Below are 72,089 nucleotides of genomic sequence, written 5' to 3'. Positions count from 1 at the left end.
TTTATTCCAAAATAAAATAACATAAGATAATTGCATTTTAATTTTATTTTATTATTTAAATTTATCATTCGAAATCCTATTAGGAATTGGACTTGTTAGTCTTATAAATAGACTCATACCTTAATCATTCTTTCCTCATCAAGCAGAATAAAAGTATGAGAGAAAAAAATTTTCTATTTTCCTTCTTTTTTTTTCTTTTTCCTTCTTTTCTAATTTTTTTTCTTTTTATAGGAACTAGAGTTCTCATGTCACTCTTTGCTTTCCAACGTATCTTCAAAAGGTGAGATTTTTTTTGTTCTTCTTCTTCTTATTTTTTTCTCACAATCATTTGTAGGGATGACTCCGTCGTCAGCAATCCGACTTCTACTAGAGGCGATCGGACTTTTATCGTTGGATCCAACTACTAGTAGGAACGATCGAGCATCTTCGTTCTGCTTTGTCGTCAACGATACGATTTCTACTAGAGGTCATCGGGCTTTTGTCGTGGGATCTAACTCCTAGTAGGAAGGATCAGACATCTTCATTCATCTTCTTTCTTTCTCTCTCTCTTTTTCTTTTCCTTCTTTGTTTGTTTTTTATTATTATGATTTTATTTTTTAACTGACCCACGCCCCATTTGTGTTGGAATTTTGATTCTCGCCATAGTGCACTTCACCGAGTATTTTGATTCGACCGAAAGGTGTTTAATTATCCTAAAGGATTCAAATCAATCCTTACAGAGTGGGGTCGTTCTCCCTGTGAGAGAAGAGGCATTTGAGAATATAATGGACTTCCAATTACCCAAGGACAATTTTATTCTTTTGCCTAAATGGTCTCAGGAACGGTCTGTAAGCCTTAATTAATCTTTATAATCTCGATTTCTCGAATCCTCGATCCACAACAAGGCTCCTAATGAGAATCCCGAATAAACATTAGGTCGTCAAATTATAAGTGACCCAAAAATTCGTTGGGGCACTTCACTCAAAGTTCATGAAGAATTTTACTATCTTTCTCATTATTGGAAATGGTTAAAGATTTTCGTTGCTCGAAATATGACGATACTCAAGAGGGCTTGTTTATTCAATGTTATGATGGCCTCCCTGTACATATATGACCACAATGGCAACATTGTTTAGGCTTTTTGCGAGGCATGGTGCCCTTCAACGAACACCTTTCACACCTCATCTGGTGAGATGTCCATCTCCTTATAGGACCTATGGGTGCTAAGAAGACTCCCTATCAAAGGTAGATTTTACGATGAAAGCATTCCTTGCCATCAAGACTTATTAGGATCGTTTGAAGTCTGTCCAAAAAGTTTTCGATATTTATTTGCAGCCTACTATCACATTGCCTCTCAACGCATAGATCATTCTCGAATCCCTGTGAGCGAATGATCTCTTTTTTGGTTATGCAGTCTGAAGTAAAGTACCCAAAGCTACCAGCTCGAAAGTCGGAAAAAAAAACTCTCGCCCTCGCTCAACTCATAATCCAGATGGAATTCCCATTAGACAACCTAATTTATCTAAAGATGAACTCAATTTATTTTCTGGTTTAAAGTTGTAAATGAACATAAGGACAAAACCTATCTAGCAGCTTTTCTCTCTTATTGGCTGTGTGTGTTTGTGTTTCCTGACAAACAAATTTCTCTTTGTCTAGAGGTCTTTAAGGTTTCTAGCCTCATGGCGGAAGCCTACACCTTTAGCCTTGTTGTCCTTGTTCTAGCCAATATTTATAGCGACCTATGCCAGATTCATGATTCTACTTCGTCTTTTGATCATTCAAATGCATGTTTTCCCCTACACTATGTTCATGGATGGCTTGCTCTTTACTTCGACACTCATTATAAGGCCATATGAATCTTAGAGGTCCATGTATGGTTGAGTTTTCTAGTGAAGGTAGGACCAAATACTATACTAATCATACGGCCCACACACATACTTACAAGGGGAAGTATGTTTCATGGCATGTGTGCCTTCAGACAAAGAATAAAGATGAACTTTTAAAGGATGATGGAAATTTAATTTATTGGAATGCTTCCTTCTTTATGAGCATTTGCTCTTGCTTTCTATCCTCCCAATGTGGATCCTCCATGGTTATTGAATCTTATAATCCTTATCACTTTAGCAGGCAACTTGGATTTTATTAAGGCGTGCATATAACTTAAATGGGAAACTTTCTGAAGCTGTCTTTGCCAACGTACGATATTACTGGATGATCAACGTATGTGAGAACACACTTTCCCAAGTATATCTTCCTACGCATGCCCCTAACCCAAACACTCATGTTTCTTCACACTATAGGGTATGGTGGCTTGCAAAACATGGTGATTACCTCCAAGAAAGAGTGCAACAATTGATGGATCACCCCACTCCCCCTAATGTCAAATTCCAAACCACTAAGAAAACTTGGAATAATTTTGGAAGTTGAAGTAAAAAGATAGGCTCTACTGAAGTCGAAGAACAACCCATTGGAAAAACTAAGAAAGGTACATAATGCTTGGTGGATGATTGAGATGGCACTGACAATATGGGTAAAGACATTCGCATATTAATAACCGACAAGCACCCTTTTGAACATACTAAAGAAAGTCAAAGCAACAATGGTGATCGACATTGGAAGAGATGCAAGAGGCCTGACAAACAATCGATTGATGATGAAGAGCCTCCTATTGAAGTTCCTAACGTCACACAATTGTTTGACATCACCTCCCCCATTGTTCCTTTTCATAACTTTTTTTTTACCATTTTACTCTCAATCTCATTTCTTATTGTTAACATTATTTTGCAGTTCTCTTTAGGTGATCGTGTCCTATACATCGGAGAAACCTCAAAGTCGATAGCGAACCCAAAAGGCTGTGATGCTACACTTAATTATAGTGAAAACTTTAAGACACCCATAAGTGCAACTACTGTGTCGACTCGTCCTCTTGTGATAAAGGAGTTCCTTAAACGAGTGAAAGGAATGAAGTCTATCGTAGCTTTTGAGATTTCTCATTTTTGTGCAGACAACTTAATTTCTGATCTTCGACGGCAAACTGCCATAACTTTATGGGAAAACCTACAACAAAAGATCATGTGTACCCGTTTTGAGAAAGTAAATATCCTTAAGCCAGAAATGTATAAGATCTTTGATGCAATTGCGACCAGTGGCAGCAACAACCTTACTTTTTTAAAAGAGCTTATGGATGGTTATTTCCAAACTGTCAAGAACCATAATCAAATGCATTCCACAATTATACTCCAATCAACTAAGGATACTCAACTAACAAAGGCGAAAGGTTTCATGAAGACTCTACAACTTGATGAGAACCATCTATTGAAGGAGACAAGTAGCTTCCAATATCGGCTTACACGACTATCTACCAAAGAGGTTAAACTAGAAGCAAAGCTAAAAGCAGTACGCATAGAGTCTAACGAACTTTCTGGTTTAATTTCCAAAAATGACAGGAAAATGAAGCAGAAGCAGCATGATATTTTGAAGACCTATGAGAAAATTGACAAACTCGAATATGCCCCCATCGTTGATGATGCTAATGCTAAACTGCTGCCGGCCCTTTGTGAATCTTTAAAAAACACACTAGAAGAGTTGAAACACCTTAAATGGACTCCCTAATTTACAACCTCCTCTTATTTATCCTTTTTTTTTTTTTTTGTTATCTTGGTTTTTTAAATCAGAATTTGTAATAAAAGGTTCATTCTTTGATCGTTCGACCTCTTATTTTTCTTATGTTGAATGCAATTTTTCATTGTTTTTTCTCATTTAATGAGTATTTGTATACATCGTTTGGTTGCCTTTATGATGAATGATGCTCTAGTTACAACCTAGCTCAGAGGATAACATTTTTTTTACATAATATATGACTGAACTTAAATTTCTTTAAGCTGCCTACATACCCTTTATAACATAGGGATCAAGTCGTAGTTTAACTATTTTTTTTTTAGTCGAATGAACTTAAAGTTTCCCTTAAATTGCCTACATACCCTTTATAATATAGGGATCAAGTCATAACGTAGTTTAATTTATTTTCTTTTTACTCGATGGAACTTAAAGTTTTCTTTAAGCTACCTACATATCCTTTATAAAATAGGGATCAAGTCATAGCGTAGTTCAATTGATTTTTTTTACATAACGACGTTAAGCGTAAAATATCTTAAGCAACTTATCGTTCATTGGGCCAATTTTTAATCCATCTCGATTAACAATCTTATATGCGCCATTTGTGTAAACTTCTTTGAAAATGTAGCGTCCCATTTTAGGTGTCAACTTATTTCCTATCTGCCTCATAGTAATGATCGGTCTTCTTACAGCAAGTATTAGATCACCAACCTGAAAGGAGTGAGGTTTCACGTGCTTATCAAAAGCTTTAGACATTCTCACTTGGTAACATTCCAATGCTTGTTGAGCTTCTAATCTCTTTTCATCAAGTGCTTCTAACTCTTGAAGATGTAACTTGACATTGTCTTCAATAGTCAACCCCTCTTACATTGCCATTCTTAATGATAGGATTTCTCTTTCGAGGGGAAGGATAACCTCTACACCGTAAACAAGCGCATATGGTGTAACCCCTGTAGGAGTACGATGACTGGTATAATACCACAATGCTTCTCCGATCCTTTCTTGTCAATCCTTCTTTGACTTGGAGACAATTTTCTTCAAAAGATTGCACAATGTTTGGTTGAATGCTTCTACTAGGTCATTCGCAGCTACGTTGTACATGGATGACTTTTATTGCTTGAACTTTAATTTTTTATATAATTTGTCTATCATGCTATTGGAGAATTGCCTTCCATTATCTATCACAATCCGGTGAGGAATACCGTATTGATAGATGGTGTGGGTACGAATAAAATCTGTCACGTTCTCTTTCTTGGCCTCTCTCAAGGGAATGGCCTCGACCCACTTTGAGAAATAATTTGTTGTTGTAAGGATATAGAAATATCCTACTGATAATTTTGGTATAATAGGCCCAACCAGATCAAGTCCCCAAGTCTCGAATAGCCAAGAAGTCACAGTTGGATGTAGAGGCTTTCGAGGTTGATGTATGAAGTTTACATGGTATTGACAAGTCTCACACTTATTTGCATAGTCCATTGAATCTTGAACCATCTAGGGTCTATAATAGTCGATTCTTCTCAACTGAAATTGAAGCTTTGGTCCTGATTGATGTGCTAGACAGACGCCAGAATGCGCTTCCTTTAGAGCTTTTATCGACTCTTCCTTTCCAAGACATCAAAGGAAGAGTCCTTCAAGACAACAATGATATAAGGTTCCCTTGTAATAAATGAAATGTGTAGCCCTTCTTCGTACATTAGTTTTATGACGAGAATCCTTTAGAAGCATTCCATATTCAAGATACTCAATGATAGGTTAACACTAATCTTATTCATCAATCAAATGGGACGTCGTTACGTTCGATTCTTGACGTTCACACAAAATTGGAGGCATAATTCATCATTGACAAAGTTATATATTTGGAGTTGTATTCTCTGGCATCATCAAGGTAATGACCAAATTTGCTAATGTGTCCGCTCTCTTGTTTTCTATTCTAGAGACATGCTCTAGCATCACACTGTCGAACATTTCCATCAATTGCCGAGCATAAGTGAAATATAGCTTCGAGTTTTCATGTTTCACATCATACTGAAGCGAGAGCTAATTGATTATCAACTTTGAATCACCGTAAATTTCTATAAATGATACTCCGATCTATAATGCCATTTAAAGACCAATTATCGAGACTTGATATTGAGCCACATTGGTCGAGCACAGTTCAGCAAGCGCAAAGCTATAAGGCAACATATGTTTCTCAGCATAAATGAGGATGATGCCTGCCCCCGCACCACTTCTTCACGTTGCACCATCAAAATGTATAGTCCAAGGTTCCATAACTTCCATGAAGAAAACTTCATTGTCTTGCAAGTTTTCACATAACTTCCAATATGGAGGAATTAGGTAGTCTGCCAGAAAGTCTGCTAGCGCTTGTCCTTTAATCGCCTTTTGGGGAATATAAACAATGTCATATTACTTAGAACCGCTCATTTGGCTAAGCGTCTAGAGATAATCGGCCTAGATAGAACTTACTTTATAGGGTCCGCCTTTGCTACTAGATGAATCGTGAAGGCCTGCATATAATGCCTCAACTTATCAATGGCAAAGAAAAGTGAAAGGCACATTTTCTCAATGGGAGAATAGTTAACTTCGACCCCAACTAAGATTCTGGTTATATAATAGAGAGCACGTTCCTTTTCCTTCTCCTCCTTGTTAACCAACAATGTGCCTAGAGACCTTTTATGTGCAGCAATGTACAGTATTAATGGCTTGCCAGGTACTGAGCTCTTAATACTGGGGGATTAAGCAAGTATTTCTTTATGCTATCAAAAGCATTATGACAAGCCTCATCTCACACAAAATTTTCTTCTATTCTCATCAACTTTTAAAAAGGTTGGCACCGACCAGCCAGGTTAAAGATGAACCTTCGAATGTAAGCCAATTTCTTTGAAAACTTGTTAGGCCATGTAAACTCTTTGGCCTTGGCATCTTCTAAATGGCATCAACCTTGGACTGGTTTATCTTAATCCCTTGGTGTCTTACAATTAAGCCAACAAACTTTCCTAAAATAACACTAAACACACACTTAAGAAGGTTCTGTTGGGTTTTATGTTCTAAAATTTGTAGATAGTAAATATAATCCATTAACCGTTATTAATAAAGTATTATTATAATTTAATAAGTGTTATTGATTTTATTATTAGTTCTGTCTTAATAACCCAAATCCAATAAACTAACATCCTAAGCTGTTTAATGAGTCTTGAACAGTATGTAGAGACATACAGGGATCAATGTTCAAGATCATCTAAAATGGTCTATAGTATATAACGACTTCTGGTTTTTCATCCTACTGATCACAAAGGAATCTTGTTGGAAAGTAGTCTACCAAGATTATTAAGCGCTGAGGTCGAGGAAAATCCTTGTCTTCCTCGTGCACGAGTTTAGGTATTTGGGTCTTCTTCTTCTTCTTATTCTTTTTAGTTTTATTCCCTCTTCTATAATTTATGCTGAAGCATAACTCTTTTTGGGTCAGAGTCTACTTTCTTTTCTTTTGGTGGATCACAACGATCCACCCTTCATCGTCTTCTTCAATCGATCTTTCTTTTCCTTGAGAATCCTCGGGTGCGACTTCTTGATAGAATTGAACAACTATAGGCTCGAAGGTCCTGAACTAAACCAAACTTTTCCTTTGCTAAAAAATCAATCTTAACGAAGGAGCCTCTAACATTATCGTCACTACAGCATGGTTTATTTAAGCTACCTCCCCAAAATCTAGCTCAATCTTTTTCTCATGAGCTAACCTTAGAATTAGCTCCTTCAACACAAAACATTTCACTACTGGGTGATTGATGACCTGATGATACTTGCAGTAGTTGGGATCATTTACCTTTCCAACTTGTCAAGGTCGCTTAGCTGCTTCTCCAGTAGTTGCTCTAGCATGTCTACAATATCTGAATCAAGAAATGCGTAAAAAAAAAATTTGTCATTCTTTTAAAGTCAGACGTCGTCTCTTGCTTCCATCATCCTTCTTTTCAGCTCTTACTTCTTTTCTTTTGAAGAACTTTAGTGTGGTCGTGTTTACGAGCATAGATTCCTTTACAGTGCTCTTCATTATCTTTTCAGCACCCTTCGTCTCTTTCTTATCTTTTCTTACTTTAGGAACAAGAAAATCTTTAGCTCCTCTACTGGCAATGCTTAACTCCATATCATGACCACGAGTTGCTAACTCTTAAAATGTGCATGGTTTTATTCCTTTCAGGATATAGCTTAGTCGGCCCAGAACTCTTTATAGGTCGTGAGCATCTGATGCTCAACAAAGCTGTTCATTGCTTGATCATTGAAATCAAGCACAAACAATCGCTGCACATTACAAACATAACACATTAGATTGGTTAAAGTTAGATATGTTTCAAATGAAATCATATATAAATGTGTAGTGCATTTAATTACCTGGAGGTCGCCCTTGACGACCTCAATGTATTCTCTCCCAACGTCCGTCCACTTAAGACAGCGGACGGGAAATGTCTTTCGCACGCACACGCCTATCGCCTGGCTGAAGCGAACGGCGTGTGGAGAAATAGGCTTCTCCGCTCCAGGGGCGATCGTCATCGGAATGCGCCCATTTATTGCAACGTGGCGCTCTAACTCCAAGAGTCGAGACTGCGCACGTTTCCTAGGTGTCGGAGTCGTTTGTTGAGAAGAAGACCCTGCTCAATAAATAGACAATAACATATAAAGTTAGAAACCCCTACATGAAATATTTGTAAGTTAAAAATGAAGAAAATTCTTAGACTCACCCGTATTGTCGCCTACAGATGACGACCCTCCCGCAATGTTATCTAAATCCTCCTCAAACTGGAGGAACATATCGTCCGTCTCCATAAAATTTGATCGTCGATATGACATAATGACTATGGACATATAGAAAACAAACATTCAATAACCAAATACGAACATATAGCTAGAATCAAAATATATAAACTAGATATAAGTATGTGCATACGTGGTTTAATTTGTCACTATAATTCCTCATCTCTTGCATGTGACAAGTGTTCATCCACATCGTCGTCAGTGACATGACGCACAACCGGTCTTTCAACGATTGTGGGATCAACGTCATTTCTGCATAGAGTGTCATCCTCGATGTGGTCATCCACTTGGTGGCTTACAACAACTTCTACTATATTAATATGGTCATTATGATATCTGCTTCCAATCTGTCTAGATCACTTACTCTTATCGTTCGGGCGCACAAGTCACGAAAAAAATTACATAATTCGGTTATAGCAGTGTATACGTTCTTCGGTAAGAATGCTCGAATACCAATTGGTAGCAGTCGATGTAATAAAACATGACAATCATGCATTTTTAGTCCTGATATTTTTCCCTCTCTTTCATGCACACATCTCGATATATTGGAAACAAATCCATCGGGAAACTTAACTGATTTCAGAAACTTACAAAACTCTACTCGTTCACTGGTAGTCAACGTGTAGCTCGCATGTGGCTTCACCAATCGGTTACCCACTTCTACAAGATGTAAATCCTTTCTTATCTTCAGATCTTGTAAGTCCAACCTAGCATTCGTGGTATCCTTCGTTTCCCTTCGATGTTCAATAACGTACCAATCAAATTGTCACAAACATTCTTCTCAATGTGCATTACATCAAGTTTGTGACGTAACAAAAATCTCGACCAATAAGGAAGATTGAAAAAAATACTTTTCTTCGTCCAATTAAGAGCTCTCTTTCTTTTCTTATCCTGTATTGAAGGATGTTTACTCATAACTGGAAATTCCAACTGATCTAGCTGTTCTAATATTTCATGCCCATTCATCACCACAGGAGGAGCCTTACGCTCTACCTTTCCATCGTGTAGCCTACTTCTACGCCACACATGATTCTGTGAAAGATAGCGTCTATGTCCCATGAAAGATATTCTACCTCGTATCCCGAAGGACGATCTATCACCCATGCATATAGGACATGCCTGATACCCCTTCGTACTCCACCCTGATAGGTCACCATACGCCGGGAAGTCATTAATCGTCCACAACAAGGCTGCGTATAGCTGAAAGAACTGACCTGTAAGAGAGTCATACGTACGCACCCCAAAAGTCCATAAGTCTTTCAATTCCTCAATCAATGGTTGGAGATACACATCAATTTCCCTACCAGGAGATTTAGGACCGAGTATGAGCAATGACATAAAGAAATTTGTCTCTTTCATGCATTTTCATTGTGGAAAATTGTAAGGAAGTAACACAACAGGCCACATACTGTACGAGGTACTCATTTGACCAAATGGGTTAAACCCATCTGAAGCCAAGCCCAAACGCACGTTTCGTGGATCAGAAGCAAAATCAGGAAATTCAGAATCAAAGTGCTTCCACCCCTCTGCATCAGCTGGATGTCTCAAGACATCATCTGTTTCAACACGTTTGTCCCTATGCCATCTCATGTCAGCAGACCCTTCCTGCGATACAAACAAGCGCTGTAATCTAGGTACCAAAGGAAAGTGGCGCAATACCTTATGCGGAATTTTTTTCCCTCTATTATGATTAACCTTGTACCTAGCCTCGCCACATGTAGGACAATGTTGCAACTCAGCAAACTCTTTCCAATACAATACACAATCATACTTGCACGCATGAATAGTCTCATATCCCAAGCCCAAGTCACGAAGTTTTCTTTTTGCTTCATAAAATGAACTAGGAATATTACTATTACACATTGGAAACGCTGCTCTTAAAAGTTCTAACAACATGTCGAACGACTTGTTACTCCAACCATTTAGAACTTTCACATGCATCAACTTAACCAAAAAATTCAACGACGAAAATTCAGAACAACCGGGGTACAACTCATTACGTGCTTGATTCAATAAGTCCTGAAATATATTATTTGTTGTATCTTCATCTATATTTACCCCAACATTCATCGCCATTTCATCTTCCAAACGAAATTCCTCTATTTCCTCTTCATGTTCAATAGGGGCTTGTAAATCATTTAGCATACCAAAGATATCACCTTCTTCATTAAATTGTGTACTACTAGTTCCTTCATTAAAAGGATTACTACTAGTTCCTTCCTCAAAGTTTTCTGTACCTCTATAGCTTAATGACTCTCCATGATACACCCATTCTGTGTAGTAAGGGGATATTCCTATAGTCAGCAGATGTCTTTCCATACCCTCTAATGAGCTCCAATTTAAATTCAAACATCTCTTGCATGGACACCTCAATCGTCCGTAAGCATCAACGTGAAATTTGGCAAATTCTAAAAATTGGGTCACTCCATGTCTATACTCAAGGGATAACTTATTTCTAAGTTTCATCCAACCCTTATCCATAACTGCAGGATAGCCAACACAACCTAATTATTAACAACAAAATACTTCAAAATATCTTCGCATCCTACAAACCCCTCCAAACTACAAAGGCTACCATAACTGCAGGATAGCCAACACAACCTAATTATTAACAACAAAATACTTCAAGCTATCCTAACTACCACCCCTTGATACCAGCAAATTCAAAACAAAAAAGGCTACCATAACTACAGGATAGACATCCCAAACATAGACAAATTCAAAACAAAAAAGGCTACCATAACTGCAGGATAGCCATCCCAAACATAAACAAATTCAAAACAAAAAAGCTACCATAACTGCAGGATAGCCAAAACAAATCTTAACACACATATTACATTCCCAATTCAATTTAACTATTAACTCCCCCCCCCCCCCCCTCCTCCAATTTCAATTTTCAATTCAACTATAAATTCCCCCCCCCCCCCTCCCCTCCAATTTCAATTTTCAATTTTCAATTCAAATATAAACCCCCCTCCCAATTCAATTTTCAATTTAACAATAAACCCCCTCCCCCAATTCAACCCCCATTCAATTTTATTCAATTTTCTAAAACAAAAATCCTAAACCATTCAAATTTCAAATTTCAATTCAACCACAAATTACACACACTCTATACAAAAATACATTTAACAAACAAAAATCTATTCCAAAAGAAAATCCTAAACTAATTTTCATCAAAAAAAAAAACCCTAAACTAAACTTTATCAAAAAAAACCCTAAAACATAAACTTAAACTAAATAAATTTACATATTTCACTTACCTAAAGTGGCAGACGGCGACGAGGAACAACGGCGAGGGCGGTCGGCGACAGACGGCGGCGAAACAAAAGGAAATTTCAACGGCGGCGACTTCTTCTTCTTCTCCTTTCTTTTTCTCCTCCTCTCGGTTTCGCTTCTGTAATTCACAGAACTGAAACGAATTTAAAGAGGATTTCCCGACGCCGTGACGTGGCGTCGGGAAATCCCTCAAAATGCGTCGAGAAAAGGGAAATTCTCGACGCTCATTAAACCCCTTTTCCCAACGTTTCACGCGGCGTCGGGAAAAACCCCTATTTCCGACGCCGCTCCCGACGCACTGTTCACGGCGTCGGGAAAAACCCCTTTTCCCGACGTATTCTTGCCGACGCCTTCGTGGTGCGTCGGGAAAGATGGTTTTCCCGACGCGTTGTTGAGGGCGTTGGGAAAGCCCTTATTCCCGACGTTCTTTATGTCGACGTGCTTTTCGGCGTCGGGAATGCTCCATTTTCTTGTAGTGTCTTTACAAAATAGTTGATTACATACTAGATGATTTAACGAAAGATAGCTGTAATGTTGTTCGACGAGCGGCTGGTTAGAGGATGACTGGTTGGATGCGGAAGAAGATGATCTAGGAGAAAATCACATAGAATATGGAGAAACGATGGTAAAGATGGAGAAGGGGAAAAATCGCGGAGAATATATTGAAGAAGGGAGAAAATTGTGGAGAAATGGGAAAATGACGGTGAAAATGGAGAAGGGAGAAAATCGCACCAATTTCCTTTTTAAAAACGAGGACAATCTTGGAATATGTTTAATAAAAACAAAAAAATTTGCTATATTTACAAATTGTTTAATAAATTCTCATATACTTAATATTTTATACCAAAAAGGTTATACATCGTAAATCATAGTTATTGAAGGTTTGGGTGTATTTTTGACCTAAAATACAAAATCAGCAACATTTTTTTTTAATTTAACCAAAAATTAATATAAATTATAATCTTGTTTTCTACTTATTTTAACCAATCATTCTTTTTGTAATAATATCTTTACATATGGTAAAATTCATAAACTTTTTTTGAATTGTCAATATAGTTCTAATCAAATTCTCGAATAGGATATTGTTCTAATAGAAGTTAAATTCATCTAAATTTTTTATGTAGAGATCAAAACTTACTTTGTAACATAATATTTTTATTTGGTTAATATTATTCGTAGTTTTTAAATTTTATGGAGTAAAAAGAACAAAACAGTTTAAATCATAGAATTCATATAACTTTTTAGTTATTTGAAACTATTGCAATATTTAAATAGTGTAGTTTTAAAACTTCATAAGTACTGAATAAGAAAATTGAGAGGTGACCTTATACTTTAAAAGAATTTTAAGAATTATTTTTAAAAATAACAAAATATTTAAATTATTTATAAAATCTTTAGAGTAAAATTTATCAAATTCTCTATTTTTCATTTAAAATTTTTGCTCTATTTTGTAAATAGTTTCACATCTTTGTTCTATTCATAACAATTTTCTTATTCTTTTTAATCTAAAATGTTCGATTTTCCAAACAACTTACAAAAGCTCCAGATCCAAAATTATTATGTCGAGATTCGAATTTCACTTAAAAAATAATAATAACAATTTGAAAACGTAACGGAGAGCACGTGGTGCATAGGCTGTTTTTTCCCATATTATAACTACGTATAGTGCCTTAAAAAATTATTATATGTCAGGTTGGTTCAACTTAGACTTTTCCTCAAGGAAGAAATAAGAATTAATACGTTTATTATGATACATCCACTTGTCTACTAAATACTCATAATAAAATCTATAATTTATTACTAATAGAATTTTTTTTATCATTATCATTATCATTATTTATTATAATTTATTATGAGAGAAATTTTCATAAATATAACAAAACACGTTACGATTTTAAATATTTCAGATTTGTTCTTCTATTTTTCTTCTCTTTCTCGTTACGATTTTTTTATCGTCTTTTTCCTCTCCTTTTTTTCTGTTACGATTTTTTTTCCATGTCTTCCTTTTTTTTTTTTTTTGCGTTGCAAATTCTTTTCATGTTTTTATCTTTTCCTTTTTTTTTACGTCGTTTAAATTTTGGTAACTAAATCTAAATCAGACAAAAAATAGCAAAATCTAAAAGATTGTATATAAATAATCTTCTTTTTCTCTTCTTTTTTTAGGTCGTTTAAATTTGAGTAACCAAATCTAAACGAACATGTACAAAAAAAATAGCAAAATTTAAAACATCATGTATAAAGAATCTTGAAAAAATTGGAGTAGCCAAATGTAAACGATCGTGTAAAAAATGTAAATAATCGTGTAAAAAAATTCATCGTGTGGACAAATTTAAACGATCATGTATCAAAAGAATTATAAAAAAATCGTTTAGCCAAATCTAAACGATCATGTACCAAATTTAAACATAACCAAATTAAATGATCGTGTAACAAAATTAAATGATAAAATTGAAAAAGTAAAACGTAGACAAATATAAATGACCGTGTATCAAATAATAGTCAAATCTAAACAATCGTACCACATATATTACGTGTGCGTTGTTGACGACATGATTGACGAGATATTTTTCGTATTTTCTACGATAGGCCTGTGGGCTTTTTCCATTCTCGAAATTGTTATAATAAATATTTTACCGTTTTGTTATATTTCTTTCAAAAGAGTTCCTATTATTATTTATTATTAGTACAAACGAGAACATGAAATATGAACTACCGATATTATCTCTTGTCGACAAAGAATTATTAAAAAAAAAAATTCTTTTTTATGCTATATTTAAATTATTTTTATAATTATTTTGAAATGCTTACAATTTTTAATTTCTCAATGCACTATCTTGATATATCCACACAATTGAAATCTAGAGGATCAAGAAAAGGTTCTTTTTTTGGAGCAATCAAAACTCATATATTGGTTGTCACCAAACTACTTCACATTTCTCAATACTTTTACTATCAGGTACAATTTATTATTATTTTTTTCAATAATAAAACATACACGTTTTTAAATTTATTCTTTAAAAAAATTGTACAAAACCCAATGAAACAATCGGAGAATTGTTTTATATTATGAAACTTATGATAATATTTATAGTTAAATATAGTAAATGTAACGACCCAACTCCTTATACTAAGTCGAAGTCATTACTATTTAAAAAAACATATAAGTTTGTAAAGTTTTAAAAATAGAGTAAGCCAAAACCTCAAGTTTTCAAATAATATAAAAATATTTAATAAAGAAAATATGAAATAAGTGTAAAACAAAATCCTAACTCGGGCCCTATCTACTTTTAAAGAAATAAAATAACCAATAAAAAAACTGAAATGCAATACTAAAATCCAAATTTGACATAAGCGGAAGCAAGCATATCCCTATGGTCCACCACGATCACTTCTGGTCACTCGCCAGCTTGCCCTTATTCTTACCTCTGCCTCTGCATGAAAAAAATGGAAATGGAAAGAGTGAGCATAAAAAAATACTCAGTAAGGGACCCCCTACTAGTCCCACTAGGTGCCTGTTAACTCCCTATTAGAGCCCTGAAAAGTGGTACCCCTGAACTAGCACGTCCCCAAACACGTGCAACATGTGCCCCCGTAGGGACAAGCTGGTCCTTGGTAATTCCAAAGGGAATAGCTAAGACGCTCGGGCTGTGAGCGGTCCCGTCGGATCACTCACGTCATGTCTATGTCAATGTCAATGTCAGACTGGTAATCCCGTCAGACTACGCAGTCATAAGTGTGAGCGACCCCGTCGGGTCTTTCCATCATTACGTGTCATAATAATGGTGATCCCGGAGGACACCCATGTGGGTACGACTCTAATAAGAAGCTAACATACACCCTACACATCGCATGTACACGACATCTCATCAATTACATCATAACTTGTCATGCATATCATAATTTCATCAATTCATGCCATAATATACATCAACCATAACGCACCAACCCTAACATATCATATCAGTCATCCCCAACTACTACTATGTCTCTAGAACGAAGACAGTAGCATCGACCTACTATTCACGCTAACCATAAAGTCAATTAGCAGGCACAATGTCAAAATCCGTCTCTCTCTCTCTCTACAATCTTAAGATAGACACTTAGCCATCATCCATACGTAACCATAAATTTATGCAGTTTTTTTGATGTAAATCGAAGGTCTAGTAGGAGCATCTCTTACTTGGAGATTACTCAACAAGTCCTAGCAGTAACAACACGCTCCCCCAAGCGGCCAAAGTCCTAAAGGATCAGGAATCCACAATTTAGTAATTTACCCTCAAGGAAAATTGGTCCAAAAACTCACTTGAAGCGACTTACCCAAGATCAAGGTCGGACTTGGTTTGGACTTAGTTGGACAAATCTCCAGCTCGGCTTCCAATTAACTAAGTCAATTTAATCCAACAACCAATTTAGTTAGGGTCAAAATAATCTTAGTTGGATGGTTAAAAATCAAAATCAACCTACCGTGGCTTACCGGAAAAATGTAGGTCAAAACAGCGCTAAAAGGGAGTTTGGCGGCTCAGTTGGCTCGGCTGGAGAGGCAAAAATCAACTGGTGGCTCGGCTGGAAGATTCGGCTTACTAATACGGCGCAGGCGCGGCTTGAGGCGTGGAGCGGGCGCGCGCGGACGCGGCTGGTGGCGCGGAGCGGGCGTGCGGGCGTAAAGCGGCGCGCGGACCGGCACGACTTACGGAGTGGCTGAAGCGCTCGGGCGCGGGCGTGACGCGGATTGTACGAGCGGACTCGGGTCAGGTTGCGGGCAGGGACGCGGGTCGGCCGACTTCACGCAGTGAAGCGATGCAGTGCGCGGGTCGGTTTTGGGTTCGGGCGACGGCTGAAACGCGGGGCTCAAACTATCGACGACGCGGCGCTGGCCAATGGTCGACGGTGGAACGGGGCGGACTACGACGGGGAAGATGCGAGCGCGGGTTGTTTGCGGCTGACGCTCGGCGGTTCGGACAGCTCTCCGACGCGGCTGAAAGGGTGGCTATCAGCTCGGTGCTTGCGACGGACGCTCGACGGCGACGATCTAGAGGAGGGCGACGACGGCGACTAGGGTTGGGAGAGTTTGGGACTAGGGTTTAGTTGGGAAGATGATGAATAATCTTCCACGCTTTCCAATTCCCTTTTAATAAAAAATAATTATTATTATATTTTTTTATCATTTTTTACTAATTTACTCCAAATAACCTTCACCCATTCTCTCTCTTCATTTAAACCCATCAACTCTCCCCTTTAAAATCAATTACTCTTCCTCTCTCCAATCACATCACCTATACCCTTTCAAAAAAATAATAAATAATTATATTACCTTCATAACATAATTATTTTATCCTTAAACTTAATTAATTATGTACCCGGTCAACAATCATAAATTCCAAACATCAAGACACTTAGATATTTTTCAAATATCTAATAAGATCAAACCTCCACAACGTAAAATACTTCAACGTTTAAAATAATACCCAAAATTTCAGAGTTACACTTAAGATAATAAAAATTTAATTCCTCAAATTTTGGGGCGTTACAGTAAAATATTTATTTTAATCAAGAGTAGATAGACCATACTATTTCCTTGTATTTTGTAATTTTTTTTTTCAGTTTTGCTATATTTTAAAATAATTTTAAAATAATCCGTTTGTTATTATAGGTAAGAAAAATAGTAAGTACAGTAAATATTATCTTTAGTTATATTTTTTTAGTTTCTTTTTCTTTTCTAATTTAGATCGAGAGTCTATCGGAGATTGAAGTTTATAACTAATTGATTTTATTATATTTAAATTTTTTTAAAAATGTTGCTGTACATATTTAATTATTATCTTTAAAATTGTTTTCCATTAAATAGCTCAAATTTAAACACAAAATTCGTTCTCAAAACCTGTTTATTTAACTGCATTGGAAAACTAAAAATATTAAAAGTAACTTTTAAAAACTTGATTTTTTTTTTAAAAAAAAACCAAATTGAGATTTTTAGATGCATTTGTTGATCCTTGAACCACTGGCACTATTTGATTAAAGAAAAAACACCTTGGCATACTCAAAGTTATACTTAAAAATTTTAATTTTCCTTTCCAAACTTGTTATTTTAGAAATTTAGGTAGGACTTCTACCATTATAATTAAGAAATATGCAAATTATTATATAAAATAATTTAAAAAATTAAACTTAATATTAAAAAAAAAAAAAGAAAAAAAAAAAAGAAATAGTTACTAAACGAAATCTACCAGAAATGAAAGTAGAGTTAGTTCATAACCTTAACTTTATGTCGAAAATGAAATAGTTACTAATTTTGTTTTCAAATTTTACGTGGCTATTGGTTGAGAAGGTAAGTGAGTAATATCACTATCTGGATTTGAAGTCACCAACTAACTCAATGTGAGTTGAGTTAACCTAACTCAATGAACGTGGATAGGATTGTGGAAAAGGGACCATATTCTCAAATTCTCATATTTAATAATAATAATAATAACAACAATAATAATAATAATAAAAGACCATTTTTGGGTCTATAAAAATAGGAGTAGCCATATTATTTGGTTTGTATCATCTCTCCTTTTGGTTGTTTGCTTTATTCCCTATTTTTGGTCTGTGTGTGAAAGATTCATACATATATATATTGTTAGCCTCTAAAAATGGGAGATAAAAGCAAGATTTTGTTTGTTGGAGGCACTGGCTATATTGGTAAGTTCATTGTGGAGGCAAGTGCTAAGGCTGGAAATCCAACCTATCTTCTTGTTAGAGAGTCCACTCTTTCTGATCCAGCCAAATCTGACCTCCTCAACAAGTTCAAGAGCTTGGGAGTCTTTTTTGCCATTGTAAGTCACCCCTTTTCATCTACCTTACTAACCTAATAATCTCCACACACACACACACACACATATATATATATATGTATACCATCTTAAATTTTTATGCATCTTATCATTGTTGGACATGGAGTTTATTATTCCATATCTCTTTTGGGTTCTCAGTTTCCTCAACAAGATCTAACATTTTAGTTTTTACCAAAACACCAATTGGGTTTGAGGAGTTTTCATGGTCAACGTGTGGGATTTCATTTCAAAATAGAAGTGACGATCTATCCATCCTTTCTCTCTTTCTATATATATTTATTTATTGGCATTGCTATATTATATATTTTTGGGGTTGTGATTGGTGATTAAAATTATTATTGTAGGGTGATTTGTATGATCATGAAAGTCTAGTTAAGGCTATAAAAGAGGTGGATGTGGTGATTTCCACCGTTGGTGCTGGTCAATTGGCCGATCAAGTTAAGCTCATTGATGCCATCAAAGAGGCTGGCAATGTTAAGGTCAACACATACTTCTCTCATCTGTCTCTTCTTTTTAATTATGCTATTTTGTCTTCATTACGTTTATAATTAAATTATTAATTTGATCAGTTTAATACGTGTTTTGTATTTGAATTTTAACTTTTGTGTTATATTGGAGTTTTCTTTTAAAAAATATCATATAAATCCAAGATACATGAAAGCTTAGAATTTTCATTAAACAGTGAATAATCATCAATTTTAGACGTCATAGATCTACTACATACGATGGTAATATTTGATAAATCTATTAGGTGAAATAGATACAAACTTAAAAATTATATATTTATTTTTATTTTAATCGGAATCAAACTTCCAAATCATGTAGATATGCATATATATATAAATTATTTTCTCTCAAAATCTCACAAAAGCAACTGTACCACTTAACTATTTATTCTCATATTACGAGAAGAGAAAAAAATATTGAGGAATGGAAAATTGTTCAAATTCAATGAAATATCCTAATAATTTTTGGTACATCCTACGTCGTAAATCACCAATGAAACGAAAAATTTAAGTGGATGGATGAAGGTGATAGGAGGGATGTTATATATATTCTGGGTATAAGATTAAAATTAGTTAATTGAGAGAAAATGAGAATGAATGCAGAGATTTCTGCCATCGGAATTTGGAAATGATGTGGATCGTAGTAATGCTGTGGAGCCAGCAAAATCAGTATTTGGTATAAAGGTTGGAATCCGTCGGGCTACAGAGGCAGCAGGAATTCCCTACACTTATGTTTCTTCCAACTTCTTTGATGGCTACTTCCTTCCTTCCTTGTCTCAACCAGGAGCTACCTCTCCCCCAAGAGATAAAATTGTTATCTTAGGGGATGGAACTGCACAATGTAACTATTTCTTTACTCCTTACCCCTTTTTTTTATATTATATTATATACTTTCCTAGCATTATTTAGTTTCATATTGATCATCAATTCCCATTCCATTTTTCAAAATTATGTTTATAAATATACTACTCTTTGCTCGGAGGTACTTTATCTATATATTATTATCTTTTCTACTTTGTTTCCAAACCCAGGGGATCAAGTTAACAAGAAGGGTTATTTTTATAAAAAAAAAAGAAAAAGAAAAAAAAAAAGAAAAAATTGTTTTTATTATTAGAATTTTATTACGAATTATGGATTCGTTCAGAGTAGGTGAAAACTATGGTAAATAAATTAGGAGAAGACATACCTAATTTTGTTTAGAAAAACATAAAATTAAAATAATGAAATTGTTTTCAAAACAGTGCTTTTGTGCTTTTTATTTTCCTCTTTCTAAGAAATGTATATGTGTATTTTCGTCGGTTAAAATAAAATTTTAAAACTCAAATCAAGTTGTTGAAAACTAATTTCTTTGATTGTCATTATTAGGTTTGGTATCAGAACATAATTTGTTAGGGATATTTGTAATAAAACAAGAATGGGAGAATTTTGTGTTTATGAAGTTTACCTTTCTAAACTAGAAAATTAAAAAACAAAATATTTATTGGAAATCTTATTAGAGGTTTTTTTCTAATATATAGTCAAATCAATCCAAATAAAGTATAACAAAATTTTTAGATTTTATTAAATAAATACTAATAAAATCTATAATTTTAATATATTTTGTAAATATTTTCACTAGATTTTTATTTACAAAAATTTATTTGGTTTTTGGTTTTTTGAACATGAATGTAATTGTCCTATATAAAATTAAAATTTCTTTTTTCAAATTCCTAAAGTATTTAAACTATTTTCTATTTTCAAAACTTAGAAATGATTTCGAAAAATGGTGTTAGAAAATGATTTCGAAAAATGGTGTTAGAAAATGATTTCGAAAAATGGTGTTAGAAAGCATATGGAAACATAAAGAAAAACTCATATGTGAGAGTAGTATTCATACATAAAATTTTAAATTTTAAATCTAGAAACTAAATAGTCCTCAAACATATGTTAATATTTTTCTGTTATTTCATGAAATATAGTCTTAAATCTCTTCTAGAACATATTTTGTCTAAGAAAATAGGGTCTGATCAAAGAATGAAAATAAAATTTGATCTTAATGCTGCTGTTTCCTTATGAATTATATATAATCAGCAATATTCAACAAGGAAGATGACATTGGAGCTTATACAATCAAAGCTGTGGATGATCCAAGAACTTTGAACAAGACCCTTTACATTAGACCAGCTGGTAACATCTACTCTTTCAATGATCTCGTTGCTCTTTGGGAGAAAAAAATTGGAAAATCTGTTGAGAAAATCTATGTTCCTGAGGAACAAGTCTTGAAGAACATCGAAGGTTTGTATTCGGTTTTTTCTTTTCTTATGAAATTTATCGTATTTCCTTCCTCATCCCAAACTTTTGAGTTGAGTAATTTAACATGTGATAATACTTCTAAGCTGATTGTTGTCTTCCTAATGTCTTTAATCTTAATGAGATCTTTTTCTAGACGCGATTAAGTATACGATGTGACAAAATATTAATCCATATATAGTTGTTCATGCTTTGATTATAAGTGATTTAAAATACGTCTAAACGATCACAAGAGGTCCTGTTTTTGAAGCAATGTCATTTGAATTAATAGTAATAATAACTTTTTGTTTTTTTTGCAGAGGCTCCACTTCCTTTGAATGTGATATTAGCAATTTCTCACTCAGCATTTGTGAAGGGAGATCATACTAACTTTGAAATTGAAGCATCATTTGGAGTGGAAGCTACAAAATTGTATCCAGAAGTTAAATATACCAGTGTGGATGAATATCTTGATCAGTTTGTTTAGAGATTGTGGAGGAAAAATAAGAATAAAGTCTTGTGTGCTAGTGTTTAAATTGAACATTAAGGAAGGGAAATAAAGGGTTTCAAAGTTGACATGGGGAAATTGAAAATTGGTTACAATGTTAGTAGTAGTAGTTTCATAAAACATTGTTGTTTCATGTTGTTGTATTTTCTGATTTTCGTAATGTATTGCTATGTATTTTCTTCATGTGTGTTCTAAATATTATGGCAAAATCTATGAATGTTTATGAAATTTCAATAAGGGAAAATAATAGGAATGGTTAATTCAAATTTCATTTCTAATTATAAAATACCTATTTGGAATGACTTAATAAAAAAATATTTTTAAAAAATACATTTTTAATTTAAACATTTGCTCTTCACGTGCCTAAGACGATGAGGAGAGGTCGACGTTCTCAAAATTGGTTAATTTTAAAATAAGACAAAAAAAAAAAAAAAAGAATCGTCACTGATCTTTTTTTACAATAAAATCATAAGAAAAATTATTTGCAAAAACTAGAGTTGAGTTTAGAAGTTATTTTTATACTAGGAAGATGTTTATATTCCACACCATCAGTTTAGAAAACATTAGCCAAATTTTATATTTTGAATTGAAATCATTATTTAAATGAAATTCATTTGAAAAAATAAGTTTTTGAAAATGCCTTATTTCAATGTACATCACTCCAATATTTGGATCGGTGATTTTATAAAATAATTGAAAAGCATTCCATCAATTAAAACATATTCTCACCTCAAGTAAGTGAGAAAATTAGTACAATTTTTCAAAATTCACCATATAGGAATAACTTTCTAATAAAGAGATTTTTTAAAAACATTAATTAAAATCATTTTTTTCTTGAGAATATCAAATATCAGATTTCCAAAATCTTCAAGATTTGTCGTAAGATTTTGCTTTAAAAAACGATATAAGTTATTAGAAAAGTTTGATTAGAAAAACTTATGAAATCATACATTAAATTTTAAAACGTTTAATTTAAAAAGCATAAAAATATTATAAATTTAAAAATGATTTAAAGAAAAGTTTTGTGAAATATTTTAAAACTTAGGGAAATTTAGATCAAGGCTTTTAAAACATTGAAAATTTTAATTAAAAAGATTTTAAATTTTAAATAAAAATAAATTAGATAGTTAAAAGAAAGCAAAGAAACATTATATTAGAACAAATTAATCAAACATAAAGTGCATATTAAAATTTTAACAAAAACATATTGGAGACCAATCTTGGATTTGCAAAGAATCTGATTTCTTCACCTCAAAAATGCTTAAAAATTGGACTCCCAGATTTCCTAGAATTCGTTGACGAAAATTTTATAAAGTTCATATGCTCAATGTCGTGCTCGAGACGATATTTAGTAAGGTTAATTTTAAAATAAAACAAAAATGAGTTGTCACCAATCTTTTCTATAACGTGATTGGACATCGAAATAAAGTAAATAATGTTTAAATAAAATCAATAAAATAATGGTCTAAAAAGAAACAAAGTTGAGTTTGGGAGTGATTTAAAAGGTATCAGCACCCCATAACACTTTTTTAGAAAACAATTCGTGCATGGTCAAATTTTATATGTTGAATTAAAATCATTATTTAAATAATAAAATTTGTTTTGAAAATAAGATTTTTAAAAATGTCTTATTTAATTTACTGCTCATCACTCCGATATTTGAAGCATTGATCCCATCAAATAAGTTGAAAGCATTCCATCAATTAGACTGTATAGAGAAAAACAATTTCTTCCCTCTAAGAGAATGAAAAATTATTACAATTTCTCAAAAATTATCAAATATATTGATTTCCATTTAAGAATCTAAATGGTTTAAAAAGTAGTTTTATGAAAGATTATTATAAAACATCAAGAAACTTAAATTAAAAATATTTTTAAAACTTTGAGGAATTTTGAAAAGAAATCAAATAAGAGTTAAAGATGAAAAATATATTAATAAAACACAATCAAAGATGCAACATTAAAAATTAAGCAAAAAAAAGTTTGTACAAAAAAATATTGGAGATCGATCTCAGACTCCTAAAGAATCAACATTTCACCTTAAAAATCTAGAAACAACGGACCCTAAACTATTTCTAAATTTCATAGTCTCTTTTTAAGGAACAAATGCCAAAAACTAAAGAATAAACATATCACCTTAAAAATCTAGAAATAACGGACTCTCAACTATTTCTAAATTCTATAGTCAGGACTTTTAAGAAAAAGATATCAAAAACTAAAGAATCAATCCCTCATCTCAAAAATCTAGAAATAAAGGATTCTTGACTATTTCTAAAATTCATAGTCACGATTTTTCAGAAAAAAAATACAAAAAATTGATTAAAATAAATCAAATTAAGCACTTATTAACTACGATGTAACGGAGATTTATTGAAATAACACTACAGTATAATGTAAAAAAAAATTGAGATGCAAAATAGAATGCTAAAGAAAGCATGCTAACATACACATATCTAGGCATAGATAAAGCATCAGTAAGATATGAATTTGAGAGTGCATGGGTTAGATGGAATAATAAGAATAAGAAAAAGTATTGTTTATCATAATACAATGAAAAAGAATTTAAACTAAAAAAACAAAACATAAGAAAAAAGAATAAATTAATTAAAGAAATTAGACTAAAAAGTTACCTTATTTATGAGGTGTAAAGTTGTAGTAATAATAAATTATTATTATAGGAGTCTTTTCAAAAATATAAAAAAGCGGCAAATTATTTACATTGTATAAAACAATTTCAAAAATGGAAAAAGTCCAAAGGTCTATCGTGTAAAATACTAAAACTGTCCCGAATTATACGACCGTTTAGATTTGGCTACACGATCGTTTAGATCTGCCTACACGATGTTTAAATTTGGCTACTCCAAATCCAAACGATTTTTTTTTTCAAAATTTGGTATAAACAATTTTTTTAATATTCTTTATACACGATATTTTAGTTTTTGTTATTCTAATTTAAATGCTGAACTAATTTTTTTAAGATTCTTTATACACCTAAAAAAGAAAAGAAGAAATACGATTTTTTTCAATATTCTTTATACACACTCTTTTGGTTTTGGTTACTCTAATTTAAATGTCTAACCAATTTTTTCAAGATTCTTTATACACCGTCTATTTAAAAAAGAAAGAAGAAAGACGATATAGTGGATGCAGTGAATGAAAAAAAAAACAAGAATGACGATAAAAACCCAATCTAAAAAAAAATGGAAGAAATCGCATGAAGAGTATGGAAGAAGACAATAAAAAATTGCAAAGAGAAGAAAATGATGAATTGACAAATCTAAAATATTTAAAAAATAACTAAATTTATGAGTTTTATTACACGGACCGTAAATATTTTAGTAGTTTATTATTATAACAACAGAAAATAAATACAAACAAAGTAAGAAAATTTCTTATCCCATCTTCTTTGTTCTCTTGTTTTAAGACAAAATGGGTAAAGGTTGAGACATAAAAATAACGATAATAACGACAAACATGAAAAATGAGTCACAACAAACATTTGCTTATTCCATTTTCTTTAAGAGAAGAAAAAATGGACAAAGGTTGAGATTAAACAAAGATAATGATAATAATGACGAATAAAAAAAAGAAATAACAATAAACTTTTCATTATTCCCTTTTTCTTTTTCTTTTTCTCGTTTTCCAAAAAGAGAAGAAAAGGGACCAAAGGTTGAGACTAAAAAAAAAAAAAAGTCACAGGCTGTATGAGGTGTAGCTGATTAGAATAAATCCCTACTATTAGGTGATTAGAAGAGAAGATACAGAAAAATAATAAATAAAGAAAAACCAACATATTTTTAGGCTATGTGTTTTTCTTTTTTTAATGAGGGGAGGACACATAGACACGCTATTTATAGAAAATTCAAAATTATTTAAAATAAAAAAAAATTAAATTAAATATGGGATTGGCTATGTAATTGATTTTTTATTAAATAAAAATGATATATATGTGATTGAGTTTTTGTTAAACAAAAATGATATGTTATAGTTTATTCGTATAATAATTTATGCTATTCAACTTTATCCATGTTAAGTCTCTACATAAAATTTAAAGTTTACTTAAAATAACTTTGGAACTTTAGTTTATCGGATTCAGGATAAGTGTATTCAATTTCACTTATAATTATTCAATAATAACTTTATATTATTGAATAAAATACGATTTTAAAACTACAAATTACGAGTTTTAGGACATAAATTTCAATAAATTAATGTTTATTTTTTATGATTTTTAGATTTTTCTATGAAATGTCGATTCACCTCTTCTATTGATATTGAATTCATGAAAATGTGAAAATATCTATAGAAATATCGACGTATCGATGAAAATTTAAACTATGGTTTTAACTCAAAATTTTGGTTTCTATTTCGGGTGCTAAGAATTTTGGTGTAAAAAATGGATTATTGAGAGTATTTTTTAACTTTCCTAAGTTTAAGAGTATTTATGAAAATTTTCAATAGTTAAGGAGTATTTTTTAAACAAATTTTTAATGATTTCCATACAAATTAAGTATTTTTTAAACTTTTTCAAGAACATTTTTAAAAATTTTAAAATATTACTAGTTTTTTTACACAAACCAGACATTTTTAATAATTTAGTCAATATTTTTTTATTTAGTGACTTGTTTTCTTAAAGTTTTAATTGATGTTTTCAAGAATTAAGGAAGGTTTTGTAGTTTTTTAAAATCCTTTTCCAAGATCGTTTACTGAAAAACACCCGCAACAAAATTTAGAAATATATGAAAATCTGATTTATATCGTAAAAACGAGGTACAACGAATATTGAGAAAATATAATATTAAATAAATAATTTATAATATATAATTAAAATAATATAAATAAGAAATTAAGAAATTAGGAAAATAAAATTATCCAAAGCTTTTCACTATCTCCAATTTAATTTGAAATTCAACCAATGTGTGTATCACTTACAAACCCACCAAAAACGTCTGTTTATAGGCAAATTGACAAGTAAATAATGGATTCAACGGACACTAACGATGTGTCATGTTAAGATACATGAATAACAAATGGAGTAGTTATAATTTGAAACTTGACAATAGATACTAATGATGGATATCTACTAATTAACACATATATTATTCGGCAATAGATACTAATTAATGTTAGGTCCATTGGTATCTTTTTACGATACAAATTAGGTTGTAATTTGTGGTGTGTAGGGTGGGGGAATTCCTTACACCTATGTTTGGTGTTATTCATTTGATGGTTCCTATCTTCCAAGGTTTTGGCTCAGCTTGAGGCCACTACTCTACTAAGAGATACAAGGTTATTGTAACGCCCCCAACAGATTGGTTTTTTCATTTTATCGTCTTAAGAGTAATTATGGAAATTTCGAATTTATTTGAGGAATTTGATTATTTTGACCTTGTAATTAATTAAGGTTCAAAGTTATTTATTTTGATTGGATATTAATTATTTTATTTGGAAATAAATTGGTGAAGTTATGTGTTAAGATTAAGGTTGGTTGGTTAAGGGAGAGATGTGAGGATTTAATTGAGGAAAAGAAAGAAAGAATTATTTTAAAAGGAGAAAAAAAAGGGGGATTTGGTGAGATTTGAAGGAGGAGAGAGAAGGTGGAGTTATTAGGTGTTTAAATGAACCTTGGGACCCGTGCACCAAAAGTAAAAACCTTTTTGGGAAAAGAAAAAAGAAAAAAGAGAGGGCAACCTAAAGAAATTTGTTTGGAAACCCTAACCGCCGCCGACCATAGCTCCGCCGCGCCGCCGAAATTTTCTCCGCCAACCGCCGCGTCGAGTCGAGAGTTGCGAAGCCGCGTAGTCCAGCCAGCCGACCGCACCCTCCAGCCGTCGCCTTGATGGATTGGAAGCCGACCCGCGCCCTCTAGCCGTCGCCTTCGCGGATCGAAAGCCGACCCGCGTCTTGCCAGTCGAAACCCCCCGTCTGCAAGTCGTCGCCAAGCACCGCTAAAGCCCAGCCGTCGAAGCCGCGGTGTTAGTCGGATCGCCTCGCGAACTCCGTCGATCCGCCCGAGTCCGAAAACCCGCGCCTCGTTCACGCGTAACCCGACCCAGTCGCACCTTCGCCCCGCGACCAGAATGACCCGCGTCCGCACCGCCAGCTGAGCCGCACGCGCACAGCACCTGCGCCCAAGCCGAGCTGCGTCCGCGTCGTAGCCGAGCCGCTCCTCTCCGCGTCGCGCCGCACCTGTCTGCGCCGTGTCCAAGCCGATCCCAGCCTTAAAGCCGAGTCGGTTCTTGCTTCTCTAGCCTAGCCGACCCGCCAGTCTGCTCCGGTCCCTTTGCACCTATTTTGGTAAGCCAAATGGGTTTCCTTGCATACCCAGCCGAGACTTGAATTTCAACCTAAATTATTTAATTTGGACTAAATTAAATTATTTCTTTTAAGGAACACCTTGGACCAATTGACTTGGAGCGTTGGATTTCTGCAGCAAGGGTACAAGCGTTGCAACCTCGACCTAGGGTAAGTTGTCTCAACTATATTTTTGGGTCTTGATTCATCTGGTGAGTTAATCATGAAAGTTGGCGTATTGGATATTTAGGACCTCGCTGCTTGGAAAGCATATTTTCTGGCTGTTAGGACTCGTCGAGCAAATCTCCAGGTAAGAGATTTCTACTACTAGCTCTGTGATTAGAACCATGAGACCGCATACACCTCCAGTTATGCATGTTAAGGACTAGACTGTATAACACATGTAATTAATGAGAGCATGATGTGATTGATGATATGGTTATATGATGGCATGGTAATGTGATGACGTGATTTGTTATGACTGTATGTTGGATATTGAGGTGAGATGTGAGATGATGGTTAGACTGATATGATTACATGATGATGTTATGTATATGTATGCTATGGTTAGGGTACCTGTTAGCTTAGCCTGTTAGAGTTGTACCTGCATGGGTGTCCTTCGGGATCACCACCTATTTAGGACTGTGTGGTCCGACAGGACACCAGTCTAGCATGGATATAAATATGATTAGAGTGATTCGACGGAATCCTCGCAGCCCGATTGTCTTAGTGCTTCCTCCGGGTTCACTATAGACCAGTATGTCCTAGGTGCTCCCCCGGGACACCGAAGACCAAAATTTCGTTCCTACGGGAGCGCATGTTGCACGTGTCCGGGAACGTGCCAGAGATTGGGTACCATTTTCAGGACTCTAATAGGAAGCTAACAGGCACCTAGTGGGACTAGTAGTGGGTCCCTTACTGAGTATTTTATACTCACTCTCTCCATGTCATGTTTTTCAGGTAGAGGCCGAGGTAGGGGCAAAGGCAAGCTGGCGAGCGACCAGAAGTGACCATGGCGAGCCATAGGGATTTCTACTTCCGTTTACACCCCGTTTTAGACATTTAGTACTTGAGTTTTATTTTTCTTCCTTATTTACTATTTCATTTCTTTAAAAGTAGATAGGGCCCTAGTAGGATTTTAACTTTTATTTATATTTTGCACATTACCCTGATTTGATTTTATAAATAAAATTTTGAGGTTTTATTCGTTTTAACTAAACTTTATGACTTAAATCATGTTATTTACATTTAGTAATGACTTCGGCTCAGTATAAGGAGTTGGGTCATTACAGTTATTATCAAAGGAGATGGAAATCCTAAAGGTAAACTACTATTTTTCTCTCTTAATTATTGCATCCTTTTATTACAAGCAACATACGTATAGTAGGTCTAATTATATGTCGGCTTGAGATTGTTTCTCCTATAGGATCTGCCACATCTACAATTGTGTGGTATTCAACTCAACACCCTTTAATGTCTAAGTTATTTAATATTGGACCAGAGTAGTGTAGAGTTCCAAATATATATTGATTATGCCAACTGCAATGACCAATGAATGGTCTATCTATATATATGTTTTCCTATATAACCTACGTATTTTTTTTAAAACAATATACGAGAGACAAGAAGGATTAGTAGGTGCATATATTAGGATGCGTCAACTAGGTTAACACATCCTAACATCATTCTCATAGTCACAAAATCATAATATTTATGATGTTCTGTCAATATCCCTATCTCTAACATAGGTGTTAAAGTCCCTTATATCTTGTACTGTTGATCGAAATTAAGGAAAGTATCCTAGCCTCCTCGAGTTGCCTATGGCGGTTGGATTGAAGACCCTCTTTCATTTTGGGAAATGACTTAGGCTCCTCAGCTTTGTGACTAGGAGCTCTTTGTTATTAATTGAGCTAAAATTTAGCTTGAGTCTTAAGTTGAAGCTACGTACATATTCATCTATGTGATTTTCAGCAAAACATAAATTAGTTAAGTATTTTGTTAAAACAAATAAAATGGAAAATCAGTTAGTTTTACCTATTTTTATAATCCGTCTATAAAATAATCTCTATAAGGAAAAAGAATTTGAAGTGAGATCTGTCAATTTTTGTAGTAGCACAATACTTGAAGAAATAAGAGAAACTTAAAAAATACTTTGAAAAAGTGGATTAATTAGGTGATTTCTCACGAAACCATTATAATCATTTTGTAGATCCTCTTTTCTAGATCCTCTTTTCTTCTTCTTGATTCTATGAGTGCATGTTACAAAATGATCTTTGAAGTTTAATAGTGAAAGAAGATAAAAGCAGATAAGTAAGAAGAATGTTTACTTGTTTCTTTTTCTTCTTCTTGATTCTATGAGTGCATGTTACAAAATGATCTTGGTTTCTTTTTCCTTCTTATTTTGCATTATCCCATTCTAGTCGCCTATTAAGTCACTCAATTAGAGCTTAGCATGACATATCTTTGAAGCATTGCTAATAATGAAAATGCACCGCAAGCAACTTTCACGAAAAAATGATTTGTAAACTACAAGCCATGGGAATGAGGCTCAATCTACATGGAGGATGATCATAACTATGAAATTGTAGGGTGGTTTTCTATGCCTAAAACTTGAAGATAATAGAGAGATAGTTTTAAGGGAAGGTAAGACATATGTCTAAACTTAGAAGGAACTTAATCTCTATGGGTGTGCTAGTCGATTAAGATTATTACTTTGTTGATAACAAGGAAAATTTGCACTTTAAAAGAGCTGGAAAGACAATTCTAACTGGAGCAAGGTTGAATGGTTTGTATTATTTTAGGAGTTTCTTTTCCTAACATTGCTTTGTTGTCCCAATTTGATAAATCAGAAGACTATGAAATGTGTCGTAGAAGACTATCTTATATAAATGAGAAGAGGTTAATTGAGCTATCTAAACAGGGGATAATTCAATCCAAAGGCACTAAGAGAGTAAACTTTTATGAACATTGTGTGTATGTTAATGCAAAAAGACTCAATACATAAAAGGAACTCATACCTTAATGGATAGACTCAACTACATACATGTTGACCTATCCACCGGCTGGAACTTTTTCTTGGAGTAATTCCATGTATTTTCTATCCTTAATTGATCATTATTCTAGAAAGGTGTGGGCTTACTAAAATCTAAAGATCAAGTCTTTAAAAATTTAAAGAAAGGGTTCTAAAAGTAGAAACTTGTACAGAAAAGAAAGTTACAGTTCTTAGAACTGATAATAGTCTTGAATTTCCAAGTAATGCGTTTGTTAACTTTTATAATGAGCATGGTATAACTAGGTACAAAATAGTAATCTACACACCACAACAAAATGGGGTTGCACAAAGGATGAACATAACTCTATTGGAGAGAGTGAGGTGTTTGTTGTCTAAAGTTAAGCTAGATGAAGTCTTTGGGGAAAAAGCCTTAGCTACAAAAACCTATACTATAAACATAAGCCCATGCATTTCTATTGAAATGAAAACACCAGAAGAAATGTGGACTGGTGTACCTTGGGACCTTGTAACTTTAAAAACCTTCGGCTGCACAATTTAAAAGGTAAAGCAAACTTGAACCTGGGGCTCTAAAATGCATGTTCATTAGCTATTCAGGGGTTAAAGGCTAAAAGTTGTGGAATTTCAACTCTAACAGAAGTATTATAAGTATACACATAGTATTCAAAGAAGATGAGATGTTCAAGGTAGCTGAAGAAGGACAACAAGTCAAAGAGCCTACTCGAATTGAAATTCAGCCTAGTTTTCAAATGGAGTTATTACCCACAATTTACGAAAACACAAACAGAAGAGAAATTTCATAACAAGAAGAAGTTGATCCTACTGAAACAAGTCAAGAGACACAACCAGAGAACCTTACTGATTATAGCTTAACAAGAGACATAAATAGAAGAGAAAGAAGGTCATCTCAAAGGTGTAGCGAAGAAGATTAGGTTGCTTTCGCTAACCTTTGTGATGACTTAAATGATGATGAATCTAGAAGTTATGAAGAAGCAGTCAACAACAAAGAAAGTAAATAGTGGGTAAAGGCAATGGACAGTAAGATGAATTCTTTATATAAGAAGGATACATGGAACTTGACTACTCTACCTCCTAAGCAGAAAGTGGTATCTTGCAAATGGATCTTTAAGAAGAAGTTGGGAAAGGAAGGTGAAGGTGGAGTTAAATACAAGGGTAGGCTGGTAGCTAGAGGATGCACTCAAAGAGAAGGTTTAGACTATAATGAGATATTCTCTCTTGTAGTGAAGCATACTTCTATTAGTGTGCTCCTAGCTATTGTAGCTTGTAGAAACTTAGAGCTACAACAATTAGATGTGAACATAGCTTTCTTACATGGGAAGCTAGAAGAAACTATATACATGTCTCAACTTGAATGTTATAAAAAGAAAGGGTTAGAAATCTAGTTTGTTTGCTGAAAAACTCCTTATATGGGCTTAAGCAGTCTCCTATATGTTGGTATAAGCATGAGTTCATCTCTAAGCTAAAGTTGAGAAGAAGCAACTATGACTCTTGTGTCTACATAAAAGAGTGTGCAAAGAAAGGAGAAGTATATCTTCTACTATATGTACATGATATACTATTAGTAGAAAGTGACATGTCTGAATTAAATGAAATTAAAGCTCAAATGAGCAAATCTGAAAGACCTAGGGGCCGCAAGGAAAATTCTAGGAACGAAGATCTATAGAAACCGAAGCAAAGGAGAGTTGTTTTTATGCCAATCAGATTATGTTTTAAAGTCCTAAAGAAATGCCAAGGCAGTATGCACTCCCCTAGTTCAGCACTTTAAACTCTTAGCTTAGGAATCTCCTAATACTGACGAACAAAAGAAAGTAAGTATATGGGGAATCCAGGGAAGGCTAATTGGGAAGCTACTAAATGGTACTAAGATACCTAGTTGGCACTTAGAGGAAAGGGCTTCTGTATAAACACCTTGACTGATTAACTAGTCAAAATATAATAGGTTATTCATACTCAAACATTGCTGGCGATATGGATAAGCAAAGGTATCTAATAAGTTGGGGGAAATACAATAAGTTGGAAGTCAAATTTACAATCTATAATATAGCCTTATCTACCACCAAAGTAGAGTTCATTGCATTATTAGAAGTTGTAAAAGAAGCTAAATGGCTACAACGATTACTAAAATACTTTAATTTGGTTTCACACAAAACACAGTGAGTATACATTGTGATAACCAAAGTGTTATACATTTAACCAAAAATTCTAAATTTCATGACATAACAAAACATGTAGACATTCGTTTACATTTTATCATAAATGAGATGGAGAAAGGTGAAATTAAAATAGAGAAGATAAAGATGGAAGAGAATGTATCTGATTTCTTGACTAAAGCAATGCCACGATCCATCTTGAGTACTGTTTAGGTCTACTAAGATTAGTAAACCATCTAGTTGAAATGTAGATCTGCAAAATAAAACCAAGGTATTGAGTTAATTTTAGCACAAGGTGGAGATTTTGTTATTAAGTGAGCTAAAATTTACCTAAATCGAGTCTCAAGTTGAAGCAACATATTCATCTCTATGATTTTCAGCAAAATACAAATTAGTTAGTGTTGTGTTGAAACAAATAAAATTGAAAATGTTAGTTCACTAGTGCAAAATTGGGCTTTAGTGCCGATTTAAAACCAACATTAAAGAGGTACGATGTTGGTTGGCAATTGACATTTATGATAGTGTTATTAAAGGCCTCTAATCTTGGTTGGGCTCTAATGTCGGTTAGGCTTTAATGTCCATTTAAATTGTTGTTTGCAATTACTAATTCTGAGTCTATTTTTACAAATTTATTTTTATTTTATTGTTGCATCATTGTTCATTTTTTTATGGCGTCAAATACTTAAAAATTGACATTATTTGTCTTGGGTTATGTTAGGAAATGTTCATCATCGTATATTCACTTGTACAAAACTAGGCTTTAATGTCAATTTAAAACTGACAATAAAGACCTTTAATGTCGGTTGACAACCGATATCTATGATGGTGTTATTAAAGCTCTTTCATGTTAATTGGGCTTCAATGTTGGTTTACAACGGACATTAAAGATCCCCAATAATGTCAGTTTAAAATAGACATTGTACACCTACAATTAAAACTATATAATATTAATGTCAAGAGGTCTAATTAAAAATTTAAATCACTTCTAATTTTTGTGTTATTGTCAGATGTAAGTATGACAATGAACATCTTAATTTGCAAGAGATTTGTGTTGACCTTTTCAAAAGCTTACACAACAAAAAGAGTTATATGGTTAAGAATCATCAGCCATGGGCATAAGCCTTCTAGTGATTTGTTTTCCATTAGCTTTTTGCTATACTTTTTACAGTATACTGAAAGAAAGGACACTACCATTAGTTTGGTTTAGCTAATGAAAAAAAAATGACTGAGATTTATGGTTATCAAACAGACAATGTTATGATAATATTTTAGCATGAGAAGAGAGCTCATCGATCGATTTCGTTACTATCAGATCTTGACAAGTCATTGTGACTTGCTTAAGCAACTAAACCATTAGCATTTAATGCAACCAAGGTTGTTACCAACTTCTCATGATCTTTTAGTGTTCTTGTCTAGTTTTCTATCACGTCCAAAGCTCCAGAGACTGGAAACCAACAATTCCATTCAAAACAGAAAAAATCTCAATGTTAAAACTTTGGTCCTAAATAATATCAGATGACAAAAAGTGTGCAAAATCAATTGTAGTTATATCAAATAATCTTGTCTAATAAGAGCATTTGTCAATTCATCTTATTATCCCATCTTGGAGGATATGTTACAAGCTTGTATGCTAGAGTTTTCAGGGAGTTGGGACTCTCATTTGCACGAGATGGAGTTCGTCTATAATAACAGCTATCAGACTACCATTAGCATGACACCGTTTAAAGCTCTGTATGGTAGGTCTTATAGGTCTCCTGTATGTTGGGGTGAGGTTTGTGAGTAAAGAATGTTAGGCCCTTAAATGGCTTTTGTACTAACCATATAACATCACCATTAATAAGGTTATTATAATACAATAACATTTTGAGATGAATTTTTTTTCAAATATAACAAAATATAATGAACCAAATATTTACAAATATAATAGAATATCATAATCTATGACAATTAAACTTCACTACATTATTATATTTGTAAAACTTAACAAAAAAACAATATCACATACACGAATTTATAAAATGATTGCAAAAATGATATATATATATATATATATATATATATATATATATATTTTTAATAAAAGAAAGTACAGTAATAGTAGAGTTGAGGTGAATAATAAAAGTGAGAAATATAAATGAACAGGTGTAGATAAAGATAAAGATGTGTTTAAACCTCCTCAACTATTGGTGCATGGTTAGTAGAACCGAACTTAATTATATGATTTAATCCTACAATCATCTCATTCCCATTTTTTTCCATTTGCACTACTCTCTTTCCCCCTTCTCTTCAACATTCTCCCCCAAAAATCTCGACTCGCCTCTACCCATCGTTTTCCCGATCTATTCCTCCCCGGAAATCTTCTTCCAATGGCCGCCAAAAGCAGAGTCCTAGTCGTCGGAAGCACTGGCTACATCGGTAAATTCATCGTCGAGGCCAGCGCCAAGGCCGGCCATCCGACCTTCGCTCTCGTCCGAGATTCTTCTCTCTCCGATCCAGCCAAATCTCAGATCATCCAGAGCTTCAAGAGCATTGGAGTCACTATCGTCACTGTAATTTCTCAATCCTTTTCACCAATTTCCCTCTCCCTCAACTTTTACTGTTTTTCAGTTAGACTATTGTTTTTTCCAGTTTTTCCTGTAAATTTCATCAAACTAGTTTCGCTATTTGAAGTTTTCTTCGTTTCGATTTCGTGTTTTATTTGGATAATCTCTGTTGCTAGAAGTACTGTGGTGAAAGAAATTGATAATATTATTGGGATTGGATTGGCTGCAGGGGGATCTGTTTGAGCATGAGAGTTTGGTGAAAGCGATGAAGGAAGTGGATGTGGTGATTTCAGCGGTCGGTCTTAATCAGTTAAGCGATCAAGATAAGCTTATTTCCGCCATTAAAGAAGCTGGCAATATCAAGGTACTGTTAACATTTACTTTGAAAAAAAATGTTCTTAATAAAAATTCATAGAAAGAGTTTATGAGTATGTATGATTTAAATTTTTAATGTTTGTTTTCCAAAATAAGTAATTTTGAAAAATAAAAAACCATTAGAGTGTTTAATAATCTTTTAAAATATTTTTTTTGGATAAATTTTGAAGTTTATTTTGAATAATGAAAAGTATTTATTTCAATAGACGAAAAAAATTGAAAATAGATTAATAATTATTGTGAATGAGTGTGTCAAATGGTTTGTTTTTTAAAATTGACTTGTTTTCAAAATTAAACTAAATATATCCTATAACTTAAATCTCGAATTAATTTCAAGTTTGGATGGATAGAGATGTCTCAAATTTCACATTCAAGTTCAGGAAGAAAAAGAACTTTTTGCTCTTGTCACAAACTATTTGTAATGTGTTTTTTCAAAGTGAGGAGTAGAGCAAAACAATAGTATTGGTTTGGTTGAATTGTGAAAGAAGGACGCAAGCAAAAGTAGACTTAAAGGTTATACTATTTATTTTTAATATATGAGTCAAATGAATTTTTAATATAGGTTGCGAATTTGAAAATGGGTCATTGATGTCATAATCCACATATGGATTGAAGTCGTCTTCGTCTTCTTCTTCTATGACGTTGTTGACTGAGACAAGAGAACTTGCTTCTGCCTTCAAGTCGTCTGGGTCATAAATCTGAACAACGACTGTATTGACAGCGGAGTTGAATTCTTCTTGTGATCCTGTTCCAGCAAGGGACGACATGACGACATTCTTGGTGAGGAGGAATGCTTTGTCTTCTTGACGAGTCATGTCTTGACGATGAACATTAGCTTTAAACCAATCATTCATCTTATTAACTTCTAGGTGAGAATAATTGAATTTTTCCCACCACTTAATTCGTAGAGCTTTGCTTAGGGCTTTGAAATTACCTGAGGGTCCTAGCTGAAAATTCCAGCAGAAGATCCACGACATTTGGAAGTATAAAGCATATCTAAACATCTTAGAAAGAGGAGACGAGTAGATACTTTGTTGGAAAAGATGTTATGAACGTTGAACTTCGACTGAAAAAATTTCTTCAGAAAGTCCAAAGTAATCCACCAGTTTGGAAAGTTCATTTTGTAAGCTTTCTTACAAAACGTAACAAACCAAGAATGTTTGTAAGCTTGAAGCCAGAATACCATATACCATGTCTTGGTGTAGTCACGGTAATTGTAGAATTGTGGCTTGAAAGGATGAGAGAATTTCTTTTCCACGAACATCCCTTGTTGTCAATAAGATGGTGTGAGGACTCGAAAATAAGGGCAGTGTCCAAAAACATGAGATTAACGGAAAATTTTGGTTGTTCGTTATCATTCTGGCATCTGGAATAGTGCTATAAAGAACTATTCTACTGTAAAAAAGGAAGTGCTTGTAATAGTACTAAGTGTTCAAAAGTTCCAAGGAGATCTTATAAACAAAGATTTTGTTATCAGAACAGATTCAAAGGCTAGCAAATATATCTTTGAAAATATATCAAAAATCTTGTCTCAAAGCAAATATTCGTCAAATGGCAAGCCATTTTATCTTGCTTTGACTTCAAAGTTGAGCCTATAAAAGGCAGTGAGAATTTCCTTGCTCATCATCTCTCAAGAGAGAATCTCTTCAAAGAAACACCCTTAGCTCTGAATCTTCTTACAAATCTCCTTGATGGAACCACCGCCAGGTCGATAACAGCAACTAACTCAGCGGCCTCCATCGGTGAGAAATAGTCAGCAAATTATTTCTCCTCAACCAGTAGCTTTCTCTTCCGGAACTACTCCTTCTAAGGATAAACAATCCTTAATTCAATCATATGCCCCTTCACCAACGAGTGCAGATAACTACGCCATAGATCTACAATTTGAACAAGTATCCGGACGTTGACAAGGTTCAGCTTAAACAGCTTTGTCAATGCAATCAAGCCCTTCTAGCCTTCCTCCTTTTCCTTTAACAATGTTGTTACGCTCTTCTAGCGCTACAACACTAAACGAGCATGTTGCTTCTACAGCCGCTTCATCCTCGAGATCTCCAATACCGAGGAACCCTACCTCATTCTCTCAAGTTGTCAGGCCAAAAGTTTTTCAACCTAGACCTCCTATTCATGGTTATTTCACTAAAACAACAATGGTGGATTTAACCATCGAAACAGAATTTGACGAACCTTCTGTCCAAGAAGTCTGTAACCAAATCTTTCCTCATGGTTTCAACTTCTTACCAGAGGATCTCTAAAAACAAGAACCTTTTATGAATTTATCTTAATCATTTCCAAATCTATCGAGATAACTCATATCTAAGATAAAAACGATCCCTGAAAAATCGTTTATTCAAAGCTAAGAATTTTTTGAGTCCTCACACCATCTTATTAGAAACAAGGGATGTTCGTGGGAAAGAAATTATCTCGTCCTTTCAAGCCACCACCCTACAATTACCATGACTACACCAAGGCATGGTATATGGTATTCTGGCTTCATGCTTACAACCATTCTTGGTTTGTTACGTTTTGTAAGCAAGCTTACAAAATGCACTTTCCAAACTGGTTTAAAAACTGGTGGATGTACTTTGGACTTTCTGAAGAAATTTTTCCAGTCGAAGTTTAACGTTCATACCATCTTTTCCAATAAAGTATCTTCTCGTCACCTCTTTCTAAGACGTTTAGATATGCTTTGTACTTCCAAATACCGTGGATCTTTTATTGGAATTTTCAGCTAGAACCCTCAGGTAATTTTAAAGCCCTAAGCAAAGCTCTATAAATCAAGTGGTGGGAAAAGTTCGATTATTCTCACCTAGAAGTTAATAAGATGAAAGATTGGTTTAAAACCAATGTTCATCTTCAAGACATGGCTCGCCAAGAAGACGAAGCATTCCTCCTCACCAAGAATGTCGTAATGTCGTCCCTTGCCGGACAGGATCACAAGAAGAATTCAACTTCATCGTCAATACAGTCATTGTTCAGATTTTTGACTTAGACGACTCACAAGAAGAAGCAAGTTCTCCTATCTGAGTCAACAACGTTATAGAAGAAGAAGATAAAGACAACTTCGATCCATATGCGGATTACGACATCAATGACCCATTTTTAGATACTCAGCCTATGTGAAGTCTCGAAAATCAAAAACTTCAAGTGTTTAATTTAATTTTCTTCAAATGTTTAATTAATTTTCATTTTGTAAACTCATGTAAATTACTTTTATTTTCTAATTTATTTACGATAAGATCATTGTGTTTCGATCTTATCCTCACTTTCTTCAGTCTGCCAGTTTTGTTCTTTAATATGAAGGTCTTTTCAATCGAAGAATCCGTGATGGAGATGGCAAGCTTTTGAAAGTGGACTAACCACCAAAGTGGCAGCGCGGTTAGCATAGGGATTGGCTCCAATAGAGTGGATTTCAATATCTCATAGGTAGAACTGAATTTCGAAAAATGGACTTCCTTGGGCAGTTTAGGCAAGAGGCCGCAAGTAAGACCCAAGACGGAGCGATTTTATTCTTTGAAGCTCTGTAATGCCTATACGATGATATATTTGAGAATCCTTAATCCATCCCATTCAAAAGTAGTCAGGTGACGTCATTATCTTCAATTTAAAAGATCAGACTACTCAGAACAAGTGCTCTCGCATACATATCCTTTCAACTTTATTTTTTCTTTACTTTTTACTTTTGCTTTATTTGAAGATAAGATCAAGTGGGGGTCTTGTCCCACATATCTTATCGTAATCTTTATTTTCAAACAAAGATAAGATCCTCTGAGAAAAGATTCCAGTCAGGGTCCTTGTCTTGTCGACCATCTTTTTAAATCTTATCTCTTCAACTATTGTATCAAATTATGTTCAAAGTTTCAAGAAAATAAGAAAAAATTAATAATTGCTATCATAGTGGAGTTTACTCTATTAGGGAGAAGAGAAAAGAAGAGAGAAAGTGAGTTGTTGTGGCTCTAGTACCATTTAAGGTCGAAACCAAGTGCTATTTATAGAGAGAAATCAATAATTGCACTATGTAGCAATTATTAATTTTTCCTATTGTCTTCACACTTGTTTCAACATAATTTGATACAAAAATGAAAGAGATAAGATTTAAAAAGATGGTCGACAAGACAGGGCCCCTGACTGGAACCTTTTCTCGAAGGATCTTATATTTGTTTGAAAATAAAGATTACGATAAGATATGTGGGATAGGACCCCTATTTGATCTTATCTTCAAATAAAGCAAAAGTAAAAAGTAAAGTAAAGCAAAAATAAAGTTGAAAGGATATGTATGCTAGAGCACTTGTTTTGAGTAGTCTAACCTTTTAAATGGAAGATAGTGACGTCACTTGTTTCTTTTGAATGACATGGATTGAGGATTCCCAAATATATCATTGTATAGGCATTACAGAGCTTCAAAGAATTAAACAGCTCCATTTTGGGTCTTACTTACGGCCTCCTGCCTAAACTGTCTAAGGAACTCCATTTTTTGGAATTCAGTTATGTCTATGAGATATTGAAATCCACTCTATCGAAGCCAATCACTACGCTAACCGCGCTACCTCATGGATGGTTAGTCGACTTTCAAAAGCTTGACATCTTCGTCATGGATTCTTCGACTGAAAAGATCTTCATATTACAGAACAAAAATAGCAGACTGAAGAAAGCAAGAATAAGATTGGAATACAATGATCTTATCGTAAATAAATTAGAAAATAAAAGTAATTTACGTGAATTTTACAAAAAGAAAATTAATTAAACATTTGAATTTTTGATTTTTGAGTCTTCGCATAGGCTGCAAAACTAAAAATGGTCATTGATGTCGTAATCCACATATGGATCGAAGTCATCTTCGTCTTCTTCTTCTATGACGTTTTTGGCTGAGACAGGAGAACTTGTTTCTTCTGCCTGCGGGTCATCTGGGTCAGAAATCTGAATAGCAACTGTATTGACAATGGAGTTGAATTCTTCTTGTGATTCTGTTCCGGTAAGGGACCACATGACGGCATTCTTGGTGAGGAGGAATGCTTCATCTTCTTGACAAGCCATGTCTTGAAGATGAAGATTGGCTTTAAACCAATCTTTCATCTTATTAACTTTTAGGTAAGAATAATCGAACTTTTTCCATCGCTTGATTCATAGAGCTTTGCTCAAGGCCTTGAAATATGTTGAGGATCCTAGCTGAAAATTTCAGCAGACGATCCACAGTATTTAGAAGTACAAAGCGTGGAAAAGTTGGTATGAATGTTGAACTAAACGTGGAAAAGATGTCTCCTCTTTCTAAATGTCTTAGAAAGAGGAGACGAGTAGATACTTTATCGGAAAATATGGTATGAATGTTGAACTTCGACTGAAAAAATTTCTTCAAAAAGTCCAAAGTACATCCACTAGTTTTGAAACTAGTTTGGAAAGTGCATTTTTTAAGTTTGCTTACAAAACGTCACAAACTGGTTGTAATCTTGAAGCCAGAATACCAGATACCATGCGTGGGTGTAGTTACGACAATTATAGGATGGTGGCTTAAGGATATCGATGCATTCTTCATTGGAAAAAGTCATCATCTTCAGACCTAATGGCATAAAGAAGAGATTTTCGAGTCTCTTCATCCAGAGTTAAAGGATTGATTTTGTCTTTCAGGGGGCAACGATTTGAATAATGACATTTGCAGTTGCCTTTGTAACAAGTGGCGTTGGTTTTGGAAGAATACTTATTTTTACTTTTGTTCTTGTTGTAGTATTTCCTCTTTCTTCAAGGAAATTCTGGATCTTTAGACTTGCTTTTGCTAAAAAGCCTTTTGGAGGTAGACTTTCTCCTTTGCTTCCTATCATCCTTAGGCCTCTTGTCAAGACCATACTGTTTGCAGAAGGTCCCTAATTCCTTTCGGTAATCAGAGTCTTTCATAACCTTTGTAGTATGGTTATTTTCTATACAAAGATCAACGCATATTGCTTACAATGTGGCAAAAATGTCTCCAAAGGTTAATTCAAACCAGTCGATTTGTTTGGTTACTAAATTTGTTGCCACTGTTTGATAAAAGTTTTTAGCGATGTAGTACGGAAGTCGTGCCATAAAAGTATCTTTATACCATTTGTATCGGCTCATCTTCTGACACCTTAACCCTAAGAGAGACCCTGTCGCAAGATTGAAATGAATCTGAGTGCTACCAATGAAATACTTAGTCGTTGTGTAGACCAGCTGATTGACCATATCGAGCTCTTCTTCTTGTCTAGATGCAGACGCTCCTTCTTGCTTGACAACTATTTTCGTAGCAATTAAGATTCGGTATATTTCCTACTCTATTAGTTAGTTGTGCCACTAACTTCTTAGATTTCCAATGAAACCTGAAATGATAATCTGGGCTATTGCAAGAGTTGTTTTCTTGGTGCTATAGGCTGAGGCTGCTAACAACATTTTTTGAAATGTGTTCATCATTTTTGCTTTGGAATATCCATTTATATGACAAGTGATTAGAGATGTTCCATCATAAGAGTGCCTCTCATGGTGTAGGTCATCCCATCCTAAATCAGGAGGTGAAGGTTGAGAATAGTGGTTCTTCATATGTACCCATTGAGCTACTAGAAGAATCTTTGATGTAGAAGCTTGATGAAAAAAGTCCCTTTTTATCATATTAATTCCTTTTGGGTTTCCAACCTTGTTTAAACTTTATCTTTCTTTATTGACGTCGTATTGACTTTTGAGTCTTTGTTGATAGAAAAAGAGGCGAGTCGCTTGTTGATTTTAAACAAGATATCTGAAGGATCATCTTTGAGTTTACCAACATCAAAACTGTTAAGTTGAAATATCGGTTGATTGGGATCAGCTTGGGGAATCTCAAGTTTCTTGATGTTTATGGGAAGACCCAGATTCTTTACTTTTTCTACTGCTTTGGATACTGTAGAAAGAACCTTGTTTGTGTAGTTGACTTGATGTTGGATATTCTTAATTTCGCGAACTCCAACTTTTAGGACCTTTCCTTCATCTATGGTTTTATAGGGAGAAGAAACCATTTTAATGGCTGGAATGACAAGATGAGGGAAATAAGCCTCTTCCTTACTGATAGGTGGAAGCTATTTCTTTTCCTTTTGTCGTGGTCCAAACGACTGATTTTCTTATCATCGTAACTTGGCTTTGGCTTGGAGGGTTTTGACAAGAGCTTCGTTCCTAGCTTGCTCTTTCTGCTTCATTCCCGTGATGAAGTCCTTTTAACAGAGAATAGGCTTCCTCTTCTCTTTTGGTGCAGCAATTCATATATCTATGTATTTGCTGTACATTTCCTCATAACGTGCATTATCATCTTTGCTGGAAATGACATTAAGTTGGTTGTAGATTGGCTCAGTTCTCGTTTCCATATCAGATTGGGTAGGAGAAAGCGATCCTTCTTCCTTTTCATATTGAATGTTGGGGACTGGATGAGTGAATTCCACTGCTGCTCTCATTGATTCAAATCTCCTAAAAGATTCAGGAAAAGAGTTTACAGTTCTGGCATTCGAAGACATGCTAGGATGGCTACTCATGATTTCCCTAATTTTGGGATATCTTGCTTCAGAATTAAATTGAATTTCGACATTTCCATCTGGAAAATCGATGATTGATGCCTCTGTACTAATTCTTTTGGCAGGGGCTGTTACTTCTTGTAGTTTCCAAATGGAATTATGAGTGATTTCTTCCCATCGAAGTGTTTTTGGAATAGTCATGGATGATTTTTCAATATTGACTTCCATGAGCATGGTGTAACCTTTTGGAGGAACACCTAGAGCTTTGAGAGAAAGATTTGTATGCATTAATTTGAAGTAGATGCGATAGGACACTGCAATTGGAAGCGATCTGTCTTTTAGTTCAAGTCCTTGAGAGTAAACATCAAAACTTAGAGTATCCATGATGTTTTTGTCTTGGAGAGAGACAATGAGTCCTAGTCTCCAATTGAAGTAAACTGACCTTGTTCCAAGTTTGATTGAACAATCCCTAAAAGAGAGGGAGTAAACCTGAGATGCTTTTTGTCGCTTAGAGCAAGGTAGATAGGAACATCTAATCCTTCTCTAAAGAGAGGCTTTAAGGCCACTTGAACACATCCGATGTTGAGGTATTTGAACTTTTCTTTGACTATAAAAAGAGTTTCTTTAGGTAGTTGATTTATTGCAGTGAATTCATCTTTCATTGCAACGTTCTCCTCTGTGATGACGATGACATCTTGCTGGGAGAATTTGAAAGTATTTATCTTGTATACCTGGTTTGGATCTATCTTTGGGATAGACTAGTTTTTTACGCGGTCTTCTACTTTAGCAAGATGGGATTCAACTTAATTGTGATGAGCAATTGCTTTTGACAGATCATCATTTGATCTTTGAGCTTTTGAGGAAATTGCATAAAAAGAAGTTGTATCAACTATCGTAAGCGAGTAGGGAAAGAGCTTAGAGAGAAGTTTAGAAAGCATAAGGGAGAAAGAAGAATTTAGGTATTTTAGGAAAGTAGTATTAAAATCTATTAAGTGTTAATTCTTTTATAATAATAATAATTTATTTCTTGACTTAAATTAAATTCTTCAATGTATCGATCTTGAACATGGGTTTCATCAGAGATTTAAACAGATTATTCTTTATCATGAAGGTTAACCACGCCTTTATCATGAATGCTGAGAACTAATCCTTTTAAATTGAGAAGAAGCTCAAGGTAAGAGAGACACCATAATGTAATTTGAAACAAGGAATAAATTAAGAATTATTATAAAGAATAAAAACTTAAAAAGACTTGAATCTTACCATGCTTCCACTCCCAGATTCAGAATAGAGTTTACTCCATTCAAGTCCAAGAACAACACAGCTCAACAGTATGCCTAGATTACACAGAACACCCAGATAACACCAACCAATGACAGCACAAACCAACGATAACCCAAGTCATGAATAAAAATCAATCCCTCATCATCAATAAGCCAACAGCACGACCCGTCAATTTATATCAAACTAAACTTAGCAATTACATCGTTCAAAACCAGTCAAGAATGTATCAATACTACTTTTATGTGAGCACACATACATCAATTTAATGCAACTTCTAAAATATACTTTCGCATGATGTATTACGCTTAAGCCTCAAATTTGAGTCCAGTAGTAGGAACTCTTACCTCGAGATTTAGCTACGTTCCTTAATCAACTAGGGTCCAACGAACCAACCTAAACATAACATAAGAAATTAAACACTCTGACCAATAAAGTTCTTCGTCCAATTCACCTAAACGTAAATGTCACAAACATACCAAAATACAGGAGAATTGAGCCTCAACCAAAGAAGATGGAGCCTAAGGTACCCGTGCGCTATAACCCAACGACGCCTTTAAGAATCAAAAAACCAATCAATTAGTCCGACTAATGAAACTCGATATAGTTACGAAGCAATACAATCAATTAACCCACGATTTAACCTTACCACAAGACTTACAATAAGTGAAACTCGATGCCCGAACTGAAACAAGTGTCGAGAAAAAGGCAGTGAGTCCTGAAGCTCGATGACAGTGGCGGATTGTATGCGTGGACGAAGGCCGCGCCTACTTTTGCAGTCGAAAAGACGGACGGCGGTGGCTGGGCTTCGCGGACGACACATGAAGAAGGAGCGACGGTGCATATCGGACAACCACGACGACTAGCGGCTACTTAACAACGACCCGACGGCGGCATATGACTCGACTCTACGCTAACGATAGTTGAACGCGGCGGCGGCGGCGTGCGGCTTGGCTTCAATGCAGCGAACAGAGGGTTGAGCTCGTGGCGGCGATACAAGAACGAAGAAGAAGGAGAAGATTGGAGTGTGGCAGCAGGTACGCACAGTGAAGCAGAAGAAGAAGTTGAACTCGGGGGGGTTGCGCAGCTGGAGGAAGAAGAAGATGGGATAAAAAAATTTAGGTTTTTTTAAAAGAAAATAAATAATAAAAATAATAATATAATAATAATAAGGGGAAACTTACATAAATGTAACAAAACTGTAAACTATTTACGTCCTGTGTAACAAAGCCCATAAAGTTGGCCATTTTTTAAATATTCCAGGTTTGTCCTTCCATCTTTCTTTTCTTTCTCGAGATTCGTCTTTTTCCTGTTATTTCGTCTTCCCGGTCTTCCCTTACGATTTCGTCTTTCTTCTTTTCTCTTTTTCTTTTCTGCGATTTATTTCCATAATCTTTCTTAGTTTTTAATTCTTTATTTATACCGTTTAATTTTTCCATCGTTTTTCTTCTTTTCCTCTTTGCTTTTTTTCGCTTCGATTTCTTTCCATCGTCTTTCTAATTTTCCTCTTCTTTTCTTTGTTGCGATTTCTTTCCATCGTCTTTCTTCTTTTCTTTTTTTTTTTCCACGTTTACATTTGGGTAACAAAATCTAAACGATTGTGTATAAGACTGTGTACAACAAAATAACAAAATTTAAAAGATCGTATATAAAGAATCTTGAAAAAAAATCATTTAGATTGGAGTAGCCAAATGTAAACAATCGTGTAAAAAAATAAAAGATTGTGTATAAAAAATCTTGAAAAAAAATCATTTATATTGGAGTAGCCAAATGTAAACGATCGTTTAAAAAAGTGAACGATCGTGTAAAAAAAATAAAAAATCGTTTATAAAAAATCTCGAATTTTTCTTGAAAAAAGAATCATTTGGATTGGGGTAGCCAAATGTAAACGATCGTGTAAAAAAAGTAAACGATCGTGTACCAAAAGAATTAAAAAAATTGTGTACCAAATTTAAAAAAAAAAAAACCATTTAGATTTGGGTCCCCAAATCCCAAATCTAAATGATCGTGTAACAAAATTAAACGTTAGAATTAAAAAGATAAATTGTAGTCATATGTAAACGATCACGTATAAATTGTAGCCATATCTAAACGATCGCATTGTAACCATATCTAAACAATTGCGTATAAATTATAGTTATATCTAAACGATCGCGTGGTAACTATATCTAAACAATTGCGTATAAATTATAGCCATATCTAAACGATCGCGTATACATTGAACCATATCTAAACGATCGCGTATATATTGAACCATATCTAAACGATCGCAAATATATTACGCGCGTGTTATTGACAGCGTAGTTGATGAGGCATTTTTGGTATTTTACACGGTAGGCCTCTAGACCTTTTCCGTTTTTGGAATTGTTTATAGAGTGTAAATATTTTGCCGCTTTTTACATTTTTGAAAAGACCCCTAATAATAATATAATATAATTCATATTATGTTATGTTATTTTATATTATATTATGTTAATTATTCCCCCTCTTTCTTTTCCTTTTCAAATTTAAATAACTTATCACCCAATAAATTAAATTTCCAATAACAAAAGCAACTGTGTTGAGAACAAACCTCAAATATTTTTTGGAACGTTACAGTTATCCACTTTTAAATTTGCTACTTTTACAATTTAGAAAATGTAGTAACATATGTGTTGTGTTATTTTCATAAATTTTTTTGCTATTTTTGGAAAAGCCCTAATAAAATATACAATAGAATATCCATAACAATCAATAGTTCTACAAATAAATAAAACTTATACACATTATGTAGATAAAGAATCTAACCCAATGGAGGAAAGGTATATAACTAAGTTAAGCACAACAGTGCACCAAGTAAGAAAACATTAAATTTATTAGTTACAATCAACCAAAGAATCTTTTGCTTTTGTAAGCTAGCTTTGGTTGTTAAGAAATCTTTATTCATCATGTTTAAATTTTTAATTAATTTGCTTTTATATATATATATATATATATAACAAAAAAATATTTATAGCCCGTGTAAAAATAAATAAATAAAAACTCTAGTTTCATAAATTTCATATTTGTTTTTGTTGTTTTTTTTTTAATTTTACTCATCTTCTTCGTATTATTCATTCTCTTTCATCTTATTTATGTGTGTGATTTTTTTTCCTTATCCTTTTTTTTACTATCAATGATTGTGTCCTTTTTCTTTCTTTTACTTCTTCTTCTTTTTTCACTAGACGATTGTTTACCAAGATCTAAACGATCAAATGTCTATTCCAGATAGATAGAGATAGATCACACTATAACTAATAGATCATTTTGATTTTGTACAAGGTCGTTTAGATTTTGTATAAGATCGTTTTTCGTGCGTGTGTGACCAATTAATCGTGGGGTATTTATGTTCTTTCATGTTATGGGTTTGTGGACTTTTTCTTTTCACAAAATTGTTCTATACGGTGTAAATCTTTTCGCACTTGTTTCTACTTTTGAAAAAACTTCTTGTCTTTATGGACAATTACAAATAAAAGCGATAATTAAATTAAACCTAAAAAATTATATTTATGGCAAAATTTACATAAGCTTATGGGCCAATAAGCTTATGAGCCATAGAATATAACAGACCGATAGATTTTGCTATATACTTAATTTATTATCTTTAAAAATGCTACTTTGTTTTTACTTTTAAACTAAGTCACATAGTCTGAAATTCATGTTAGTAGATAGAAATAGTTGTTATGTTTTACGAGTATTTATAAGAGAAACAAAAAGAAAACCAAGGGGCGTACCGACGCGAATTCTAACTTTTCAATTATTTCAATCATTTTATGACTGCTATACGTTGTGGTTGGTGCAGAGATTTTTTCCATCGGAGTTCGGGTATGATGTAGAGAATGTACATGGAATTGGACAGGTTAAATCGATTTTCGAGGCAAAGGTTAAGATTCGTCGAGCTGTGGAAGCTGAAGGGATCCCCTACACTTATGTATTGTCTTACTACTTTAATGGCTTTTGTCTTCCTACATTGGCTCAACATGGGGCCGCTGCTCCACCTACAGACAAGGTTGTCATTCAAGGGGATGGAAATCCCAAGGGTAACTATTCTTCTTCTCCCAGTCTTTTCTCTATTTTTATTTATATTTGGTGCCTCTAATTTCCTGATCTTTTGTATTACCAAGAGCTTGTTACCTCGACTATAGTTCAATACATAAAATATTAACTATCAAATCGGTAGGTTAATAATTGATAGGCCTAGTATCCTACTGTTGAGCTAAAAAAAAAATTCAAATAACTTTAATTTTATAACAAATGCATGAACAATAAACCTAACTTCTAACTACAACAACGTACAGACTTCTAACTATTATATATCTCTACAATTGTATGATATTGTTCATTTTGTACATAAAATTCTCTTAGTCTTACTTTTGAAACCACCCAAAAGGTGTTACATAATCATGAATCACTTCTTTCCGTTAACTTTGATTTTAATTCTACTAATTCTTTTCTCGAACAAAGCACCCCCCTTAAGTTCCCAACGCTTTAGGAGAGCAACTCTTTTAAAGTCATATAGAGCACAACCATTACTATTTTTTGTGGAATACTCTATGGTGTTGATCATCGGTCGTGCCCTTCCCTTAAATAAATATTCTATTCTTTTTTAGTGAACTAGATATATTCCTTACTTTCTGTCACTCAAAGCAGTTTTTGTCCAATTTGGAGATTCATCCACAAAAACTCATTACTTTTGATCAAAATTGTTGAGGATCTCACTCACACAACTAGGTTTGGGCTATTGCTTTGATACCAATTGATAAAAGAACAAGGAGATGTCTATCTATCTCCACACAATGATATGATATTATCCACTCTGAACATAAATATTCATGGTTTTGCTATGATGATATTTTATCTATATCTTTATATAAGATTTTGAAATGAAACCATTCTAAAATCATGTGTTTTATGGTTATGGATTAGGTTACTCATTAAGTACTCATCTAGCTAAGTTAATTATTATGTAATTTATAAGTAGTGAACGGCCTAAACTCGCATCTTTTGACATGCATTAGAATAAATTTGTAGAAGTCCCAAACTAATAGTGAAGAGTGAACGTGAGTACAACATTTTAGCAGTAATTAGCATATCTATTTCTCTCTTGAGATTGAAAGGTTCAAATTTTTATACTACATTTGTTGTACTACAATATTATTGCAATAAAAAGGTTCAGTAATTAGCATTGAAAGAATATTGAAGGTCGTAGAGCTTTCCTTAAGTTACGTACTCAGCTAGTTATGACATATAGAAGTGTGGAAATTTGAATAGAATAGGTAGGCCGAACTGATTTTGTAACACCTCAGGATTTGGAATTCGGATTTGGCACCTAATGACCTTGACATTCCCCTATATCTATTCTGACTTGGCTACTTCATTCATAGTTAAACTTGCTCCAAATTAAGCATGTTTAGTTATGGAATTCCTAAAATTAAACTATTGGTACACTTTGTTAATATAGGTTGTAGTTTTAAATTCTTTTAAATCATTTTTAACCATACTTTCATATTCTATAGAATCTCCCTCATTCAAATGTGAATCGTCTCAATTCATTCATGCTCCCTTTATAACCTTAGGGATTTACAAACTTGTATAATTTTGTCCGATTCGCCAGTTCGCCCGAACCAAATCCCCAACTGGAGTTAGATTAGCGTTTTCTATCATTACATTCTTTTTGTCAATAATCTTTCTTTGTTTTACTCTCAAAATCTCAGAATTCCCTTTCTCACACACTCAAAAAAAAAATAAGAGCTAGAAACTTCTCTCTCTAGGAATCGGTTCACTATTTCCAAACCAAATCAAAAAATTGCTTCACCACTCTACAATCAAAATCAACTAATTTTGGAAGAAAATAAATTTGAGATCCATCCGACATGACCTGTTGTCAAGTACAAAATGAAATAGGTAAGGTCATATCTGTTAGCATCTATACAAAATTGATTCGGGCTCGAATATGATTTTTTTAAATGACAAAGCTCAACCCACTCCGACTCATAATAGCATGTCTTCGATCTAAGGGTGAAGAGTTCAAATCCCTATCACTATCGAACTGATTAAAGAAAACATCAAAAAAGATATTAATGTCCATTTTGATGAGGAAAAGTTGAGTCTATTAGGGAAAGCTAGCTAGTTGACTTATTGGCATAGTTAATTTCTCATTAGAATTGCTTTGTGTTTTGTCTATTAGTACAATAATATTGTCCACAAATATGGGTTTTCTGGTAAATGTCTACATCATAATTAAGATAAGATAATGAGCTTACTGTTTGGTTTCAATTTTGTCAATTTTTCAGTAATTTTCAACAAAGAGGAAGACATTGCTTCCTACACCATTAAAGCAGTGGATGATCCAACAGCTTTGAACAAAATTCTTCACATTAAGCCTCCTCAAAATGTCCTCTCATTCAATCAACTTGTGGCCCTCTGGGAAAACAAAATTGGCAAAACTCTTGACAAAACCTACATTTCAGAGGCCCAATTATTAAAAAATATTCAAGGTTAGTTTTCAATTTATGAAAATTAGGCATAGTTTTGTTTCAATATAATCTCATTGGATTTAGTTTGATCTTTTAATCATTTTTTAAATTTGCTATTGAACGGAGGCCTAGTGTGGGGTCTTTGTTAGTGTGGTTCTACGAAAAAAATGGTACATCCAAAATAAAAAACAAAAAGAGCAATTTCGTCATTGGTTAAAAAGGGTTAGTGTTATGATAAAACTAATGTTATGTTAAACCTAGTTTTATCATAACCCTTGTTTGGAAAAAGGGTTTAGAAATGTAGTTTTATGATAAGAGGTATTTGGAGGAAGGGTTATGATAGTGTTATGAATAAGATGTGTTTGGGGGAAGGGTTATGTGAGAAGAGTTATGTGGATTTTATGATAAGATGTGTTTGGGGGAAGGGTTAGGTGGGTAGGTTTATGTGAAATTTATGATAAAATTTATTTAGGGAAAGTGTTATATGGGTTGGGTTAATAAATTTTTTTTTATGTAGTATAATATTTTTTAAATGAGATTGTAAATATGATAAAAAAAATCTTATTGCATACTTTTTTACGAAAGCGTCGAACCCGTCTTATTGCAAATAATTTATTGTATGTAAAATGTTATTAAATTAGTAAAGACAGTTGTCCAATTTAGAAATAATTTCTGAACATATTGTGAAAAATTTATTAAAATTAATTTTTTAAGAAGACAAATTAATTATTTCCTATTTGTAATTGGCAATAGCGATGTCCATCTATTTTGAACATATATAATTACCTGTTATAACGCTTGGGTGAAATTGTAACTATTTTCTTTAATTTTAAATAAACATTATGAAGGGAAAAAATAGTTGTCTACAATAGCAAAAGCAAAAGCAGTCAATATCATACAGAAAAAAAAATGGTAAGCAAATAAGAAGCAACCCAAGTCGATACAAACATAAACTATCTCGTCATGTCTCGTAAGAGGACTCTACAAAATCCCTCCCTCTCATCCTCGACATGAGCACGAAACCCCGAAGGTCGTCCATACGAGACAGAAGATGCCTTTACAATAGTGCCCTATCCAAACTTGTTAGTTTCGGCATCTTACGCAATATACGGAAGAATTTCGTGCACACATGGTTGTCATTGGCAAGGGCGCATGCAGGCCACTCCGCAGTCATCCTGAGTTGCTCGTTTGTTTGGTCGAGCGTCAGATGTATGCCTTCAACATCCACCTTTCGCTAACTTCCCCTCTTACTCTTAGATCCACTCGATCTGGTCCTACCCTCTGAACCGCGAGAAGGTTGTGATGCGCGTACATCATCCTACGACAGGTCAATCCCCTAGCTGTACATGGGCGAGAATTTTCCGTTTCCATCTGCCATATCAAATCTGTCATACCCGTCAAGCTCGTTAGACCCTATGTCGATGAATGTCTCAGTGAACCGACCTGTCGCCCTATCGCGATCGAACACGTATCTAAGTTCGTCATAATACGAAAACGGTCTGTTCAGGAGTCCCTTCGCTATAAAATGTGACTACGGGGAAAAAAATCACTTATGACTATTGATAGAAAAATTACGAACGTTGTGTGACGTTTATATTATTTTCCTTACCCTAACCCAATTATCAAATAATTCTTTCTCCGCAACGAAACATTTCTGTTCATCGTTTCACCCAAAGCCACTGCACGCTGGTCCTCGCATTTCGACGATGGCCTGGAATGTCCGCTTCAGTGTCTTTATTCTATAGTCAATTACAATCGTTGCGCGGACCTGACATCCAGGTAGTTTCTCCGCCATCATGCGTACCAACTGGGCCAAGTAACCTAACCGGAGTGTACCATTATCCGATTTCCATCTCCCCATTGACACCAACTCCATTAAACACTCCACAAGAGTGCCCTCCTCCTCCTTCGTCCAGACATGTCTCGGAGCACGGTTTGAGGTTGATATACTGAGAATGACAAATTACAAAAAATACATGGAGTACGTTAGTAATTTCACAATTCACATTTAGCAGTCACAAACAAAAGGCACGCATACATTTTATATGCAACAGTACATTTTACAGGTGATAGAAATTCGCATACAATCGATGACTTGTAATGTAAAATTGTCTTATCTAAGCGTTACGCAACTACCAATCAGTGAACATCGATTCGGCTAGTTCGTCGCACTACTGAGACCACTCGTTTTTCGTCTCAATGTAGTGAATATCTTCTGAAGCAGTAGTCGTCGCATACGTGGAGTCTCCCTCGTCCACGTCGTCAACATCGTCGCAATATGTCATTTCTCTGTTGATCAAATTGTGGAGCAAGCAACATGCAGTATAGTGTGACACTGGACTTGCAGGGGATAGTACGACTTCTCACAAAGAATGGCCCAACGACCCTTAAGAACACCGAAGGCGTGCTCAATGACATTCCTTGCCGAGGAGTGCTTCATGTTGAAGTACTCCTTTGCATTTGTTGGCACATTTCCAGCACCACGCCACTCTTGCAAATGGTACCGCTGGCCTCTGTTACAAGACGAGAAACCCCTCCGCGTTTGGATAACCCGCATCGAATAGATAATAATATACTGTTATTAAAACATTCGTTTAAGCACTTTGAATAGGTAAATAGAAAGCGGCGGCGTTTTATTATAAATAACATATACCCTTTGGCACTTGTAGTTCATTTTCTCATAAAAGGGTATCACGTAGAATCCACGAGTCTGCCACAGATCCTTCCCAACCGGCGAGGACATAAATGAAATCCCCTTTCGTGTCACACACACCCAGTACGTTTATGGTAATTTTCCCCTTACACGTTCTGAATGTAGGTTGATCTGTTGCGGGGACGTTCACCTTTATGTACGTCCCGTCTAACGCGCCAAGGCAATTTTGCAGGTTGTAATAAACACGCCGATATAAGTGCCCCATACATTAAACTCAAATACATTAAACTTGTACCATGCCCACCTCGAAACACTTCCAATGTTGATCATTGTAGTTGTTTGTCACCGGAACAGTCTCTTTATCAACTCCTCGTATAGTCGGATGACAGCCAATAGTACAAGGTTAAAATGTCGCGATACTGTCTCACTGGACCGTACAAATTTCCTTTGAATGACGTGGTTTTTCACGTCATGGGCAAGGACGTGCAAGAACATTGCTACCATTTCCTCAAAGTCGACAATCTTGGTGGACGAAAGACCAAATACAGTTCGAAGTAAATGACATAGAATTGCGAAAGTTCGCCTGTCCATTCGCGTGCTTTGGTGAGACACAAGATCTGACTCGTGTATCATGCGAAAGTACGCAAGCTGCCTTATTCTATGGCGTGTATCGAACGATGTATGTGTGATACGCCTATTGTCGTTCATTAGTAGCTCCAACGTTAGAAAGATCTGACGTTGGGCCAGCGTGAATGCAGTTAGGACGCCAAGGAGTGTTTGTTGATCCATTACAAACTATGTAAAGTTTCCTAAAAAATATGTACTAAGTGAATTAGTACAATATCCATATACATTGTGAAAAATCTCTAATTAAAGCTTATTACGCACTTACTAATAGCCTAAACTTAGTAACTTTATTTAAAACTTACGTACAAAAAACAAATAACATATGTACAAATGTTTCAATCTTACTTCCATATGTAAGAGAAGAACGTCTTTGGTATGTAAGAGGACGTCTTATTTTCAAACTTTTTAAGTAAATATTATTTGGTACAAAAAAACAAATAACATATGTATAAATATTATTTTCAAACTTCTGTTTTTTTTTTTTATGTAAGAGAAGAACGTCTTTGGTTTGCAAGTAATATGATGTTAAGTTAATTGCTTTATTTGTGTTACTTAGAAGAATTGTACAAACATTGAAAACTTTTTATTCAAAAAAAATTGTAAACTTATAAACTATAGTATGGTCTTAAGTTAATTGCTTTATTTGTGTTAGGTGTTAATTAGAAGGATTATTCATGTTAATTAATCGTCTATTCTATTCGGTAAAACAACTTATTTAACAATATAGCATAACCATTTAATACTTTTTTGCTCTACAATTTGTTGCACGTGAAAGTTAAAAATAAACAGTAATTTAAATCATAGAATGAAAGAAAAAATTATTGATTCATTAAATAAAAGAAATGTCCATGAAAGAGTATATATTACATAACCAATATTGTTTATGTCTTAACTACATAATTATATTGTAATGAAAAAACGAATACATTATCAAAATTACATATGGCTAAGCCATAATACCTATTATAAGGGTTGGATGACCACAGACGTTCTGAAAAAAAAATAGAAAGTTAGGATACAAGCAAGGTCGAAAAATTGAAGAAAAATAAATGACAAACGAAAGGAGTACATACCTTGTACATAGAAGCACTAACCCGAAATTGAAACGTAAAAGAAAAACAACGTTGAAAACAAAAATTCAATTTTGAAAAAAAATGATAAATAGCCTCAGAATTTACAAATCTGTTCAATAACTTGAACCAGATTCCATAGTTGTAGACACATCAATTAAGATGGATTAAAAACAAATAACAAAGGCAAGAAACACATGTATCAAAAGAAGGCAGACAACAAAAGCATAAACAGAGGGGAGAAACAAAGCATACACATAGGACATAAAACATAAGACAAACATACCAAGTAGGTTAAAAGGGGCAGCAAAATAAAGGCAAAAAGTAGGGCAGAAACATGAGAGAAGAAGGCAGAAAGTATGATTTTTAAAACAATATACAAAAGGGTAGAAAGCATAAACATTTGGCAACAAACAAGGCAGAAACCGTGAGAGAACATGGCAGAAACCATTTGCCTACGAAAGATGAATTTGGAATACAAAGGGAATGGCCAAGCAATGACAAATGGAAATGGTAAAGCATAAGCATAAAATGAAGGATTATATAGAGTATGTAGGGAGTTAAAATGCAAATAAATGACTCAACCAAGAAAAGGCAGGGGAATCTCTGAAAAAATAGGCTAGAAGATAAGTCAAATAACAGTCAAAATAGATATTGTAAGCTATTCTGCAGCCAAGTACACATGAAAAGATAAAACAAACAATTGAAGAGACAAAACAGAAATGAAACAAATCTAATTCATAAGTAACTCCCTACCATGCTGGGGTAACAAGAAGCAACCGAGTAAACCAAACTAAACTAAACAAAGTAAACTAAACAAACTAACCGAAACAAAGCAACCAAAACAAAGCAACCAATACAAAGCAACCAAAATAAAGCAACCGAAAGAAAACAGAATAAGGCCAACATACATTTTTTAAGAAAAACTTAACCAAAAGACAAAATGCAATCACATATACATCAACAATTAGTAATTAAAGTATAACAGATTCCACAAATCAGGCTACATACATATATGGAAAACAAAAAATGTAATAAAATCAGTGTATGTCAATCATGAAACTCATCATCGGCTTTGAAATTGGATTTAAAATAGTCCAATACCTCTCTAACAAGCTCAACAACCATTGGTAGACAACGGTGGTGTCAAAGCATCTGCCTTATCAGTGAAGGAACGACACCAAGCCAAGCCAAACATCCACCCGCAACAATGGAAACTCGAGCGACAGGGATTTTCTATTAGGGTCGCCTTCAACAAAATTTATTTGGAGGCAAAACCCTATACTCCAAAAGGTTATCGTGTTTAGAGCCAACACCGTGGAAGCGTCGACTTCAACAAACACGACATAGCCTTTCGAGAGTGAGAGAGACGGATGAGAGGGATGTATATAGAGATTCGACTACACGAAATCCTCTCCAATCGGTGAAACGCAACGAAAAATAAATTTTCATGAAAACGGATCGAGGAAGAACAGAGAACGAAATAAGAAGAAAAAAATTTGATGAGGGAGAACAGAGGGTCGTCAAACGAACGAGGGAGATCGGATTGAGGGAGAACACAGAACGAAACAACGAACAATCAATTTTTTGAGGGAGAACACACAACGAATAAGGGAGAAGACACAACGAAAGAGGGAGAACTTAGGGGATTTGATGAGGGAGAACACAGATAAGGAAGGGGAAATCGATTTTGCATCGAATTTGGGGAGAAGACACAACGAAAGAGGGAGAACTAATAGGATTTCATGAGGGAGAACACAAAGAAGGAAGGGAGAACACGGGTTGAAGACAACGATTGAGGGGAAGACGAAACACGCGTTAAAGATGAAACGTACGCCGAGTTGGGGGAGAAGGAAACTGTGTTTAAGAAACCCTACAACTAGGGTTTCCATAAACCGTGGGCCAAACGGGGGATAAGGTTGGGCTAACCCAAGCCCACAGTACTAACCCTAACCCCAAACAGCCCCTAAAGGTGTGTGTTGAGTGTTGAAAAGATTGACTACATAAAAAAAACAAAAATGAAAGGAAGGTTGTACTCATCTTCGCTTTCTTCAACAATCAAAGTCCTTCGTAGATGTAGGCTCTTTTTTGCTGAACCACGTTAGATCGGTGCGCATTTTCTCTACATAATAGAGATCTCCATTTGTTGATACCTTAAATTTACGGTGACAAAGAAAGTTGAGAGATTTGTTGTTTTATTTTATAAAAGAATTTAGGGTAATTAATTTTCTACAAAATGTTGACTCTAACTCAATGTTGAAAAGAAGGTTGACATGACCTCTCCTCCATCTTTCATTCTACCTTATTCAAGAAAGATATTTTCTCTTGCTCGTGGGCTCCCTCTTCTCCACATATTTTGTCTTTCATCTTTGGGCCTAATACAAATAACACAAACAATAGCCCAATAAATTGGTATTAGAGCAATCTTGATTATCCAAAACACAAATCTTGGACAAGAGGTTTAAGAATCAGTTTCAAACTTGCGAATAGCAATAGCAAGAGTTTGAGATTGAGAAGTTTGATGGAAATGGTGATTTTTCCATTGGGAAGGAAAAAAATCAAGGTCTTGCTTGATCAGCAAAAGGCTCACAATGTCGTTGTAGATCCTTCAAAACTTCCAGAAACTATCAATACTGCAAAAGCAATAGATGAAATGGAGTTAAATGCCTATGGAAATCTTGATTTTTTTTTTTTACAAGAAACATGATGAAAATCTTGAATCTTAGTGATAATGTCATAAGGCAAATAATTAAAAAAGACACAATATACAAGACACGGAAAGTTACAAAGTTTATTTGCACCAGTGATCTTCCTAACAAAATGTATCTAAGGGAGAAATTTCTTCACCTAAAGATAGATCCCTTGAAATCCTTGACTAACAACTTAGATGATTTTAAAAAGATTGTTCTGAATTCAAGAGACTTAGGAACAAACCTGGTGATGAAAATGAAGTCTATGTGCTTTTAAACTTCTTGCCCAAATCTTACAAAGAAGTGAAGAATGCTCTTTTAAGTATGGTAGAGATTTAGTTAAAATAGCTTCAATAATTTCAGCCCTTAAAAAAAAAAAAAGAAATAGAGCTTAAGTCATCTAAAAAAGTCGACACAGTGGAGATGGATTATTTGACAAAGGAAAGTCTCAAACAAATCCGAGGAAGAACAGTAAAACTGAGTCAAATGAAGAAAAGAAGGCAAAACAGAAGAAGAAGTGTAAATACTGCAAGAAAAGGGCATCTAATTCAAGATTACTTCTTTCTCAAGAAAAAGAATCAAAGAGAAAGAAATTGATTCTAAAGGAAAGCAACTTGAAGCATCTGTGTGGTAGAAAGTTCTTTTATCTATACAAATGATTTGGCATCCACCCAAGACCAAGCAAATCATGTTACCCACTGAGTTAAACATGATTGGGTTCTTGACTCTGATTGCACCTACCATATGACACCTTTTAAAACTTGATTCAACACTTATAAGGAAATCAATGGAGAGTCAGTTTTCATGAGGAATAATTAGGCTTGTCACATTGTTGGTATTGGATCAGACATTATGAAATTGAAAAATGGAACTGTGAAATTACTTAGAAATGTTAGACATGTTCCTCACTTCAAAAGAAATTTGATTTCCCTAGGCATGTTAAGACTCTTTAGGGTGTGAATACAAGGAAAAAGGTGGAGTTTTTAAGGTCCTAAAAGATTCTAGGTTGGTTTTGGTCAGATGAAAGGTAAATTATCTTTTCATAACCAAATGAGTTGAAATGTTAGGTGAAGTTAATGTAGTATCTACATCAAATATGACAGAGGCTGACCTTTAGTATAAAAGACTGTCTTATATTAGCCAAAAAGGACTTGAAGCTCTATCAAAACAAGGCATCCTACCTAAAGAAATCAGCAAGAAGTTATCCTTTTATGAACATTGCGTGCTAGGGAAAGCAAAAAGGCAAAACTTATCCAAAGCACAACACACTACTGAAGGAATCCTCGACTACATCCATTCGAATCTATGGGGACTAGCCTCAACTCCAAGCCTAAGTGGCTCACGGTACATTTTATCCTTTACTGATGATTTGTTTTAGAAAGAATATGATTTATTGTCTAAAAACTAAAGACCAAGTCTTCGAAATATTTAAAGAATGAAAATTGATGATTAAAAAAACAAACAGAAAAAGAGATTAAATATCTTAGAATTGATAATGGTTTGGAGTTTTGTGGAGAGGATTTCTATACATTTTATAGGAAAAGTGGAACTAAAAGCATAAGATAGTAAAATACACACCACAACAAAATGGGTGGCTGAAAGACTCAAGAGAACTATCATGAAAAAAATAAGATGCCTATTGTCAAATGCTATCTTAGAGGAAAAATTATGGGTTGAATCACTGCATATTCTCTATACACACTAAATAGGAGCCCTCATACCTCCTTAAGGTTCCTAAAACATGAGAAGAAATGGTCCAAGCACCCTCGAATCTAAGTGATCTCAAGGTATTTGGATGTGTCGTATGTTCATCAAAATCGAAAAAAAACTCAAAGCAAGAACTACTAACTGCATGGTTATTGGCTTCACTGAAGGGGTTAAAGGTGTTAGAAGCGTGTGATGAACATCCCAAATAAATAATCTCCAAATAGAATATTTGAGAGGAAATAAAAACTTATTAGAAGACTTTTTGTGTGTAGTCTACTCACACTTAGATGATTTAGATCACAACATTTCAATTCTATTTATAGAATTGTCATGAGCATAACTCATACCATAATTAAACACGACAATTTAAATCCTACATTTAACTAATGTACTACTGTTAATGGTTATCAATATTTTGTTTTATTTATTGATGACTATTCTTGTTTTACTTGGATCTATTTTCTTAAAAATCGTTCCTCCTTATATCAAATATATATTGATTTTGCAAATATGGTTCAAACACAATTTTCTAGCACACTTAAAATTCTTCGCACCGATAATGCGATGGAATATAAGGACTCTCGCTTTCTTTCCTTCCTTGCCCAACAATGCACTTTGATTAAACGCTAATGTCCTCACACCTCCCAGCAAAATAGACGAGCGAAACGCAAACACCGTCACATTCTAGACTTTGTTCGTGCTCAACTCCTCTCTGCATCCTGCCCTAAAAAAATTTTGGGAGAGGCCGCCCTCAACTCTGTTTATGCCATCAATTGCCTTCCATCTTAGGTCATAAACAATATCTCCCCATTTGAACGACTATACGGTACTCCTCCTTCCTACTTTAATCTCAAAGTCTTTTGGTTGTGCATGCTTTGTGTTATTACATCCTCATGAACATACCAAACTTGAACCCCGTGTTCGTCTATGTTGTTTTTTAGGTTATGGCACTGAACATAAAGGTTTTCGTTGTTGGGATCTTATCTCTCAACAATTACGTATTTCTCGCCATGTCACCTTTTGGGAACATCGTATGTTTTCTAATCTTTCTTCATTTCATGTCTCCCTATCTAGTCCTCACTCATTCTTTATTGATCCTTCTACTAATCTATTCCCCACTCTTAATTCACCACCCAACACTACACCTTGTCCAAATCCTACAAAGAAGTGAAGAATGCTCTTAAGTATGGCAGAGATTTAGTTATAATAGATACAATAATTTCAACCCTTAAAACAAAAGAAATAGAGCTAAAGTCATCTCAAAAAGATCAACACAATGGAGATGGATTGTTTTTCAACAGAAGGTCTCAAACAAGTCGGTACAAGAACAGTAAAACTCAGTCAAATGAAGAAAAGAAGGCAAAACGTAAGAAGTGTAAATACTACAAGAAGAAAAGGCATCTGATTCAAGATTGTTTTTTTCTTAAGAAAAAAATCAAGAGAAAGAAAAAGATTCCAAAGGAAAGCAAACTAAAGCATATGTGGTAGAAAGTTCTTTTATCTATACAGATGCTTTGGCATCATCCCAAGACCAAGCAAATCATGTTACCCCCTCTCATGATTGGGTTCTGGACTCTGTCTGCACCTACCATATGTCTCATTTTAAAACCTAGTTCAACACTTATAAGAAAATCAATCAAATCGGTTTTCATGGGAAATAATGAGGCTTGTTACATTGTTGGTATTGGATCAGTCACTATGAAATTGAAAGATGAGACTGTGAAATTACTTAGAAATGTTAGACATGTTCCTCACCTAAAAAACATCTGATTTCCTTAGAAATGCTAAACTCTTTAAGGTGTGAATACAAGGGAAAAGGTGGAGTTTTTAAAGTCCTAAATAATTCTCGAGTGGTTTTAGTTAAAGAAAAGGTAAATGATCTTTTCATAATTAAAGGAGTTGAAATGCTAAATGAAGTTAATGCATTACTATCTACAACAAATCTAACAGAAGGTCACCTTTGGCATAAAAAACTATCTCATATTAGCCAAAAGAGACTTGAAGCTCTATCAATACAAGGCATCCTACCTAAAGAAATAAAAAAGTTGTCCTTTTGTAAACATTGTGTGCTAGGGAAAGCAAGAAAACAAAACTTTTTCAAAACACAACACACTACTAAAGGAATCCTCAAATACATCCATTTGGATCTATGAGGACCAACCTCAACTCCAAGCCCAAGTGGCTCAAGGTATATTTTATTCTTTATTGATGATTTTTCTAGAAAGATGATTTATTTTCTAAAAACTAAAGACCAAGTCTTTAGAAAATTTTAAGAATGAAATTGATGAAAGAAAAACAAACAAAAAAAGAGATTAAATATCTTAGAACTGATAATGGTTTGAAGTTTTGTGGAATGGCAACACTTTTTATAGGGAAAATTAATACAGTGAGATACACACCACAATAAAATGGGGTCATTGAAAGACTTAACAAAACTATCATGAAAAAGGAAAGATGCCTACTGTCAGATGCTATCTCAGAGGAAAAATTATGGGCTAAAGATGCTACATATTCTCTATACACACTAAATAGGAGCCCTCATACCTCCTTAGGGCCCCTAACACTCGAGGAGAAATGGTCCAAGCAACGTCCAAATCTAAGTGATCTCAAGGTGTTTAGATGTGTAGTGTATGTTCATCAAAGTCAAGGAAAACCCAAGGCAATAACTGCTAAGTGCATGTTTGTTGGCTTCACTGAAGGGGTTACGGGTTTCAAGATGTGGTACCTGATTGAAAATATGTTTATAATCAGTAGGGATATTGTTCTTTACAAAGAAAACAAGATGTTTATGCAAGGTTAGTAGTAAACTTTATGAAGATCCTAAAGCCACAAACACCAATGCCATTCAGATTGAGGTGGAGATCACAAGAAATACTCAAATTTTTTAAAAATTTTATTTTTGATCAAGAAAAGGTAGAAGATACTAAGAGGATTAGGATGAGGTTGTTGAAAAACAACCCGATTTGAGTCAATACTCTCTAGCAAGAGACGAACAAAGAAAAGTGATTGTACCTCCTGCTAGGAAAGTTGAAACTAACTACATCAATTTTGTTCTAAATGAGTTTCATCAATTTTGTTCTAAATGTCAATGTAGCTCAAAATGACCAAGAATCAAGTTCTTTTGAGGAAGCTGTAAATCGTTCTAATGCTAGACAGTGGATAGAAGAAATGAACTCACTAAGTGTGAATGACACTTTGGACTCTAGCTTCTCTACCAAATGGATGCAAACCAATAGCATCATAGTAGATCCATAAGCTAAAGAAGGGGATTACAAAAGATTCAATGCAAGGTTGGTAGCAAAGGGTTTCACTCAAAGACAAAGTATAAACTATTTTGAAATTTTCTCTGTAGTTGTAAAACAAACTTTTATTAGACTCCTTTTATCACTAGTAGCTTAAAACAACTTAGAGCTAGACAAACTTGACGTAAAAACAGCTTTTCTTCATCGTTATCTAGATGATACCATTGACATGGAACAACCTAAAGGGTTTGAGGTTAAAGGGAAGGAGGACCTATATTGTTTGCTCAAGAAGTCAATCTATGGGTTGAAATAGACTCCTAGATACTGGTATAGAAGGTTCAACGACTACATAGCTAGTTTGGATTTTCAAAGAAGCTCATATGATATGTATGCTTACATAAACTCAACAACCTACAAAGACAATAACCAATATTATTACTCTATGTTGATCATATGCTTCTTGCAAGAAGCTCTAAAACTGACTTGACTCATGTCAAAGGTCTTTTAAGTAAAGAATTTGACAAGAAAATATGGCGGAATCAAGGAATATCCTATAAATTGACATTATTAGAAATAGAGACCAATGTATACTAAGCATCAGTCAATCAACCTACTGTGAAAATTGAAGGTTTAACCTAACAAATGCTAGACCTGTGACCATTTCTATTGCACAACACTTCAAACTTTCATCAGCAAATTCTCCTACAGTAATACAAAACATAAGAAATAAATGAAGAATGTTCCTTATAGTCAAGCAGTGGGAAGTCTCATGTACTTAACGATCTCTACTAGACCTGACTTATCCTATTCAACAAATATATAGCAAATCCTAGCAAGAGACACTGGGAAGTAATGAAATTGATTCTTAGATATCTACTCTGGTCTAAGTATACTAAACTAATTTACCAGAAGATTTCAGAATCAGACTTAAAATTAATTGGCTATGTGGATTCAGATTTTGATGGTCATATTGATAACAGAAGTTTAACGAGGTATATATGTTTTTCACTATGGCTCTAATCTAATTAGTTGGAAAGCAACCCTACAATTTATTGTTGCTCTCTCAACCATAGAAGAATAATACATAGCTCTTACAGAGGCAGTATAAAAGAAGGATTATGGGTCAAAGGATTGATGAAGAACCTTGGTATTAACCAATCAATAGCTAAAATCTACTGTAATAACCAAAGTACCATACATCTATCCAAGAACCCACAATTCCATAGTAGAACAAAACATATAGATATAAAATTCAATTTTGTTCGTGAAAAAATAAAAGCGTGGAAAATCGAAGTTTTGAAGGTTCATAGCTGAAACAACATAGTGGATATGCTAAGAAAACTCGTTTCAAAGCTGAAGCTCCAAAAATGATTTGAACTAGTAGACTTTAATTTACCTGAACACGTACAAATAAAGTCAAAAATCAAGGACTCGAAAGCTGAAGGGTTGGATTTATTTCCTGTTACATCCTCTTGTAAACACCTAATATATCTGCATGTGTGTTGAGTTTTCAAAAGATAGACAAAAAAAAAAAAAAAGAAAAAAAAAAGGGGGTTGTATTCATCTTAGCTTTCTTCAAGAATTCTCCCTAGATGTAGGCTCTTCTTTGTCAAATCACGTTAAATCGGTGTGCCTTTTCTTTTGCCACTTCTTCACCTCCATTCTCTTCATAATAGAAATCTCCATTGTTGACAACCTAAATTTAGATAAAGAAAGTTAAAAGATTTGATGAGTAGAAAGAAAATACGTTTACTTTTATTTTCTTTTATAAAAGAATCGAGGGTAATTAATTTTCTACAAAAAGTTGACTCCATCTTTCATTCTACCTAACTCAAGAAGATATTTTATTTTGCTTGTGGGCTCCTCTTCCTCCACCTATTTTGTTTTTCATCTTTGGGCGTACTACAAATAACATAAAAGAAATGTATAGTTGCAAATATAGCAATTAGATTCAAAATAATTAAGTATATAGCAACATTTTAAAAAATTTGCAAATATAGCAAAACATGTCTAAGTTTATCACTAATAGACCATGTTGCAAATATTGATCTATCACTGACAATAGACCATAATCGAGTCTATAAGTGCTTGAAGTCTATCATTGATAGATTTTACTATATTTGTAATTTTTTTTAAAATGGTATTAATTCTGGACTATTATTCCTAAAATTGCCACTAATTATAATTACCCTTATAAAAATTAGTCCAACATTAATCCTTAGAATGTTATGGATGGAAAATCGATGTGTTGTAGCTTGCCTGGAATCTAAAACAACAATGATCATGCATGGTCGAATTTTCGTCCAATATTTTAACGACTTGTTCTATTTTTATTGTAACTTTTTAGAAGAATATAATATAGATTTATTTTCTAAGTTCTCAAAGGTCAAAATACTCTTTAGTCGATAATTTTGATTCTTCATGCTAAAATTAATTAGTTGGATTTTTATATAGGTAACAATTTTAGAAATAAAAATGAAGTATATAACAATATTTAAAAGAATTATAAATATAGTAAAGTCTATCGATAATATATTAATAATATTTGCAACATGGTCTATTAATGTTGAACTTCTATCATTGACATACTTTGACATGTTTTGTTATATTTATAATTTTTTTAAAATTTTGTTATATATGTTAATATTTTGAATCCAATTACTATATTTTTACAACTATCTCTTATCGGTTTATGGGTGAGTACAATTTCCATAAATAAATTGATTCTTTTACCCTTAATGATTAGATTATTTTGTTGGCTTTCATGTACCATATGCATAAACTATTTTATCAATCAAACTTCTATTGAAACTTTTATCTAAATTAAAAACTTGTTCATTACAAGAAAAAGTATATAAAGACCACAAAAATGATAATCTATTTGAACTATTTTTAAAAAGAAAAAACAACTTAAAATCCCTAATTTAGTTCAACTTATGAGGCTTAAATCTTTTGTAAAAAGGATAAAATTATTAATATACATTGAACTTACTCCTAAACACAATAAGTCTCTTGGTCATAGTACTGCTTAGAGGTCTCAAGTTTGAACTTAGGAATATGTGCTTAATAATAAAATCCCTTCTCGTAGGGGGTGTGTGGATGCCTTCAATTATAGGGATCGAGTAAGCTTCGACTGAATTTGTCGGTTGTTGTTTTGTTAATATTTGTGCAGAGGCAGCTTATCCACTAAATTTGATGCTATCCTTTGATTACTCAATATTTGTGAAGGGAGATCATAAAGCCAACCATGAAATTGAACCATCTACTGGATTGGAAGCTACAAAGTTGTATCCAGATGTCAAATACACTACTGTTGATGAGTATCTCAATCAATTTGTTTGAGTAGTTTTATCTTCTTTTTCTCTTTTAAATTTGATTTAAAGCGAATCGTTAACTTTTGAAATGATATATTGTATGTACAAAGACTATAAATTACTTTTTTTTTCTTTTTTCATAAGAAAATAAAGAAAGTAATTGGGTCAGTAGATCGCTTTATATTTCATATTTATGTATGTACAAATAATATTTGTGGAGTTATCCCATTCTTACGACTTACCATTTTTTCAATGTCTTTTTCCAAGTATACAAATTTGAATATATTTGTAAAACTGAAACACAAATATGGAGAAAAATATTATTAAAAAAATAAATAACAAAAATAAAAATTAGAAAAAGCTTCAAGATTTTTTACTATTTCCTATTTCTTTGGATTTCACGAATGTTGTGTGTTCTTATGGTATCCACCGAAAGGTCTTCATTAATAGACCAAGAGATAAGTATATGTTGGATTACATGAATAGTTTTGGAATGTAAAATTGAGACAATACAATAAATGGTGTGATAATTTTTTGACACATGGCAATGGATACTAAAATGTATGTTTATAGGACACATTAGGTAAGTGGGGGAAGGTTGTTTGTTTCTTAATTACACTATGTATGGGCACCTATATCTATTATTAATATTTACCATATATAGAATATAATTTGAAGTATTATTTTCCAATGCTTAGATTTTTATTTGTCTATTAATTGATTATAGATATTACATTTACTTGTATTTTTTAACATCTACATGCGATATTTGGTGTTGAGTTGGTAAAAACTTTCAACTCAATATTTGGTCCACCTAACTTTAAATGTTCATGAAGTGCTTAATATTAGTTGTTTTTACCAACTTGCCTCAACTCTTCCTCCTTCTAATATTTTCAGTGGCTCCCTCGGCCACCATCAACGACTATTATTGCCACACGTTCTCTGAGAACTAACTCTGACAACCACTTTCACACATCCAACTTCGATGACCAACTCTGAACTCTGACAACCACTCCTAAGTCCTAACGATAATTCCAATGACCAATAACTTCGACGACCACCTTCAAACGACCAACTCCAACGACCAATTCTATACTACGCCAACCACATCCAATAATAAAGTCCAGCAACCAACTTTCATGGTCACACCTTCATGCGATGAACCTCTGATCGACTACTACAAACTCTAGTGAAAATTAACTCCAATAACAATCACCTCCAATGACCAACATGAGTTAAAATTTTGAAAAAAAAAAGTATGTATACAGTTGCATGATGGAACAAAAAGTCAAACAAAAATAATGAAAAACAAAATAATGTTTTTTTCTTTACTTTAAGTAGCATTTTTGGGAGAGATGCAATACGATCAAACTTATCACACCTATTCATTCGTACATATCCTCGTTACTTTTTTAGGGTAATTGCAATCGGTAATTTTTGTTAGAAATAACAATTAAGTATATACAACAATTCAAAGTAATGCAAATATAACAAAATTATTAATGATAATGAATTCTACACTCATAGATTTATTAGTAATAATTTTATTATTACTCATAAACTACTATTAGTAATATGGTCTATCCGATAAACTTAGTTAATTAGATCTAAATTTTGATAAATGAAAAATTTACTAATAATTGTTTTGTATTGTATTATATTTGTCAAATACTTTTAATTCCTAGTTGCTATATTCCAAATTACAACTATGTTTTAAAATCCTTTAAAGCACTTGATCCAAGTCCATCCAAACTCAAATCGACCCCCCAAGGCTGACCAATACAACCCCATAGGCCAAAGCAATTTACTATTTATTGATGAACTCTTGAGCCCAAATGGGGTAACAGTAGTTGAGCTGGCCACGATTTGGAGAAACCCTACATCAATATATCTCATCTAAATACAACATATTATAATAGAACGTAAATGAAAGTGTAGGCCCTAACAAGTTTTAGCTTCCCTATAATTTTTTTCTCAATTATTTTGTACTTCATTAAACATCAAAACTTGTGCAGTAAGGTGTGCTCAATGTACAATCATTTTTATTGTGTAGGCCACTTCATCTCAAGTTCCAAACCCAAAACAACCAAACTCTATCTCTTTTTTAGAATTGTGCATCTATCAAACAACTTACGTGCACAACTATATACATGACTTCCTAAATTATTCTATATTTTTCCAAAGATTAAAAAAAACGAGAAATATATTAGATTAAAATATTAGTACTTTGGTTTGGTCCCGTGTACTTTAAAAAATTTTTAAGTTTAGTCTTTGTACTTTCAAATATTTAAATTTTAGTCCCTATACTTTTAGTAAATTTTAATTTTAAACCCTAAAGTTAAATTTTATTAAGATTAATCAAATAATCACTTTAGTTTTCATACAAAGAAACATAATATGTGAATATGGTGATGTTTTAACCTAAATAATAATATATGAATTAGTGTATTGAAAGGGTTTGTTTAGATGTGACAAGTTAAAAAGAAATCCAACCAACACTTCATGTCTCTTCAACTACTTTTTGACTTCATTCTCTCTCTCTTTTTCTCAAAGACAATTGCGTGTTGTCTACTAAAACTTAAAAACGACTACCAAACTTGTCGTTTTGGCTCTCTTTCCTCATCAACTCCACCACCTAAATTTTTAACTTAGCAAACTTTGTTATGTATATATATTTCAACCAATATGATTCAATCAACCCTCCCTTTTCTATATTTATTTTCATTTTCTTAAATTTTTTATTTCATCTTTATCCGTTCATCTTTTTTCCCTTTTCTTTTAAAATTTTATAGGTGAGAAAGTGGTCGTACCACACCCATCAATCTTATTTAAATTGTGAAACTTTTCCATTGGTATTAAGAAAAGAGAGAGAAAGATGATATGCTAAAAGATCTAACTCAACTCGTATCAATGCATGTTAAGAATGAAATAATTTTAAACTCAAATTCCATCTTCTCATTTGTACTAGAAAGAAAAAACTTTTTTTAAATAGAATACGAATATTCTATTTAAAACATTTCTCCACTGTCACCTTCATCCTTTTGTATTTGCGCGTTGTTTTTAATTATCGCATACTTATGTTGTCGTAGATTGTTGAGTTATGCTCAAAATTGCATATCTTGGTAATGTAATCTATTTAATTTTCAAAATTCTTTATTAAAATTAAATTTTTAGACCAACATTATCTTAGTCTCTAAATTTTGAAAATTGTAACCGATGAAATAATAAACTCCCGATTTTGACTGTAGTCTCGAAAAATGCCTAATAAATTTATAAATTTCAATTTTACATCTAATAAATCTAAAAAATAAAAATTAAGAAAATATCAATTTATACCTTTAAGTCTTAGGGTTTGTGTTTTCTTACTCTTTGAACTAATAATTTTATTAACTTAAGACTTATTTTAATTAAACTTCTAAATTTTTATATGTAGATGGAGATTCATTTAGACTTTTCACACATGATATCGGTTAAGCAAAATCTAGTAGGGAGTTAGGATTCCACGTTATGGGTCCGTTTGGATTGCCTACGAGAAAAAATGTTCTTTTAAGAATAAATTTTTAAAAAAACATATTTTGTAAAATGAGTTTAACATCTAAACACTTACATGTTTAGTTTGACCTCTTTATAAATATTTATATAAAAAATTGTGTTTGGTTTTTTTTATACTAATAATGTTTATACTTAAATCAAATTACGATAAAAAGACTATTAAACATTATGAATTAATTTGATTAAAAGATACACACATTTTGGATCTTTTTTTCAATAAATATATTTTAAAATTAATCGCACGTTATCTTTAAATTATTAATTTTTTAGTTATTTAAAACTAAACATTAATTTCATTTTTTGTTTTTGTTTTTTTTTTTTTTTTTTTTTTTTGACAATTCAATTCTTAAAGAACAAATATTTTGAAATGTAAATACATGACCATAAAGAAAAATAATTGATTTCTAACAACAAAATATACATAAGATAAATAATTTATCCTATACAATATAATATCGACTAGACAAGAAGATGTGCAATTCGATCACGTTTTTCATTCATCTTCATTTTATGAACCAAACAATCATGTTCTTCTTAACGTTCTCATGATTTCTTTCACATGTGTTCAAGTGAATAGATTTGGCTAAGAGAGGAACATTTGCAAATTCTTATATTTAAATGTATACGAACACACATTAAAAAATATTCAAAGTATTTATAAAAAAAAAAAGCAAAAAGAATGACATATTGAAAAATAGATAGTAAAAAGGAATAAAAAAATAAATGAAGAAAAATAGATATTTGGGAGGGATTTCTCACTAAACACAATATAAATATTTATTCTAAGTTTTGGTTGAATGTGTTTTCTCTGAAATGATTTATTTCATAATCTTTTTTTTAAAATTATTTTAATCCAATGTTAAACACCTCAATTTATCTTAAAATGAATTGTTTTAAAACTTAAACACTTTAAAATTCAATCCAAACACATTTTATATTAGTACAAATCATCTTTTCGTACAAAATCATCTTTTCTTATATAACAATTATGAGGATGAGAATCAAATCTCTACATCTTTTATTGTTGAATTAAATTTATTTGATAAGTATAAATATAACGTAACTGTGTTATTGTTAATTTGGATGATGTGTTGGTTTATTTTCTGTAAGCACACGTAAGTGTGGAAATTATTTATTTACTTGAAAACGAGAGATTGTTTACAAATAAAGAATATTTGGGACAAATGCCGTTTGCTTGATGCTTCCGTGTATTAACCCTTATGTTATATATTCATCTTAATAAATAAAAAAAACGGCTAGAAATACCCCGTGGAAAAAGGAAAAATGTTTTATGAGAGAAAAATTATTATGAAAAAAAGTTCCATCGAGATGCATATTTATAATCTATTTGTAATCATTCAAATAATCACATCTCCTTTCTAAATTGGTTATTTTTTAAAAGACGCATTTATTTATGAAACAATGCAACTCGTCGTTAAAACAAAAAATTGTGATAGTGAATTAAATCATAAAGTTAAATTTCAACAATAAATTTGGAAAGAATAATATATTCTATATTTTGTCTTTTTAGATATGTCATATCAACGTGAAATCACAAAAATGAAAGAGTGTGGTCTCGGTTTTGTTTCTCACTTTTTTTTTCATTTGCTTTTCATGATAATTAAATAACATCGCTAGCTCTTTCCGACCATTCTTGTTATTTGCTCTTTGGTCTTGTTGTTTGCTTTGTGTTCATCAAACGTAAGAATAGAGAATTAAAAGTATGGATATATATAATACCAAGAATAGCAATGAAGTTATTTTTGTTCTTTGCTCCCTGATCTTTGTTCTTTGTTCTGG

At 33.5% G+C, this 72,089-nt stretch overlaps 2 protein-coding genes and 1 long non-coding RNA gene across 3 annotated transcripts; 2 read left to right on the top strand and 1 right to left on the bottom strand.

Moving 5' to 3' along the window:
• Positions 1-18,183: 18,183 nt before the first annotated feature.
• Positions 18,184-21,974, top strand: LOC103490366 (phenylcoumaran benzylic ether reductase Pyrc5-like). Its single transcript, XM_008449860.3, has 5 exons — positions 18,184-18,491; positions 18,854-18,988; positions 19,619-19,856; positions 21,086-21,289; positions 21,604-21,974. Exons 1-5 carry the CDS (start codon positions 18,309-18,311, stop codon positions 21,768-21,770), a joined length of 927 nt encoding a protein of 308 aa, XP_008448082.1. The 5' UTR covers positions 18,184-18,308; the 3' UTR covers positions 21,771-21,974.
• A 13,454-nt stretch (positions 21,975-35,428) lies between these two features.
• LOC103490365 (phenylcoumaran benzylic ether reductase Pyrc5-like) lies at positions 35,429-66,908 on the top strand. Its single transcript, XM_008449859.3, has 5 exons — positions 35,429-35,815; positions 36,039-36,173; positions 48,761-48,998; positions 51,252-51,455; positions 66,596-66,908. Exons 1-5 carry the CDS (start codon positions 35,633-35,635, stop codon positions 66,763-66,765), a joined length of 930 nt encoding a protein of 309 aa, XP_008448081.1. The 5' UTR covers positions 35,429-35,632; the 3' UTR covers positions 66,766-66,908.
• On the bottom strand, positions 57,963-65,181 carry LOC107990927 (uncharacterized). Its single transcript, XR_001762763.2, has 3 exons — positions 64,820-65,181; positions 58,265-58,417; positions 57,963-58,159 (listed from the first exon to the last, which is right to left on the bottom strand). It is a non-coding gene; the product is annotated as an uncharacterized LOC107990927 (long non-coding RNA).
• Positions 66,909-72,089: the final 5,181 nt, after the last annotated feature.

The sequence above is a fragment of the Cucumis melo genome, chromosome 1 (genome assembly GCF_025177605.1).
Source record: "Cucumis melo cultivar AY chromosome 1, USDA_Cmelo_AY_1.0, whole genome shotgun sequence".
Taxonomy (NCBI): domain Eukaryota; kingdom Viridiplantae; phylum Streptophyta; class Magnoliopsida; order Cucurbitales; family Cucurbitaceae; genus Cucumis; species Cucumis melo.
Note: the sequence above shows the minus strand (reverse complement) of the source record. Positions and strands in the feature narration are given on the sequence as shown.

What these genes read in the sequence shown, in the direction of transcription:
- LOC103490365 (XM_008449859.3), top strand. Translation starts at nt 35,633, where the DNA reads ATGGCCGCCAAAAGCAGAGTCCTAGTCGTCGGAAGCACTGGCTACATC. An exon ending in TTGGAGTCACTATCGTCACT is followed by an intron (nt 35,816 to 36,038) that starts GTAATTTCTCAA and finishes GATTGGCTGCAG; the next exon opens with GGGGATCTGTTTGAGCATGA. An exon ending in AAGAAGCTGGCAATATCAAG is followed by an intron (nt 36,174 to 48,760) that starts GTACTGTTAACA and finishes TGGTTGGTGCAG; the next exon opens with AGATTTTTTCCATCGGAGTT.
- LOC103490366 (XM_008449860.3), top strand. Translation starts at nt 18,309, where the DNA reads ATGGGAGATAAAAGCAAGATTTTGTTTGTTGGAGGCACTGGCTATATT. An exon ending in AAGAGGCTGGCAATGTTAAG is followed by an intron (nt 18,989 to 19,618) that starts GTCAACACATAC and finishes GAATGAATGCAG; the next exon opens with AGATTTCTGCCATCGGAATT. An exon ending in AGGGGATGGAACTGCACAAT is followed by an intron (nt 19,857 to 21,085) that starts GTAACTATTTCT and finishes ATATATAATCAG; the next exon opens with CAATATTCAACAAGGAAGAT.